We start from the raw sequence: 72089 nt of genomic DNA, 5'->3' as shown, positions 1-72089 counted from the left end.
AAATTGAAAGTTTGCAAACCAAAATAGGATTCCCTTTAAAGATAAGCCAGAAGCACCAAAACACAACTTTTTGGAAAATTCGTTTTCTAAGTGAAAGGAAAATAAAGCTTTATCTTCCATGTACAATAGGTGGGACACATAACTACAACTTGTAAAAGACCATTAGAAAGAGGCTGTTTTCATTCTGACATCCCTGCTCACTAATTTGGTTGGTATCAAAATATTCATGCTCTTTTCACATAGACACCTGGAAATGAAAGTTGCAAACACCTATAATTGGTTAATAATTTATGAGGTGTTATTGATAAATTAAGTGTCAAGAAGCACACACAGAGTCACCTGTTTTCTAAGTAGTTTTTTTTTCCTGAAAATAAAGTTTATTGTGAGGCAACAATACATCCTCTTAACAAAAGAAAAGAAAATAGAGGGTTGGATATTAAACATAGCAATGCTCAACAATTAACCCAGCATTTTCTAAATGTAAAGCTCCTTAAGGGTATATATATAAACTATATAAATATCAAATAATGTATTCAGCCCTGAATGTGTGAACCAGAAGTGTCTTCAGGGATGCCTTTGAAAGGGTTTTATGCCCTGCTCTCTGAGTCTAAAAGTGCCTTCATAGAAACAAACTTGAAACTTTATTTTAGAAGATAAAAATATTACTGGTCTTGCCAGTATTAATGAAATATTTGAAATCATTACTGCTTTCTACAAAACAACCAGATGGCAAAATTGGACTAATTTATTCCAAGGATCTCTGTTTTTCTTTGTCAAGTACTGATAGCCCTGATCCATTTGTGCCACACTGCCTCTTCCTTTTTGGAGTGGAACCTATTTTCCTTATGTAAATTATCTGGTGTTTCTGAGGCTTGGAAAAGGAAGGATTTAGCTAATTTTCTGCATATGCCTTTCTGAAATAACATGAATCTTATTTTTTAAAGTAAACCAACCTTTCAGTGTAATGCCCAGAAGCGCTGTTAAATTGTTTGAACAAAACCGTGGCTTGGAGAACAGTAGAAGGCTTATCAACTTGCCCTTTGTGAATGTTTGTGCATACATTGTTTTTTCCTTATTGGGTCTCTTTCAGATACAAACTGCATGCCTTTTTGGTGGTTGTTGTTTTCCAGACAGTCACTTCATTTACAATCAGTTTGCTCAAATTATTTTTCCTCTTATCACACCTCATTTACATGACTGGCTTTACATCTCTATGTAAAATACCTGATATAAGAAAAAAAGTTACTGGGTGAAAAAGGTAAAGGGATTAAAAAGTACGAATTACCCCTTATAAAAACAGTCACAGAGGCCCTAGTCGAGTAGTTGATATTGTTAGAGTTTCATCCCAATATGCCAAGGTTTGATCCCCAGTCAGAGCACATACAAGAAGCAACCAATGAATGCATAAGTAAATGGAACAAGAAATCTATGTTTCTCTCTCTCTCTCTCTAAAAATCAACAAAAAAAATAAAAATCAACAAATAAATTAAAAACAGTCACGGAGGCCCTAACTGGTTTGGCTCAGTGGATAGAGCGTCGGCCTACGGACTCAAGGGTCCCGGGTTCGATTCCGGTCAAGGGCATGTACCTTGGTTGGTGGCACATCCCCAATAGGGGGTGTGCAGGAGGCAGCTGAAAGATGTTTCTCTCTCATCAATGTTTCTAACTCTCTATCCCTCTCCCTTCCGCTCTGTAAAAAATCAATAAAATATATTTTTTAAAAAATGTAGAGCATACGGAATGTAGTCAATAATATTGTAATAACTATGGTGCCAGGTGGATATTGGAAATATTGGGAGGATCATGTTGTAAATTACATAAATGTCTAATCACTATGTTGTGTACCTGAAACTAATATAATTTTGCATGTCAAGTGTAATTGAAAAATTAAGTGTTAAACATTTTCCTAAAATCACAAATTGATATTGCAAATAGCCAGAAATTCTTGAACAATTATCACAGGAATAGATTGAGAAACATATTTCATAGTTTAAAGTTTAGTTTTAGGTGTTCAGAGACCTACAGACAAGTTTTACTTTTCATTTGGAACCAAGAGGATCCTGATACAGTTTGTCAGCTGCATTATTCTCAAGTAGAAAGCATAAGCAGGTTGGCTTGTGTTTATCGTTTAGTTATCAGTAGACTTTACAGGCTGTGATATTAAAATGCACTGGCAGTTCTGGGCCAATAAAGAAAGCTAGGACAGCTACAGCAGCACAATGGTGGCTTTTGTGCTGCCAGAACTCTATTTTTGTACCACTTCTTTTTTTCCCCCAACATATTTTATTGATTTTTCACAGAGAGGAAGGGAGAGGGACAGAAAGCCAGAAACATCAATGAAAGAGAAACACCAATCAGCTGCCTCCTGCACACTCCCCACTGGGTATGTGCCCGAAACCAAGGTACATGTCCTTGACTGGAATCGAACCCGGGACCCTTGAGTCCGCAGGCCAATGCTCTATCCACTGAGCCAAACCGGCCAGGGCTTGTACCACTTCTTAATGTTCCTACTGAAATAACCATGATAACATTAGAAGAGTAAAGCTCTAAGAATAAGTATTTTTTTGATTTGCCATTTCCAACTTTCTAACAATTATTTAAGTCTAATTTCTAGTGATAAACTTGCAATACCTTAATGTAAAAATTTCTAGGCTTAACTGTATGTCTAACTTTAAAGTTTGAAAATGTGATATCTTAGCCCTAGCCCGGTAGCTCAGATGATTAGACCATCATCCCAATACACCAAGGTTATAGGTTCCATCCCTGTCAGGGCACATAGAAGATTCAACCAATGAATACATAAATAAGTGGAATAACAAATCATTGTTTCTCTCTCTCTCTCATCTCCCTTTCTCTCTCAAATCACTACATAAAAAAATAAAAAGTGATATCTTTACGTCCTACCTTATTTTTGTAAAGGGGAGTTTTTCCTTTTTTAAAAAAATATTTCATTTTTATTTATGAATTTATTTTTATCCTCACCTGAGGATATGTTTATTGATTTTAGAAAGAGTGGAAAGGAGAGAGGGAGAGGGAGGGAGGAAGGGAGGGAGAGAGAGAGAGAGAGAGAGAGAGAGAGAGAGAGAGAGAGAGAGAGAGAGAAACATTGATGTGAGCGAGAAATATTGATCAGTTCCCTCCTGTATGAACCCAGAACTTATCAAACTGAAACCTAGGTATGTGCCCTGACCCGGAATCGAACCTACAACCTTTTGATGTATAGAACAATTCTCTAATCAACTGAGCCACCTGGCCAGGTATTTAATTTTTAAATTTTTTATTGATTGATTTTAGAGAAAAGGAGAGAGGAACATCAATTTTTGTTGTTTCACCTATTTGTGCATTCATTGGTTGATTCTTGTGTGTGCCCTGACCAGGAATAGAACTGAAACCTTGGCATATTGGGACAATGCTCTAACCAACTGAGCTACCTGGCCAGGACTTGTACTACCATTTATTTATTTGTTTGTTTATCTATCTATTTATTTTAGGTTTCTAGTGTGTTTTTTGTTTGTTTTGTTTTAAATATGTTTTTATTGGCTTTTTAGAGAGAAAGGGACAGGGAGAGAGAGATAGGAACATCAAACATCAATGAGAGCAATATCAATTGGCTGCCTTCTGCACGTCCCCTACTGGGAATCAAGCCTGAAACCCAGGAATGTGCTCTGACCAGGAATCAAACCAGCGACCCCTTGGTACATGGGCTGAGCTATGTTACCTTTTAAATAAACAATATAAGCTTTTGTTTTTAGATGATTAAGAAATTATAGATTGGGATATTAAAAGTTTGTGATTTAATGGTTTTCTATCACCTTTTGCTAGGAATATATTGATTGCCATATTGAGATACTAATAGTATTAGACTATTGATTTAGTGTATTTTTACTCACTATGAAATCTTTTCAATGTAATTTTGTTCAGTTAATTAGCAAGTATGCTAGATGAGGTGGAGCAGTGAGAATAAAGGCAGCATTAGACATGGACCCTTTTCAAATAGCAGTTGCAATCTATATTGAGACAAGGCAGCCAAAAAAATGTGGCATTGATTCAGTAATACACCTACAGCCTAGAACTGTGCCTGGCACATAATAGAGGCTCAATAAATACTTGTTGAATGAATGAATTTATCCTATGGATATGCTGGCAAAGTCCCATTCATTCATTTGCAGAGGTATTATTAGCTTCACCACTACCTCATCACCATTCTTTTTGTTAATTTGAAGATTCAATTGACTTTATTAAGCAACATCCCATCTAGCAACCATCTCCTTCCTCATCACCATTCTTTTTTTTTTAATATATTTTATTGATTTTTTACAGAGAAGAAGGGAGAGGGATAGAGAGTTAGAAACATCGATGAGAGAGATCAATCAGCTGCCTCCTGCACGCCCCCCACTGGGGATGTGCACGCAACCAAGGTACATGCCCTTGACCGGAATCGAACCTGGGACCTCTCAGTCCGCAGGCAGACGCTCTATCCACTGAGCCAAACTGGTTAGGGCACCATTCTTGATTATTTCAATATCAAAGTAAATAATCCTGTTCTTTCTCTAGTCTTCCCAGCTCAGCAGCCCAACTGTCCAAACCAAAAATCTAGGAATCATCTTTGATTTCTCTCTCTCCTTTGTCACCCCCAAGCCCTGTTGGCTCTAACTCCAAAAAACCCCCAAATCTGAATACTTCTCCCCATGTCCACTCCCACCACAGTACTACATGACAACCAGGGTGATAAAAAAATTACTACTTACAACACCCTGATGGCTTTCCATTAAAACACTCCAGTAGCACTTAAATAAAATCCAAACTTCTTACTATGGCCTGCTCACAAAGCTCTGAGTGATCTTGCCCTGCCTGTTTGTGCAGACTCATTGCAGAACTCTCCCTAGTGCACCACTCTTCAGTCACACTGACATTATCTTGGGTTCACATTCCTACCTCAGGACTTTTGCATATGCCTCAGCCTTGGATGCTCTTTCCCCAGCTAAGCTGGATGAATCTCTCTCATCTTTCAGACTGCTTAAGTATCACCTTTCTTGGGAATTTGACCACCCCACCTCCCTCCCTTGATGCTTACTGTTGAACCCTTTGAGCACCAAATTACCTTGTTTATTTGCTTACTTGTCCCCCAATCCCATCCTTCCACCACTCTAGCAGCATGCAAGCTCTGTAATAGCCAGGGCTTTCTCCTGTTCTCTGCTGTCTCCCTAGTCACTGGAACAGTGACTGGCATATAATAGACCGCCATATTTTTTTTTTTTTCAGTTTTGAGGATAATCATCATGAATGCAGTGTACTTTGTGAGGAGCTCCATGTCCTTAGAAGAATGTTCAGAACTTCAAGTATGGCAATGGAGGAGGAGTAATAGTTATCTGTAACAAAACTGATAAGATAAGATTTTAAAAGCACAGGGCTTGCGGGTAGAGTTAATCTCTACTTGGGGCCATATTAAGTTTGAGATGTGTATATGACATCTATGGGGATGTATCAAATAGGCAATTTGAGATATAACTCTGAAACTCAGGGATAAAGTTAGAGCTAGAAAGTTAAATTTGTTGACATCAGCATCTAGATGACATTTAAAGCAGGGGACAGGGTGAGGAGTCCCCAATGAGAGGCCAGTAACAAGTGGACAAGTGGAATGGGGAAACTGAGACAGATAGATGAACAAATTGACAGAGCAGGTATAGAAGGTCACCTTCCTAGAAACAACATTTAGGCCTCAGTTGTATTCCAGTTCTAGACCCAGAAAAGCAGCAACACTGGGTGGGTGACACAGGACCAGCTGTGATGACTGACAACCCCCTTCCCTGACACTGACCAATCAGTGAAGACCATGGACCTGGAAGAGTACACCTAAAAAATTGATTAATATTCTGCTAAAACACTCCCCTGAGGCCTCCCCTAAGATTCCTGCCTGTGAGAAAGACATAAATCCTCAAGACAAAGGACCCAGCTTGTGTTCTCTCTCTGAGGAACAGCCCCCGCCATTCCCTCTCCCCTCTTCTTCCTCCACTTTTCCCCCACAGGCATCCATCTCCTAAATTCCAAGGGACCTCAGGAGTCTTGCAACTTGGGGAGCAGTGGTCAGTGCCTGCTTTTTGCGGGCTAGTCCCCTGAACCTGTTCCCAAAGCTCCTTTTCTCTGACTTCCCAGACTGCTAAGGCAGACCAGCCTAGGCTCTTCTGTTGCTTCTTCTAAACTAAGCCCTTTCTTGTTTTACTGTGTCCCAAGCTTTAATAAATGCTCCCTCATAGTCACCTGGACTCATGTTGTGAAATTGTGAAATTTTTCCTGCACTAAGTCAAGAACACACACACTACCAATCTGCCTTAGGCAGACTCACTCAGGGCCGGTCAGCTGTCCAGTAACACCAGGTCACACTGGAAAGACCAGATCAACCCCTCAGGTATTTGAGCATTTGGTGGTGAGACAAAGGAAGAGGGGACAGAAAAAGAGATTGAGAATGAGTGGCCAGTGATATGGGATGAAAAAGAGGAGCTATGGGTTTCTGGAGGCCAAGAAAAGACAGTATTTCAGGAAGGCAGAAGTGATCAGTTGTGCCCAAGGATGCTGGGAGGTAAAAATGAGGACAGAGAATTGACCATTTTATTTGAAAAATTGGAGGTGGTCAGTGATAGTTTATACAAGCCATTTCAGCAGAATGCTCAAATTGGGGAGAGGGTGAGAAGAGAATGGGAGGCAAGAATGTGGAGACAGCAACTATAGGTGATTATTTGGAGGATTTTTGCAGAGAATGGGGCAAATTATAGAGGAGAATATAAGGTTAAGGGAAATATTTTTTCTAAACCTATGCTTACTCCTTGTCCAATGTTCTCCTTTTCTTATGTCGATCTGAGTTTCTAACTACTCTGTACCACCTAAGCATCTAAGCGGGGAGGGAAGAACCCTGAGAAATACTGGTTAAGTTCACATTCCAGGAACACAGGCTCACTTGAAAGACTGAGACCTAATCACAGAACTTTAAAATGCGTTCCATCCATTCCAACTCACCACCACAATACTGAAGGCCTATGCACAGCAGTTCCTTTTACCCAGCAACTCTTCTCCCCTGTAACCCTCCCCAGGAAAACTTCGCTTTATTTAATTGCCACAAGCTCTGCCCGTCCAATAAAGAGAGACTTTTACTCTACCTCTCTATAGACTGACATGCTTTAGTTTGGCTTAGTTTTGTTTTTGAATTAAGCAAATACTAACAGTGTTATCAGTCTTTCTCAAGGTTTGCACAGATGAGCCGTGTTTATGCTAAAATTTCATAACTGACTTGCAGTTATCTTGTTATAAATCAGAAATTTGTTTTTTCAAATAGCCAGTTTATTTTAAAAATATATTTTAGTATTAAAAAAGATTTCATAAAGTAGGGTTAATGCATCATAAATCCTGAATTTTAAGTCTTGATCCATTAGGCCAAATTGCCCTCCAGAAATATTGAACTCACACACACCACCACTCCAAGTGTGTAAAACTGTTTGTTTCCCATATTGTTATTAATACTATTATTAATCTTTAAAATTTTTGCCAATATTATCATTGAAAATGGCATCCTATTTCAATTTGTATTTCCCCAATAACTAGAGAAGTTAAACAGCTCTTCAAATGCTTACTATTTGTACTTATTTAGCTTGCATTTGGTTATTCATAGACTTTGTCAAGTTTTCTATTGGCTTGTTTGCCTTTTAATGATTTGTAAAAGTTCTTTTGTATTATAGATAGCAACCATTTGTTATAGGTACTGCAAGAAATTACTTTCAGCCTGTCCTTACCCTTGAAATTTTATGTTGGTTTTAGACACACATGTTCACTGTGTGTTAATTGGTAAAACTTTCTCTTTATGACTCCTGAGTTTTGTGTCATGCTTAGAAAGACCTTCCCCAGCTCAATATTATACTTATTGTAATATATTTCCCATATATGTGTTTCTATCTATTCTTTTTGTAGTTTAAAGTTTAATTTGTATGTTTATATATTTAACCCTCATGGTATTTACCTTTGCATAAAACATGAAGAACAAATTGGGGTGGGGGAATTAAGACTCAGTTTTAGACATATTACATGTGAGATGCCTAAAGGTAGAGGAGAGGTCAGGGCTGGAGATGTGAATCTGTTAGTCATAGTAACATAGAAGATATGTAAAATCCCTCTGGGGCTGAAATCATCAAAGGAGAGATTACAGAATCAAAGGAGAGAGCTCAGAACTAGTTACTCCTTGAGGCAATCCAATATTTCGAAACTGAGCAAAGAAGATTAGAAAGAAGCCAATGAAGTTAGGATAAAAACAGGAGAGAGTGATGCTATGGAAGAAGCCAAGAGAATGTATGAAGAATAAAAGGAGTTATCAATCCTGCTAAATGCCTCTAAGAGGTTGAGTAGGATGAGCACATAGAGATGCCATTGGGTTTGGTAACATTGAAGGGATTGGTGACTTTGACAAGATCAGAACATTGGAGTGGTAAAAATGGAAGTCCCACTAAAGTAGGTTTAAGATCACAAGAAAAAGTGAGAAGTAGAGATGGTGACCAACCTTGGCCAACAAGTTCAAGAAAGTGTTGCTGTGAAAGGGAACAGAGGAAAGAAAATGAAGGTAGTTGGGTTGTTAAAAATGGGAAATACATGGGTATATGTGAATGATGATAGAAATGATTCAGTAGATATGGAGAAATTAAAGTGGGAGAGAAATGGGATAACAGGGTTAAGATAGGCCTCTAATTTGATTTGTTTCCAAATAAATAGCCAATTTTCTCAATGCCATCAGTTGATTAATCCATCTGTTCTCTACCAATTTGAAATATTTAAAAATATGAAATTCCTATTTGTACTTTATAGTCTGTCCCACTAATTTTCCATGACTTGGGCATGGGAAGTACTAGAACAGTTTTCAAATTATGTCTATTGCTATTTATCTTTATTAATTTCAGCAATTGTTTTTAATTTGTAATAACTCTGTCTTATTCTCTGATTACTTCTTTTTCATAGTGGACTAATTTTCTTATATGGATGCAATATTCTACTGGACATCTCTCAAGATACTAGTTAGAAATTTAAAAAATTTTGCACATTAACTTTTCCCTCAGAAGTCAGTTGTTTTGCTTGTTCATCTTAGTGTTTCTCTTTCATGCTCTTGGTTTTTCTTAAATGTCTGGTGATTGCCCATTCATTTGAAGGATTAGATTGCTACATTTTGGTGACTGGTTTGGAGCCCTCAGCCATTGTGAAGGTCACTATTCATCTAAGAGGCTTTTTCTCTGAATATGACATAGCTGTGCAGGTGAATGGCTAGGGGTGTGCCAATAGGAGGATTCACATTTATGAAGCATGGATAGGGTACAGGTGGAGTCAGAGGTTGGGAAAATGCCTTATTAGATATAAAGTGCTTTAGATGATTGAACTGCTGTGCCAAGATGCCTTTTGTGTTCATATCCTTATGGTGATCCCCGAATTACTTGGGCTCTCCCAACTTCTCTATCCAATGACAAAGTCCACACCGGGCTCTGTCTCTGTGAACAAGAAGTACTTTATTGAGAAAGAGGTTCTCACTGTGTACAGAGTTGGAGAGTGGCCCAGTTGCTTGGCAGATCTTTAACTAACTTCTCTGCTTTTTGCTCCATGACTCACTCTAGTTACTAGCTAGCCCCTACTAATTCTGAGCTATTTCTAGGGCTCTATTTGGAAGACTTATAATCATTTCTCCAATAGCTTTCTCTCTTTTTTTTAAATTAAATATTGTTCAGATTATTACATTTGTACCTCTTTTTTCCCCCCATAGCTCCCCTCCTCCCAGTTCCCCCCCCACCCTCCGCCCTCACTCCCCACCCACTGTCCTCATCCATAGGTGCACGATTTTTGTCCAGTCTCTTTCCGCATCTCCCACACCCCTTTCCCCCCCAAGAATAGTCAGTCCATTCCCTTTCTATGTCCCTGATTCTATTATGATCACCAGATTATTTATTCACTTGATTCTTAGATTCACTTGTTGATAGATGCATATTTGTTGTTCATAATTTGTATCTTTACCTTTTTCTTCTCCTTCCTCTTCTTAAAGGATACCTTTCAGCATTTCATATAATACTGGTTTGGTGGTGATGAACTCCTTTAGCTTTTCCTTATCTGTGAAGCTCTTTATCTGACCTTCAGTTCTGAATGATAGCTTTGCTGGATAAAGTAATCTTGGTTGTAGGTTCTTGGTATTCATCACTTTGAATATTTCTTGCCATTCCCTTCTGGCCTGCAAAGTTTCTGTTGAGAAATCAGCTGACAGTCGTATGGGTATTCCCTTGTAGGTAACTGGGTTTCTTTCTCTTGCTGCTTTTAAGATTCTCTCTTTGTCTTTTGCTCTTGGCATTTTAATTATGATGTGTCTTGGTGTGGTCCTCTTTGGATTCCTTTTGTTTGGGGTTCTCTGAGCTTCCTGGACCTGTAAGTCTATTTCTTTCACCAGGTGGGGGAAGTTTTCTGTCATTATTTCTTCAACTAGGTTTTCAATATCTTGCTCTCTCTCATCTTCTGGCACCCCTATAATTCTGATGTTGGTACGCTTGAAGCTGTCCCAGAGGCTCTTTATACTATCTTCATATTTTCGGATTCTTTTTTCATTTTGCTTTTCCAGTTGGGTGTTTTTTGCTTCTTTGCGTTTCGAATCTTTGACTTGATTCTTGCGCTCCTCTGGTCTGCTGTTGGGTGTCTGTATAATATTCTTTATTTCAGTCAGTGTATGCTTAATTTCTAGTTGGTTCTTTATCACAACATCGAGGGCCTCATTAGATTTCTTGAGGATCTCACTACATTTATCGGCGGTCTCACCAGTTTTTTCGAGGGCCTTACTAAGTTTATCGGCAGCTTCTAGACAGTTCTTGAGAGACCTTAAAAGTGTGGTTTTGAGCTCTATATCTTCCATTTCTGACATTTGCGTCCTGTTTCTTTGTCTCCGCATTTTTTTATCTTTTCTTGGTGCACCCCCTAGTGGTCTTTGTGCACAGTCTTGTTGTAGTTAAGCCTTCATTGTTGTTGGCAATACCAGGGGTGATTTGACCTCCAGGCTAACTGGCTATGAGAGTCAGCTGTGTCTGCAGTGGGAGAGCTTCTGTGCTGGATCTCTAGGGCAGTGCTAATCTAGCGTTTGCCTGAGGCTATCCGGCAAATGGCTCTGCACAGGGCTTGTGCGGGGTGGGTCCCTGGGGATCTACAAGGCCGGCAGAGCAAGCAGTTATGGCCGCTCTCAGTTCCGTCCCTAGGGGCTCTGCCTCTCAGAGTCCCAGCAACTGCTGCAAACCTTGGAGAGAAAGCTGCCTTCGAGTTCTGACCAAAGCCAGACAGTCCCGCTTCTCCCGTTTGAGTCTGGGTCCCCAGAGACTCGCCCAGATCTGGAGCTCAGAGTCTGAAACTCCCTCCCGATTGAAAACAACAACCGCGCCCTCACCACCAGCCTGCTCCGCGCACGCACTCCGCACCTTTGTATTTCACTTCAGCACTGGGCCTCCTCTGAGTCTGGGTATGATATTCTCTTTCCTCCTAGTTGTAGAATTTCCACTCAGCCAGCCTTCCTGTGGTTCTGGATGATGTCCGTTCTGTCCTTTAGTTATATCTCTGAAGTGGTTGTTCGAGGCAGCAATCTCCGGCGTTAACCTATGCCGCCATCTTGGTTTCTCTCAGCTTTCTCTTATTCCTGTGTTAGCAGAGTGTAGATTCCACATTATAATTGCATAAATTTCTTATTGTTGCTGAAAGGTTATGTAACAGTGGTTTACCATGCAGACTCCAGAATCAGACTGCCTGGCTTGGATAAGGTCTTAACTTCGCTGTAGTTCTGTTTACTAATTTTTAAACTTTGATAATAATAGTATCTATTTTGTAGAGTTATTTATGTGGTTTAATACATGTAAACTGTTTAGTGCAGTAGCTGGCCCATTGAAAGCACTGAATAACTATCAGTCATTTTGTTTCTTTGTCTGAATATCTTTTCTGGCTTTGTAGCATTGCTCTGGATTTTTCTTATTATTTTTATATTTCTTCTGGCATTTTAGTAGGATTTTATTTTTTAATATGTTTTTATTGATTTCAGAGAGGAAGAGAGAGTGAGAGATAGAAACATCAATGATGAGAGAGAGAATCACTGATCAGCTGCCCCCTGACATTTCCTATTGGGGATTGAGCCCACAACTTGGGAATATGCCATTGGAATCAAACCAGAGACCCTTTAGTCCTCAGGCTGACACTCAATCCACTGAGCCAAACCAGGTAGGGCTAGTGGGATTTTAGAAGGAAGATGAGATTAAACACACTGGCTCAGTTCATCACCTTGAACTGAAAGTGAGCGCTTGCATTTGAAAATAATAAAAATGAACATTCTAGGTTGTTAATTTTCTGCCATTTTGAATTTCACATTCTTTTTTTTTTTATTTGCTTAGAGTAGCACAGATATAAGAGACCTTAGAGATCATCTAATAGAGCTCTCTCACTTTAAAACTGAGCAAAGAAATGAGAAATAACTTCCCTAAAGTAGCAAATCTTTCTAGGGGAAGATCTTATACAAGAATCGAGATCTCTTGCCTCCTAGTCAAACTCTCCTACCACTAACAATAAGTAAATAAATATCTACCATAGGTGCCAAGGTTATACATTTCATATGTCTGTGCCCATCCAATGCTCATTTCTTCCTATTTAAAGCCAATACTTCCACCTGTACGTTGATCCCATCCTCTCCTTCTACTTTCTCCAGAATTTTATATTAGTAATAATTCCTTCTTTTTTGTAGTATATTCAACCTATTGTTCTTAACTGGATTATTTCCCTTGGCCTTTAATCATGTTGAAACTATTACTTTAAGAAAAAGGATAGTGACAATTTGGGGGTGGGTGGGTAGGGGCTGGGAAGAGGGAGGTAAAGGGGGGGTAAAATGGGATATATCTGTAATACTATCAACAGTAAAAAATATATATTAAAAAAAGAAAAAGGAAGAGCAAACTCATTTGACCCTCCATACTCCCACTACCAGATTCTGCTCTGTCTTTTCAGTCTTTCATCTCCAAACCCTTGCAAAGTACTCTCCATCCAGTGATGGTGAACCTGACACGCGTGTCAGAGGTGACACGCGAACTCATTTTTTTGGTTGATTTTTCTTTGTTAAATGGCATTTAAATATATAAAATAAATATCAAAAATATAAATCTTTGTTTTACTATGGTTGCAAATATAAAAAAATTTCTATATGTGACACGGCACCAGAGTTAAGTTAGGGTTTTTCAAAATGCTGACATGCCGAGCTCAAAAGGTTCGCCATCACTGCTCCATACTGTCAGTGCTTTCCTCTTCTTTCATCGCACTTGACCTCCATGATACTAAATCCAACAGAAATTTTTTAGGCATCAGGTTCTCCTACTTCTCAGCAGCATTTGACCCTTGTAACGAGCTCCACCATCTTGAAACATGTTCTTCTTTGGGCATTAGTTTACAAACACTCTCCTGATTTTTATCCCACCTCTTTGCCCATTTTTTCTCAGTAATGTTTGCTGGCTCATCATTTCCACCTACGCAGTAAATGCTGTGGTTACACAAGGCTTGGTATTAGTTCTTCTTTTTGTCTCACTCTCTACTCTTCCTGGGTGAGTTACAGCACAAGGCTTCAATAACCATCTGTGTACCATCAGCCCCCAGATTTATATCTCCAACTCAGATCTCTCTTTCCACTGAAAAATGTAATCTCTCTCTTTTTTTAAATAATCCTCAACTGAGGATATTTTCCCATTGATTTTTAGAGAGAGTGGAAGAGAGAAGGAAAGACAGAGAGAAATATAAATGTGAGAGAAACACACCAATTGGTTGCCTCCTGCATGAACCAGGACTAGGGCCCAGGCTGGGAGTGGGAGAGCCTGCAACCAAGGTTTGTGCCCTTGACTAGAATCAAATCTAGGATCTTTCAGTCCACAGGCCAACACTTTATCCACTGAACCAAACTGGCTAGGGCTCATCTCTTCTTAGATGGCTCAAAGACTCCTCAAAATAAACATATTCAAACAGAAATCTTTATTTACTAAAGATGACACTCTTGAAATGTTTCATAGCTCAGTGAAAGTCACACTCATTAATCAGGTTATACAACCCCCAAACCTAGGACTAACTTTGATATTACTCATTTCTTATATCAATTCCATACCAAATCTATTGATTTTTTTTCTTACTACATCTTAAATCTATCCACTTCCCTCTACTTCCACCTCCTTCCTCCAATCCCTACATGCTGCTACCATCATCTCCCCACTAAGTGAATAACCCTCTAACTGGTCTATTCACATCTACTTGCTCTCTCAATCCTTGGTTTATACTGCAGCCAGATTTTCAAAATGTACATCTGATTATGTCACTTTCCTCACCCTCCTCTTCCCCACACTCCTCAAACGTATCTCTAAAACACTGTAAAAGCTTCTTGTTCTTAGGAAAAAGACAAAATTCCTTCATAGGGCCTACAAAGCCCTGTTTCCTCTGGCCTCTGCCTACTTCTTCAGCTCATCTTGTACCATATTCCCTCCCACAGTTGCCATTCTAAATGCATATGGCTTCATTTTTTCTTATTTGAGCGTAATTATCAGACACCTCCTACCACAGGGCTTTTGCACAGTTGGTTTCCTCAGCTGGGAACACTCATCCCTCTCTTCTTTGCTTGGTTAACTCCTTCTAGGCCTTTCAGATATCAGCCCAAGCATTATTTCCACAGGGAAGACTTTGGATGAAGTCAAGTATCCTTATCAGAGCTCTACTAGTACCAGATATTGATTTATTACCATTGCAGTTGTACATTTGTATGAATACTTCAGTAATTTCTCTCTTCACCACTACACATTCATTCACTCAACAAATATTTACCAAACCCCTTACTATATTCCAGGCATTATTTTAGAAAGTTCGACAAACTGTAAAAAATAAGCAATATGACATCAAGAGGTGAAAAGTGCTATGAGGAAGTAAAAAGAGGTAAAAAGATTTGAATGAAGCGAGAGAGCAAGTCCTGAGGATGTCTGAGGTGGTGGTGGTGAGAATTTCAGGGAGAGAAAATAGAGAGGGTAAAGACATGAGGGTATTTAACCTGTTTGAGGAACAGCCAGGAATTCAGTGGGGCTGGAGTGGAGCAAAGGGGAGAGTGGTAAGAGATTAGACAGAGAGTGAGGGGCCAGGTCACTCAGGCTGGTGTAGCCATGAGACAGGGAGAGATGTCATTGGAAGCTTTTAAACAAGGAGTTCCTGAAGTCAAATGCTCTACCTCTGAGCTGTACTTAATAATATTGTATTGTATATTTGAAAGGTGCTAAGAGAGTAGATCTTAAAAATTCTTCTCATCACAACAAAAACATTGTAACTACGTATGGTGACAGACGTTGACTTACTGTGGTGATCATTTTGCAATATATACAAATACTGAATGATTATGTTGTACACCTGAATCTAATATAATGTTATATGTCAATTTTATCTCAATTTTACAACGTCTATCACACAGGGGAAAAACAAGGAGCGATTGACATAATTCTATGCCTGTTCTAAAATTATCTCTGTGACTGTTGGGAGGTGAATGGATTGGAGAGAGCTAAGGGTGGAAGTAAATCCAGCTGAGGCTGTGACAGTGGCTCTGGGGAGAAATAATGGGGACTTGGACTAGGGTAAGCATGGTGAGAGAGAACAGATTGGAGTGTGTTTTGAAGGTAGAGCTTTCAGGATTTCGATGTGTTTCTCAGTGGGTTTAGAAAAGTCAAAAGGCTTAACCTGGCTGATGAGGCCCTATATGATCTGTACCACCCCCCCCCGCCACCCCCTGTCTCCCCCTTAGCTACCTCCTCTCCAGCAACATGGGCCTTCTCGCTCTTCTGTGAAGAGACCAAGCATGATCCCACCTTTTGCATTTGATGTTCCCTCAAATGTCAGAAAGCACGTATCAACATGGTTTCCCTGCCCTCCCACCACCGCCAAGGGTTCTGCTCAAATTTCTTCTTATCAGAAAGCCCTTGACCACCCTATATAATTTATCACCTCACCCCTGCATTCTGAATTTTCCTGATTAATTTCTCTTTGTAATACTTATTGCCACCCCACATATACATGTAATATACATACGTATATGTGCATACAAACATGTAACGTGTCTATATTTATTCCACGAAGGCAGAGATGTGGTCTGTTTTGTTCACTCTAGAACAGAACTCCCAGAATAGTGCCTGGCACACAGGTATTTAATAAATACTTGCTAAATTAATATTGTTAAAACAGAGAATGAGGGGAGCAAAGAGTGGCTTCAGGGTTTGGAGCCTGAATGATGGTGCCACTTCCTGAAGTAATATTGAAGATTTTTCAAAATGAGGATTGGGACCCCCTGCTCCAAACTTACATCTGGAGTCCCTCAACTGCTTCATCTATTGCAGGTTCAGCAATGTCCTGACTTCCTCTCGGACCCACTGAAACCTGTGACAAATCTAGAATCCTGGGGGTCTGGGCTCTTCTCTTACCAGAGGGAAAGAGGGAGAAAATAGTGATAAATTAAACTGACTCTCTCAATTCCTGAGACTCAAAATGACATCAGTTTGATCCAAGCCCCACAACTGATGCTTCAGATGTTATTGACTCTGTGTGTGGTTTCCTGGCAAACAATTGGCTGCCTACTTTAAGAGACAATATCGCTAAGTGCTTTTTTTTTCATGCAAAAGAAAGAAATAAAAAAGAGCTACCTATTTTCCTCATTCCTGCAGGTGCCCAACCCGATTGACTTGTTGGAGTGCATTTTCTGCATTCTTAATAGATAGCTAGCAGGAAATGCCTTTTATAGCCCCACTAGAGTGGCAGAGAGCAGCAAGGGGTGGATACAAAATCCCCAGCCCCTGCTTCCGCAAGCACTAAGCTGCTCTAAAGAGGGCCAGGCATCAAAACGCACCTCTGACCAGCCATAGTTTGGCATCTGCATCTTGCTCTGGCTCAGCTGATGGTCAGGAATTAAGGTAGGAGAAGCTGGGGACTTTTTTAGTTATGTGTTGTTTTTGTTTGTTTGTTTGTTTGTTTTTTGTTTGTTTTTTGTGTGTGTGTGGAGGAGGGATGGAAATTCAAATGGAAAGGAATGGGACACGGGGGTAAGTGGGTAGGGAGCTGTGAGCATCATAAGCTTTTTTCAACGAGATACAATCAAGCCCTTTTGGGGCTTTTATTCCAAGTGATCCAAAGTCTCCGACTCCCTACTCCACCTCTGGTGCTGGGTACCGGTTTGCAGAAAGATGGTAAGTGTGTCCGTGCATGCAGACCGTGGTAGAGTTGAGGCCAAACAGCTGGTATGGGATTCCATGTTAAAATATTTGTGCAGAGGATTGGGCAATATTTTGAGGTCTAGTTGAACACTTGGTGTCTGTATATTTTGTGTATTGGGGAAATTGTAAGCTAGGTGTACTTTTGTAACTTTGCTGTTCTCACTGCACAGCTGGCAAAGCTTGGCCTTGGGGTTTTGTTTGCAAGAGGATTTTACTACAAGCCAGGTACTTATACAGAAAATCTTCTCTAGGAAAGTCCCCATCCTTTCTCCTGCTTTACTGATATCCCCTCAGGTCCCGCTTTGCAGCATCCATTCTTGCGACCCATCCTGACCAATTCACTCATTAATAGAGACCCCTCACAGAAGGCTCATTGGAGGATGAAACTGCTCAAGTTTCTCCAAAGATGCACTTCTTAAAAAGATTAAGTCATGTAGCAGTTCTCTGAATTTCAACATCTCTCGAATACAGATCCTGTCCATTGCGATCCAAGTGCAGCCCAGAGAACTGTTTGTGAGCTGGATAGAGAAAAGTCACTCATGGCATTTCTTTGAAAGCATGTCAGTGTTTTGGGGAGGAACAGAGGGACAGAGGGTGTACTTGTGGTTTATTCAGGATCCCCAGTTCTAGGGTCTGAGCCCTTCAAGATGATAAAGCTGAGATGTTGACTTTCTCTATCTCTACCCTTTCCTGCCTGTGGCCAGGTGGCCTGTGGTCTCTTCTCAAGGAGAGTACGTGCTAAAGTACATCCTGAGGTCCCACGGGTCAAGCCAGCAGTTTCTCTCGTGGTTTCAGGGAGACTTGGCAAAGATTGAAAGCAAGCTGTATCAAGCCTTAGCCTGGAGCAGTGGCCACAGGCAGTTCGGAGATTAAGAGTCCTACAAAGGTGCTAAGCGGCTCTTGAAGGGAGAGGCTTCAAAGAGAAGCCCGGAGGGAGGAGGGAGTACGTGAATGTTCTGCCCGCATTCTGTAAAAGAAACCAGATGGCTGGGTTAAGATCATAGCTCAAGGTCCTCTAGATATTAAAGTCCAAGCCCTCACATTTGGTAGATGGGGAGACTGAGGCCCACAGAGGGAAAAGGACTATTAGTTCCACCAGGTAGACCAGGGGTCCTCAAACTTTTTAAACAGGGGGCCAGTTCACTGTCCCTCAGACCGCTGGAGGGCCCGACTATAGTTTAAAAAAAACAACTATGAACAAATTCCTACGCACACTGCACATATCTTATTTTGAAGTAAAAAAAAACAAAAACGGGAACAAATACAATATTTGTATTTGCATGTGGCCCGCGGGCCGTAGTTTGAGGACCCCTGCGGTAGACAGTAAGGGACAATGGAAAAAGGACAGACATTGAAGCTAGAGTGACATGGGTTTAAATCCCAATTCTGCTACTACCTAGCTGTGTGGCTGGGGCAGTTTATTCACATTCTCTAAGCCCCTATTTGCTCATCTATAAAATGGGAATAATGATAGCGACTATGAGGGTTGTAAAGATTGGAGAAAATATGTATGTTTCTGTCACAAAGTAGGTATTCTGTAAACTGTAGCTTTAGAAAAAGTGCTGCCTCCACATTTATTATTTATAATTCACAACACCTTTGCTTTACTTAATTTTTTGAAATATATTTGACATTATATTATGTGACTTTACATGTTACATGTACAACATGTTAATTTGATAAATTTATATATTATATATGATTACCATGGTTGCCACAATTAACACCACTCATGTTTTATAATTATCCTTTTTAGTAGTTGGAATAATTAAGCTCTAGTCTCTAGCAGTTTTGATGATGATAATGTAGCATTGTCTATATTCACTGTACTGTACACTAGATCTTAAGGACTTATATACAACTTGTGGTAGATTTGTACCCTTAAACAACACCTGTTCCTGTTCTCTGGTCACCACCATCTTATTTTCTGTTTTTACAAGTTTGGCTTTTTAAAATTCCACATCTAAGTGATAACATGCAGTACTTATCTTTCTCTAACTTATCTCATAATGTGCTCAAGGATAATACCTTTGCTTTTTTTCTACAACTCTGGGTATGTGAATATATCATGTGCTTTGTCACTGAGGAATAATTTAGCTACAGCAAAATTCACAAATCTTAAGTGCTCAATCTGATGATTTTTGACAAATGTATACATCCATGTATAATCTTCACCCTCGACAAGATGTAGGACATTCCCAGCACCCCTGAGAGTTTCCTCCTGCCTTTTCCTAATCTCTACCTTACAGGCAACCACTTTTCTGACCTCTATATCCAGAGATTGTGCCTATTCCATGTAAGTGGACTCATATAAGGTGTTCCTTTGTGTCCATCTTTATTTCACTCAACACGTTTTTGTGATTATTGCATGATGTTGTGTGGATTGGTAGTTTGCTCCTTGTGGTGAGCCGGCACAGCCATGGCATACTCAGCCCCAGGGCGCCTTATGTGCCATGCCAGCTCAGCCTGGTTCAGTGATCCTGAGTGGGGGGGTGAAAGGATTGAGAAAAGACAGACAAGAGAATGAAAGCTGGGTCTCGGTGGAACACTGCTCCCTGATCAGGAGACAGCGCCAGCACCCACAAGCCGTGTCTTTATTTTATAGCAGATGCCACGAGGCAAAGTAGGGGCATGATCACGTTGTTTACAGCATTCTCATGAGTTCCAACCTCACTCAACTACATGCACCTGAACTCTACCACAAGGCACGTGGGGCTACGTGTTCGGACCATAGGTTCAAGCTTAATTGTGCTGGGAGGGCCCTGCCTTCCAGCTGGGACTTGCACGTGGCAATGAGAGGACCCTGTCCTTTCATTAGTCTGAGGTTTGAACCTGGCCAGAACACTGTAGCCGCACCCCATATCTCCCCCTTTACTTTTGTTTTTTAACACGCCTATTTACATTATCAAAAAAACTCTAAATAAATTATTCAAAACATCACAGCAAACTTCTGGCTATTAACAAAACTATAAACAGCAATGTTACCAAGAGAACAAAACTCTGGCTAATAACAAAGCAATACCAATGCAAAATCAAACTACAAACATATCAACATTCTCAGGACATTCCACCCAGAGTCCTTAGATTTTAGCTCCGCAAGATTTTACAGAAAACTGACAGTTCACCAATGTTAGCACAGCTTCCACTTGCTTTCTTAACATTTGCTTGGCCTCAGTCGCCATCTTCTTCAGCTGACTCCATGTTGATACCTCGGTCACTAGCGTAGTAAGATGCCGCTGATGCAAAGATGTCTTGATGCAAAACTAGACCCCTGGATCACACTGTTTGAACGGTTGACCTTGACGCTGAGTCTGCACCAATCCCAGTCAAATCAGTCCTGTCCACGCCGGTGGAAGTCTGGCCCCTTCTCAGCTTCTTTCTTTAGCCGCTGCTGCATGGAAACGAGTAACCTTCGGTAGCTGGAGACTTCCAACTCTGAGTCTGGGGTCTCACATGGACCCAAAGTCCTAGGGAGCTATCAGGTTGCACAAGCAAAGATAACCAAAGCCTAGAAACAATGCAACTGCTGCAAGAGCTTACAATCTAGGTCTAAAACAAAAATTACTTCCTTAAACATCAACCACCACAGCCATCTGCTGCTTTACAGTGGCTTAAACAAAACCTAGGAGATTTCTACCTTATTTTATATCTTCCTATTCACTTATTTTCTACCACTTATTTTTTACTACTTATTTCTACTTATTTCTCTATTCCTACAGCTTATTTCTAACACTTATTTCTACCGCTTATTTCTACTTATTTCTCTATTTCTACCGCTTATTTCTACCTATTTCTCCAGCTTATTTCCTACCACTTATTTTTTGCTTATTTCTCTACCTCTAACTATGAACTATAGGTCGGCTTGGCTGCTTTTGCCCAAACCTTTCCTGGGTTGCAACCCCTGCTTATTTCTACATTTCTACAGCTTATTTCTACTTATTTTCTACTGCTACCACTTATTTTCTACTTCTTATTTCTATATTCCTACAACTTATTTCCTACTCTCTATTTCTACGGCTTATTTTCTACTGCTTACATTCTACAGCTTATTTCTACCACTTCTTATTTCTACCTTAGAAATTTAAAAATGCTCCAATAAGCATTGTTTTTAGCCGTACTTTCTGCTTTTAGCTTAACTTTCAGCTTTTAGCTTAACTTTCTGCTTTTAGCTTTACTTCTTATTTTCTTATTTTTGTTTCTTTAAGCTTACTCTCTGCGCGCGCCTTGGAGCCTCCTTTCACCTGATCTCTTTTAAATTTCCCCTGAACTCAGTCCCTGGTCTGAAGCCACTTCTTACAGCCAAAACTCAGGCCCTGGTGATCCTGAGCAGGGGGATGAAAGGATTGAGAAAAGACACACTTCGGCTCCCTACCTTATTTTTGTTTTTAGGCCTTCTTATCATACTTTTGCTTTTTAAATTTACTCTCTATTTCTACTGCTTATTTCTTACAGCTTATTTCCTGAATTTCCCAAGTTTTACACTGAGCTAATATTACCACACTTCAGCTCCCTACCTTACTTTGTTTTTTGGCCTTCTTACTTTTGCTTTTTAAGCTTACTTTCTTCTTTTCTTACTTTTGTTTTTTAAGCTTACTCATTGCGCGCCTCGGAGCCTCCTTTCACCTGACCACCTTTTTTATCTCCCCCGAACTCAGTCCCTGGTCAAGCACCATATGTTGCGGCCAAAGGGCCTGCTCTGGCGCTACTTGTTACGGCCAAGCTCAGTCCCTGGTCGCAGAACTCAGTCCCTGGTCAGACGCCAGCTCCTTTTATTATTGAATAACATTCCATTGTGTGAAAATGCCACAGCTAGTTTATTTGTTCTCTTGTTGACAGAGATTGGGTTGTTTTCACTTTGGGGCTATTTAAATAAAGTCACTATGAACATTCACATACAAGTCTTTGTGCGGACATATATCTGCACTTCTTTTGATTATATGTACCTAGAAGTGGGATTGCTGGGTCATGTAGTATGGGTATGTTTAACTTTATATAAAAAACTACCAAACATTTTTTTTTCAAAGCAGTTGTCCACATGTTTTTTGAAATAATGATACAATGGATTCATTTTTCAAGTAGTTCCTGATTATACTTAGTGTGTCTGTCAACCAGGGGGAATAGATTGATGTCCTCAATCAAAGGCTTCTGTAGACAATATAGTCTGGTTATGACTGGGGCTAAAGTGATTCTGAAAGGAGAATTCTTTATAAAGCGTCCCCCGCTGACTGCCAGATTCCTTCCTAACGTCCCCATCATAATCTGTTGACACTTCTAGCAAAACCATAAAAGAATAATCTGCAGAATTCATATACTACAATCTCTTCATTTTACCCAAGAGGAACCTGAAGCCCAGAGAGGCTATGTGATTTCCCAAAAGTCAACCCCAGATCCTCTGACTCCTCTAATTGATATGATTTCCTTGCATTGTGCTGTCTCTGTATGAAATGGCATTCAGCCATTGTTCAATGAATACCTATACTGTGCTAGGTGTTAGGATTAAAGAAATAAGAAAAAGTATCATCCTAAAAGATCTTATAAACAGGACTATTCAACTATCCTCATTTCAGTATATTCACAAGAATGAATATATTAAAGTTGTCTTTAGCCTGAGCACAAGAGTGGCCAATGGTAAAGAAGCAATCCGATGAGCTACTTCCCCAGTTAAAGAAAGGCCACAGCATGTCTTGATTGCCTGTTGTGTGCCATTTACTGGCCTGAATGCAAAAGGACAGCCTCTGCCTTCAAGAAGTTCAAGGTAGAATACAATGATAGAGGCCAAGCTTAAGACAATTCAGTAAACAGTTCTTGAACATCTGCTCTATTTCAGGCCCTGATCTAGATGCAGATGATATGGTGGTGAGCAGAGCTGACAATCTTTCAGATTTGCAAGAAGTGTGTGTGTGTGTGTATGTGTGTGTGTGTATGTGTGTGTGTGTGTGTGTGTGGTGTGTTTTGAGATCTGCATTTGGTTCAGAATATAGCTTTATGGAGGCCTTATGACTGGACTGGTTTGTAATTGCTAGTTTCTAAGATTGGGATGGGGTGGGTGGGTGAAGGCCACCATCATACATAGATTTTGGTATCAGGAGGAGTGGGAGAATTTGATGTGTTTTATTCTCTCGTATGGAAGTAGTCAAGATGGAAAGCAATGCTTACTATGACTATTGAAATTGTCAATACACACTGGATTGCTTAGTCAGGGAACCTCATCCCTTTTTCCAGGAGGATCATGTAGTTCTGGGAGGAGGAAGGCACTTCCCCAGAAAGCAAGTAACCTCATGATTTGGCCTCATTATTATTATTTTCTTTCATTTCCTAATGCTCTTCTAGTCATGTTGCCAGAAAATTCTTCTAATTTGTAAGAAAGGGCCCCTTCAGTTTCCTAAACACTGATCAGATCAGGCTCCTCAGCTGGTCCTCAGATCAGCACAGTGTGGTTGTTGAACTTGTACTTCATAGGAGCTAACTTCTTGCCCCCCAAGGATACTGCTCATCCAAACTATAGCCAAGCCACTTGGAAAATAGTACCAGTAATATTTCTCATTTTATCTGCAGCTATTACCTATATCACAATGGAAGAGATGATACAGAAGCCTATAAAGACTGAGTGGAATTCTCGGTGTGTCATTTTCACCTATTTTCAAGGGGACATCGGCAGCGTAGTGGATGAACACTTCTCCAGAGCTCTGAGCAATGTCAGGAGCCCCCAGGAATTGAGCCCCTTCAGCCAGAGTGGAGATGTGATCCTGAAGAATGGTGAGCATGTTGTGGGGGAATAGGCTGGAACTTCCAATCGAGGCTATCACTGAAAGATAGTTCTCTGATTCTCTTAATGCACATACATATGTATATATTTGCTGAAGGCAAGCCATATTGTCAGAAAGATGCTGCCACCCCCTTCTTAGAAGTTTAATGTGATAATGGACACTGTTTAATCAAATTAGTTCACCTATTTCACTGTTTCCTCAATTGTGTCAAGTGCTGGGTGGATTAACTACTTGATACACAATAAGAGCACCATAACTGTTTGCTATTATTACCTTTACTAGTATTATTATTATTACCATTATTATTATTATTATTATTTCTACTACTGCTGGCTTCACAGGGGCAAGATGACCAAATTATTATTATTATTATTATTATTATTATTATTATTATTATTTCTACTACTGCTGGCCTCACAGGGGCAAGATGACCAAAATATTCACAATATAAAAAAGCATGTCCCATATAGGTACACCCAGACTCCTCTCTACTAATAGTGGATGATCTGATGGTCAGGGAAGCGGCCAGAGAGAGGTAGATGGAACCTTACCACATCCCTCTTTGCACTCTTAACAGTATCAGGGGTGTCTATTGCATTAACTATTTAGTAATTATTTTTAAATATACATTCTTATATCTCAAAACAATTATTTCAAGAGCTATGTAAAAAATGTGCTCATCAAAATATCTAGGTTTGGAGAAAGCCATAAATAAGCTGGCAAGCCCTGCAGTATGGCTTTTATGGACCCTGGGCACTTTGCTTCATAGGCACATTCCACTGTAAAGATATGAAAAAGGACATTTTTTCCTAAAATGGCATAAAAGCAAAATAATCTAGGATGCATTCATTTTATATATTCATTATAATTATTATATTTATTTTTTCTTACAATTTTAAAGGCAGTTAAAATATTTTCATGGGCTCCTAAAAGTATTCATGGGCCCTAGACACTGTACCTGCTGTGCCTAATGGAGAAGTCACCCTGCTAGATGGATGTGATTTGATAGGGCTCTTTATCACCTTTTTGAAATGTGCAAATAGACCAGGGTCTGATTGATTTTTAAAAAATATGTTTTTATAGATTTTTAGAGAGAGAGGAAGGGAGAGGGAGAGAGAGAAAAACATCTGGCCCTGACCTGTCACCTTTTGGTGCATGGGATGATGCTCAACCAACTGAGCTAGGCCAGCCAGGGCAGGCCTGATTGATTTAAGAGCTCTTCATTGCAGTTGCTGAGCGCACATTGAATGCCTTGCTCCCACTGGAAGATGTACATGCCTCCAAATTGGACACTTTGTGCAAAGTGGCCATGCAGGGCCTCTTTGCACAACCTGAGATAAAACATAGGAAGAGCTCCTGAACCTATGTTGTTAGAAGATAGGAGATGGGTTACTTTTGGGGATGGGGGCTAGTGACTGGATGTGGGCACGAGGAGGGCTTCTGGGATGGCGATCACGTTCTGTTTCTTTTTTTTTTTTTAATATATTTTATTGATTTTTTACAGAGAGAAAGGGAGAGGGATAGAGAGTTAGAAACATCGATGAGAGAGAAACATCGATCAGCTGCCTCCTGCACACCCCCTACTGGGGATGTGCCCACAGCCAAAGTACATGCCCTTGACCGGAATCGAACCTGGGACCCTTGAGTCCGCAGGCCGACGCTCTATCCACTGAGCCAAACCGGTTAGGGCCACGTTCTGTTTCTTGATCTAGGTGCTCATTACTCAGTTCATGAAAATTCCCAAGCTGTACACTTTATTTGTAAATTTTTCTGCATGTGTGTTTTACTTCATAAAACCACTTTACAGTAGATTTCTATATCCTCACAGCATAGGAAACTGCAGGGTAAATGACATGGTGCATCACACATATGAGTGATAGACTGAAACCCAGGTCAGTCAGACTCCAGAGCCAATCTCTTGACTACTTCACTGTCCTTCCTTTGTAGACTCTGACAACACCCTGGCAAGAGAGTTAATAATGCCCATAAGAACTATAGCTAATACTGTTTACAATGGCTAACATTTACTGAGCACATACTTTCTGTGAGTGAGACCTCTTGTTAAGGGTGTCACATGGATGATCTCATTGAATCCTCATACCAACTTACTGGTTAACTCTCACTGTGTCCATTTCATGGTAAAGAAACTGAGGCTCAAAGAGTCCAGGATCCCACAGCTAGAAAAGGGCAGCCATTCACAAGCAAATCAGTTTGATTGCAGATTTTGAGCTCTTAGCCACTTTCTGTATTTCACATGTTCTGTATTTCATCTCCATTTTCAGTTGGGAAAGGAATCTGGATAAATCACCAAAACACTAGGTATCTCAGGGAAATGATTGTGAAGTATGGTGAGGGACTGAACAGTACCCCACCTCCACTCCCAGTGCCCAAGAACAGGACTGTCTCCTATAAGCTGTCCCCTCTGTCTCTGGTATCATTTTTATCTTAGCTAATACAAACAATATAATGCAAAGAAGGCAGAGAGGAGAGAGTCAATGTGTGCAGATTGGGCAGGCCAAAGTTTGGACTTTCATGGTATAAGATGTGGGTGTGTGTTCTGAGGGATCTCAGTTTCAATGTAATCACAAAGCAAGATTTGTATTAAAGGTAGAGACAGAGAGAGGGAAAGAAAGAAAGAAAGAAGAAAGGATGGATGGAAGGGAATCTGGTATTTATATGTTGGTCTTATCATAATTATGACCCAGAGTCACTGAGTCAAGAGGTTTTTACTTTAAAATAACTTTTTCTAACCACAAAAATAATGTGTTAATTTTTGAAGAATTTATAAAACACGGGTAAGCAATCAGGGCACAAAACCACATGTGCATCTATGCACACATACTAAGTTTTACAACATAACATTATTTTGCACAAAATGGGTTGTAACTTTTTTAAATCAACAATAGTCATATATCTCTCTCTATGCCATTATATGTTCTACTACAACATCAAGAATATCCTCCTTATAGACATACCAAATCTATTAAAAGTTTTAGACATTTAGGTTATTGCCAATCTTTAACTGTATTATAAATGTCACTTTGAATCATTGTAGCTAAATTTATGCATGCATCATTGATTATATCCTTAAAATAAATTGCTGTAAGTGCAACGATTGGGTCAAAGGGTACACACAAATTTTAGGGTTTTGACATGCACTGACAAAGCACTCCCCAGAAGTGTTATGCCCATCTGCCACCCATCCAAACCTAGTAGTGTGAGAAAATGCCCATCTCACAGTACTCTTTGCAATGTTGGAGAGGCATAGCCAGTAAGAGCATGAGGTTTGGAATCAGACAGATTTATCACTTGCTAACTGTGAATTAGGCAAATTATTTTAACCTCTCTGAGTCTCTATTTTCTCATCTGGGTTACTACATAAGACCACAAATGCAGAATGTTAAGCAAAGTGTCTGCTCCATAGTAAGTGCTCAATAAAGAAAAGCTTTTCTAGATTTATAGTTGTTCCTGCCCATCTCTGACATATTCTTCCCTGGGAATGGACACATACTGAGCACAGGCTTCTGAAATCTCTTTTAGAGCCAGTATCTATTCGATCCTGCACATTATCCCTGAAGTGCTGCTGCTGTGGGCTTTTTTGCTTAGTCCTTTCCTCTCTTCCCTTTTTGGCACTGAGGATAGGAGGACACTCAGGTCTCATACATTACCATTTTGCTTTTTCCTAGGTTGATTATATGAGTGTTGCAAACTAGGAAAGAAACCTATGAATATGAGCCCAAACTGGGTTTATAAACCAAAATAATGATTAATAATAATAGCAACAGCTATCACTATTGAGGGCCTATTATGTACCAGGAACTGTGCCATATCCTTTAAGTGGATTGTCTCATTTAATGTCACAACAGTCCCAGAGGCTCAGAGGTGGGTGGGGACATGCTCAGTGTCACACAGCTTGGAAGGAGCAGAGCTGGGATTAGACTCCAAACCTGTCTGACATCTGACATCGAAGTCTGTGCTCTTAACCACTTTGCATGCTGCTCTCATCAGTGTGGAAAGATTTAATGGAGGAGTATGTGTGTGTGCATATGTTTGAGAATGGGTACATGTGTGTGTAAGCGTATGCGTACATTCATTAGAATAATATTTAGTCAGGGCCTACTAAGTGCCAGGCACTGTGCAAGTTCCTGAGAATATGGTGGTGAAGAAAAGAAAAATTATCTCAGTCCTCTCAAAGTTTACTGGCTAGTGGAGAAGGCTAAGAGTGAGTGAATGAATAAATAAAGAAATTACAGGTTAGGATTACTGCTATGAAGGAAATAAACAGAACATAGTCACAGTCAATAGCAGGATAACAAACTCTAGATTGGAGGGTCAGGGAGATCCTTTCTGAGAGAGTGCATTCAGTGCCTAGGTCATATGTACAAGATCAGTAAGGCCAGTTCAGATGGAAACTACCCAGTTGTTGGAGGCTACACATTGTTTTTAATTTGTTCTTAGGGCATGTGGTACCCTCATTGAATACAAAGAATGGACAATGATTATACTTAGTTAGCTTAATCACTCTATTTGTGCTATACAGTGCTCTGAATTGCTACTCTCCTGCAGATAATCAGTTTTCAAAAGTAGCATGCATCCCCGGGAACAAATCTTATTATATGTTTCCTTGCTCTTGATTTCATTGAAAGAGGCCAATCATTGTAAATGATGTGAAATGTTGGGCAGAATGTCTGTGCCTCGTAGGTTAGGGCTTTTTTGCTCTTACATCTCTATGACATCGAAAAGCTAGGGTGGTGGGTGGGAGCACTCCAGTATCACTGGGTAGACCTCTCAGATGTTTTTATCTTGTACAGAATCCAGGCAAACTGACCACTCAGAAGAACTGAGAGGCACATGTGGAGGGGAAAGAGACCAGACAGCCTCTCCAGCCTTCCAATCTTCCTCTGTCTCTACACCCATGCCCCCTTCATTATCTTGGATAGTTGAGAGGTTCCAAGCTTTAAGTATCTGCTAAAACTCTCTCTTCTTCCCCTTTTGCTTGAATGGGTGTTGAGAATAGAGAAAACATCCATCATGAAACATCCATGTCATGAACTATCCTGGACTTCTTGAGAACTCAAATTCTGCTGCTATTTAAAGGTACAATTAGAATTAGTGTTTCTGAGACCAACGGAGTCTCCATCCTCATTAGTTAGTCCGCAAGAAGAAACTAAGTTATTGCTTGATCTTGAATGCTTTGCTTATGTAGGAAGAGGTCCAAACAACCATTTCCCTACCCCATCACTTATCACTCCAGCTTAGATCCCTACATGGCTAATCTGCTTTGCTAACTTGGTCCAGTCTCCTAACATCCCCATGCCCCAAATTCCTCTTGAAAATGGGGTTTCAACCCCTAGATTTGTATAAGTGATGGACACAGGCAAGTGTTACACCCCTTATAAAGTTCAGTGGAGTCTTCATAGTCTGTGTACTTCAAGGATCAGCTATAAAATAAAGCCAAACAACAGCAACAACCACACACAAATCACCTTTAATCAAGCAATCCTTCAAAAGTTTCCCTGTGGGGCTAGTTGGACAAGGATGCAAAAATGTATATACAAAGGTGTTCATCACAATGTTGTTAATAAAAAAAATTGCAAATAACTGAGTTTCTCACAAATACAATGTTTGCTAGTCAAGTTACTACCTAATGATAGAATACTGTGCAGCCATTTAAAAAGCTGGTGTTGTCTCCATTCATGTCTATGAGGGATATTTGTAGTATTTTAATGATGTGAAAGCAGCCTTAAAAACAATATGTGATGTGAAAACAATGCAGCCCTGGCCAGGTAGCTCAGTTAGTTAGAATGCCATCCCAATATGTCAAGGTTGTGGTTTGATCCCCAGTCAGGGCACATATATGAATCAACCAGTGAATGCATGAATGGGTGGGACAACAAATTGATGTTTCCCTCTCTCCTCCCTTCCTCTCTCTTTCTTTCTAAAATCTCTCTCCTCTCTCTAAAATCAATCAATAAAAATAATACAATGCATACATGAATAAAAACAAACCTTAGTAAGAAATAAATATACCTAAAGGTGGACAATGGTGGTCTCTGCATATTATGATGAGTTTTTTTTAATCTTTTCTACATTTATTCACATTAAAAAATATATTATGTATTAACCAGAAAAATTAAGTTACTTCCATTTTGAAAACAATAAATACATACCTAACATGTCTTCTAAATCTTTCCTTCCCAGATAGTGACATGCCTCCAAATCAGTGGCGTTTCTCTTCTCAGTGGACAAAGCCACAACCAGAAGTATCTTTTGCAAATGGCACCGTCAACTGCATCACGAATGGGTTTGGTCCCATGGCTATGGATCAGTACCCAGTGCCCCTGACTGGGAGTCCCTCTGTTCAGCCTGGTGATCTGTGGCATTTCTCCTCCCTAACCAGCCCAGGATCTCCAGAGCCAGAATATCCTCATGCCTTCTCTGCTGGGCATCTGGTTCCAGAGGCCCAGCCTAATGGGAAATATGAGTCCCTCCTAAATTTCTTCCAGCAAGAGAGATGTGTAGCCTATCCTCAGCAATCTGCCATGTGGGAGAATTGCAACTCCGCCCAGGCAGCCAGAAGCACGGGAATGCCCTTCAACCTGCCTTCCAGCTCAGCCCACTGTAAGTAAATGCTTGCCTCTGGTTGGTTGGGGTTGAGAGTGAGTTGGCATGAGGTGGGTTGTCAAGACTAATTGCTGCTACTCTGGACATGGAGGTTCTGAGGGACAGAATGTTCTGCTTAAATGTTCCATATATCTTCACTAGGCTTCAATGACATTCACAGTTTAATGAATAAGGGTTACATAGAGAGCCAGTCAGATGAACTTGACCTGGAATATTCATCCAGTCTGTTGACTTGGACTTATCCTAGAAAAAGGATGGGTTGCTACCTAAAATTGTAGCGTCTGTATTCACATCACTGTGAGCCACCAAATAATCCATTTGTAAAACAGAACTCGGCGCTATACCTATAAGCTAAAACTCTATTCTTCAAACAGGTTGGCAACTTGCAATGATGTCAGGCTCAGTCAAAAACAAAGGCAATATATACCGGCCATCTGCTCCACACACTAAAATTCAAAGCAACTGTAGAGGCATCCTATTGCTTTCTGGAGACCATCACAGTGCCTGGTTTTCCGTGGAGTCTTGTTCCCTGATCATCACCCATCCCACTGAACTAAAACACTTCTTCACTTACCCACTCATTCAAAAAAATATTTAATTAGTGCTTACTAGATGAAAAAGTCCCATAAAAAAGATTCCTTTCTTTGTAAAAATGTGGGGAAGAATTGGCCCCGGGGTACATTTTCACCAAAAGAGCAACCCACTCTGCTATAAGATTTGCCTTTCACATGAAATACTGAAGATATACACTGAGTGGCCAGATTATTATGACCACCTGATGTTTGTAGGCAAATTAGCTATAATTTCACGCTGAAGTTGCTAGAGGGCCAGACCATTATAAATAGGGAAGCAGGTTGTTTACCACGACAGTAGAAGTGATTTTTCCAGAAGATATGGGTAAGCAACATGATTTAACAAACTTTGAATGTGGTCTATATTTGAACGTGAGTGGCCAGATTATTATGACCACCCCATCAGTACTTCATTGGACCACCTTTTGCCTTCAATAATGTGGCGATTCTTCCTGGCATTAACTCCACGAGATGTTGAAAGGTGATGTGAGGAATCTGACACCATGCCTGATGAATAGCACTGTCTAGTTCTGTGAGATTTGATGGTTGTGGAACCAGCTGCCTAATGACTCTTAACTTCGTCCCACAAATGCTCAATTGTATTGAGATCTGGTGATTGTGGGGGCCACCTAAGCAAGGTAAAGTCTCCCTCATGTTCTTGAAACCACTCCTGCACAATACAATCACTGTGGCATGGCGCATTGTCTTGTTGGAGGAAGCCATCTCCATTGGGATACGCCATCAACATGATAGGATGAACTTGATCAGCAACGATACTTAGATATGTTGTGCTATTCAGACATTGTTCCACACGAATTAAAGGGCCCAAATCATGCCAGGAAAACATGCCCCAAACCATAACACTGCCCCCACCAGCTTGAAGGGTTGTACTCATGCATGTGGGGTGCATGCTTTCATGCTGTTTTTGCCAAATTCTAACTCTGCCATCTGCATGATGCAACTGGAAACGTGATTCATTGGACCACATGACTTTTTTCCAATGCTCGACTGTCCAATCCTTGTGTTCCTGTGCGAATTGGAGACGTTTTATCTTGGTAACTGCAGACAGCAAAGGTGTTCAAACAGGCCTTCAGCTTCCATATCTCATACAATGCAGCGTACGGCTAATTTTCCTACAAACGTCAGGGGGTCATAATAATCTGGCCACTCACATTCAAATATATACCATGTTCAAAGGCTGTTCAATCGCGTTGTTTACCCATATCTTCAGAAAAAAATCACTTCTACTGTCGTGGTAAACAACCTGCTTCCCTATTTATAATGGTCTGGCCCTCTAGCAACTTCAGTGTGAAATTATAGCTAATTTGCCTACAAACATCAGGTGGTCATAATAATCTGGCCACTCAGTGTTTGTGTGAGTGTGTGTGTGTGTGTGTGTGTGTGTGTGTGTGTGTGTGTGTATTAGTTGTCTGTACTCTGGGTGAATTTTCTTTTATAGTTCTCAAATCCATACATATCTGTGGTTCTAGTGTCCCATGCCTGAAATAAATTGCTAAAAGCTGCCTTTACTCTGAACTAAGTATATAGTACACAAAGAGTCTGTTCAGCATAGTCTTCCTAAGTCAGACCTTGTGTTCCATCCTAATGTTGAAAACATTTTCCATTAAGGTACCAGTCCATCACTTACAGAGTTTGATTAAAAATGTACATATTTAAAAAGAGTAAATTATAAATGTCATGATTGGGAAACCTATGAAAATTCCCACCCGATACTCTGTCAAAAATCTGTTTCTACTATATTCAGAGGGAAGATTAGGCCAACTGTGTTTGTGTATATGCCAGTGTATATACACAGCAGAGTCCTGTTTCAACAGTTGGTTAGAACACAGATGGCTTAAATTATCGCCTCCCAAACATAACTCTATAGTTCAAATCCAATTCAGCAAATACTTAGTGAGCTTCTACTATAGGCAAAACTAAAAGGCAGGCATATTCTCAAATGTTTGTCACTGCAGTCTTGACTGCTGCAAAGTCTTAGAACTTTTCTGCTAATGTTGACATTAGTCATATGAATTGGTGACTGATGCTTCCAGATCTGTTCAGGAAGTTAGTGACACTTAATCAAAAACACTGCCTAGAAGATGGGGACAAGGCTCAGGGGACCTTAAAAACAGAAGCTTTTCTGTTTTTGTAGCATCTAAGAAAATATGCCAGGTGTCCACAAACCGAGGAGCAAGTGATTTGGAGGTCCTGGGGTACAACTGAGCACTTACTAACCCAGCCCTAGGAATTTCATTTTCAATCATATTTGTTCTTTACTAGGCAAGAAATATTTCCGCCCAGATCGTGGATCTGCCAGTGCCAGCCTTGCAAGTGGAAGTAAGTATGCGGTTCTGCTTTTGATAGTGTGTCTCTGTGTCCTGAGAACAAACTTGAGGAGAAGCTTGTAGTATAAAAACCAAGATTTTTAACAACTGAAAAGACCCTCATTTGTATTATTTAGTATTTTCATAGTTAGAACTTGTTTCATCAGAATCTCAAAGATTCCATGCACTCGGAATCTTATAAAATTCTTGAGCATTTTCTTATTTTGACATAGATGCAACTCTATTGAGTTTTTAAAAAAAATCTGAGCTGGATTTAACTGAGTTTACTGAGGTGACCCAGAAAAATGAACAAGTTCATAATATTAGTTTGTTCTGTCCCAGATGTCCAGTTTTCAGTTAAGAACACAGGACTACTCCAGAACTCTACAGTCAGGGAAAATGACACTGGTGACCAAAGGCCAGGACTATGGCTTCACACTCAATTTGAAAGTGGTGTTGGTAGGAACTTACAAATAAGGACAATCTGGGTGGAATGACATGAGGATTTTTTTAAAAGCCAGTGTAAAGAACTTTCATTGTAATAATAAAACTTGAAACTCATATGTAATGCAGGGGAGGTGGATGGGAAGTAGGCAGCAATAATTTCTTTCACCAAATCACTACACAGGACAACAAAGGAATAAGAGGAGGGGAAAAAAGCCAGGAAACTTTCAGCTCAGCAGGGGGAGGTGAGCATCAAAAAACAGGAGATGCTGAAGCTGTGATGACCAGCATCATTTTCTTAAGACAGCACTCAAAGATTTGTCATGATGGCTGGGCTTTCATTGGGTTTTAAGTGTCTATAAACAGCACCTTCAATTTAAACTTTTGATTTAAGTTCTTAAAATTTAGAGAGTGGAGCCTGGATAGCTATGACATAAAAATCCTGAATATATATTAGAAAAAAACAACAACACAGGATTGGGGGTGGGGGGAGAGACAGGACACAAAGAAGGCTTCAGAGGTCTCTGATGGCCCTGAGATATGGATACCTGTGGTGTCCAACATCGCAGTGAAAACAATTTGCTTTTAAAAGGCAGAGGGTTTAGGGGAGAGTGGGATGGGACAGTGGAGGCATGGGCTCTCCCCTCCCCACTTCAGTTTTGGGTAGGGCTCTTTTAAAAAAAATATTTTATTGATTTTTTACAGAGAGGATGGGAGAGGGATAGAGAGTTAGAAACATCGATCAGCTGCCTCCTGCATGTCCCCTACTGGGGATGTGCCCGCAACTAAGGTACATGCCCTTGACTGGAATCAAACCTGGGACCCTTCAGTCCGCAGGCTGGCACTCTATCCACTGAGCCAAACCAGTAGGGCTTGGGTAGGTCTCTTAATGCAACCCAAAGACATCTGTCAACTTGGAGATAATTTGGCCCTCAACAGTGCCTCAAGTCTGCTATGGCTTTGCAGGGCAGCAGTAAGAATGTTTAATATATAATAGATAAAAATTTCATCCAAAAAAATAAAATAAAGATTCTTGCATCCTCCACACACCAATTCCTAGTCTAAAGTCAACCCATTACTTGTGCAGTTAATACTTGAGTAATATGTAATTGGAAACCTAGATCCGAAAGACTGAAACTGAATCTTCACCCCAAAACAAAAAAGAGTAACTTGAGGTTTATGGCAAGTAATTTAGGTCAACACACATATGAAGAGAAAGGGGAAGAGCAAAGCTGGGTGACAGAACACATTCAGTCGGAGCAGATGTTTATACAAAAGTGTAGTGGAACATCAGGAAAAGCTCTGCACAGATTCGCGTGTGCGCGTTGGGGGCGCCAGATCCCTCCATGGCACATCCAAGCACAGGGAGCTCAGGGAGTAAGCCATTCCTGTCATTCCAGTTTTAGAAGTTCTACGTCAAAGAGAGTGGCATTGGGTGGAATGATGCCTTGGTGCCCAGTGGCACCATAGGCATAGTCTGGGGAGAGCGTTTGGCTCTCTGACCCACACTCATGTGGGCAACTTCTTCCCAGCCTTGGATCACCTCCTGCCTGCCTAGCATAAACTTAAAGGGCTTGTTTCTGTCCTGGGAGGAATCAAATTTCTTTCCATCTTCAAGCAGTCCCACGTAGTGCAGGAGGCAGATCTGGCCATGCTTTGGGAAGGTGCGCCCCTCTCCATCTGCACTCCCATAGCAGCGGGCGGGCTGCGGTGGCAGGCGCGGGTTGAGTGATTAGTGCAATTGACGTCAGCGGCTGGACTGAGAGCAGACCTGGAGACTGAGGCTTTGCCTCCTCCCTGTGCGCGATGCCTCAACATGAAGATCTTCATGGCCTGGGTTCAAATGTGGCTTTATTACTTACTATTTCAGGAACTTGGTTCCATTTCTTAACCTCTCCATACCTCAGTTGCCTTCTTTGTAAAATGAGGATTAAAATAGTGCCCACCTCAGGGTTTCTGTGAAGATAAAATGATAATATATGTAAACGATTTGAATTTATATCCTAATGTAAATTAGCCATAGTAAGCCACGAAACACACACACACACACACACACACACACACACACACACACACACACACACAACACAACACACACAGCATCTTGTATGCCAAAAGCTGTGCTTCATGCTGTGTTTGAGAGGAACAAAAGGAACAGCTACCACCATGGCACCTGATCTCAGGCACTTTACAGTCTAATGTAAAGTAGATGGGGAGGCGGGGGGCAACATATAGGCCGTACTAGAATGTCAGTTCCTTGAGGGCAGAGACTTTGAGGGGTGTGCCGCCATATCCACATTGCCAGCACCTGCAATATTGCCTAGCACAGAGGTCAATGCATATTTTATGAATGAGTGAATGCTGGAAACAATAAAAACATTGATAAGGGAAATGGTACAAATATATCTGCCAATGTAGTTCAAATTATTTTGTTTGAAGCCCTTGTTTGAGAGTAACAAATAAACAAGCCACAAACCACCCTGAGTGATTAATTGTACATGCCCAAATGAGGAGATGGATTTAGGGCTAGTTCAAGAGCCTTAGCATGACTGAGTCAGGTTTTGTATCAGTCTCTGCCCAAGGGAGTTAGCTCTGCTGGGCTTCTAATTAATGAAGTCAGGATTATAAAGTCTCCTAAATACTTGTTAATCATTTATACATTTTTAAATTATATTAAATTGTAAGCCTTAGAATTATTGAAAACTTGAGATGTTAAATTGTTCTAGGCCAAAAATAATAACATGTATGGGTAGTGACTATGAGACAGATACCCCACACACCATCCTGCTCAATCCTCACAATAACCTCATGATAGGCATATGAGTGTATCTTAGGCACTTTACACATTAGGTTTTCAGTAAATAGGGATTGAACAAATGAATAAATATTCCCATTTTATAGATGAAAAGACTGAGTTTCAAACAGGTGAAAAGACTTGCTTTAATATCACAGCAAGCAGCAGAGGTATCTCTGCTTTCACAGTGTCAAAATATGATCAAAATCATAAATTGCAATAAATAAATAATAAAAAAGAATTCCAACTTAAATCAAGTATGTCAACAGTAAAAATTAGCAACTGGTAAGATTGTTTTACTGTACATGGGTTCACTGTCTATCTGTGGCCAGGACACTATCCTAGAATAAGCAGAGGGATGTAAAAGGCTTGGAAAGCATTCAAAGGAGCAATATTACCTTAGGAAAGGGGCAGAGAATGAGCTTTCATGTGGAGAGTGGTTAAGGAGAGGTGACTATTCTGCCACTTTGGCTCTGAGCAGAGAGAGGCAGAAGAGCATGACAACTGTGAAGGGGGCAACTTAGGGCTCTGAATAAAAGGATCAGGGAACACAGAAAGCCCATGATGCATGCGCTTAGTCAGTCTCCCAGTCTTGCCTGATGGTGAGAACCACAGGGAGCGAGTTTGTGAAATGCAGACTCTGCACCCTCACTTTTTGGTTTGATATATTTGGCGTGGAACTCAGTTGCCTCTGTATGTTTGATTATATATATTTTATATTAACTTGATTTCAAAGTGAACTGGATGAACCTTTCAGGAGGAATTTTGGTTGTTCTGAAAGATTTCCTATGTGAGGCCCCAGATAAATTTTTGTCAAAAGAAGGAAGGCAGTCTCCTCCTGTCCTTCCAAAATGGCTTAGTCCCCACATGTGGGCTGTCAGGTACCTCAGAAGCAGTGACCATGTGGAACAGAAGAGCAATCAGCCAGAAGGGTAGTCAGATTTTCTCAAGGTGATTTAAAAACTTTGGTGCCAAAATTTTTAGTGAATTTTATTTTTTTCATTTGTAGAAATAACACGATGTATATAGCTTCTATGTCCACAGATAATAATAGCATTGGTATTGCTATTTGCCAGACTATATATGAATAAAACTGTCTTGGTCTCTCTCCTTATAGAGTCTAGTGGGAAAGGCAACCCCTCAACCAATAAAAGGAAAAATAACAAATTTGTAAGTTATGACTAAATGCGGTGAAGGAACATACAAGATGTTGAAATAGGGAAAGATGGGGGCCAACTTTGGATAAAGTGGTCAAAGAAGACTTCTTGGAGGAGGTGACATGTGAACAGAGGCCTGAAAGAAGTGAAGGAGCCAGCTTTAGGAAGAGTTGGGGTAGAGATGGAGGAAGCTTGAGTAAGCTGCCCCCTGCAAAGACCCAGAAGTATGAGAGGAATGGGTGAAAGATCAGTGTGGCCAGTGTAGTGAGAAACAGAGTAACACAAAAGCAGGCTGGAGAGGTAGACAGGGACCAGATGGCAGAGGGTCTTATGGGTCATTTTGAGAATTTGGATTTTATATTCTAAGTGATTTGGTGAACCCTGAAAGACGCTTATTAAATCCAATGTCCATTTAATGAGGTCACAAAAGCTGTGGTAGAGAAGATAGATTGAAGAAAGGCAAGAATGAAAATAGACCAGTTTGGAGGCAAGAAGCATGAGAAGATGATAACCTGGATTAGATTGTAGGAGTGGAGATAGAAGTATATGTATTTGATATCTATTTGGGAGGTTTAGCTCTTAGGATTTGCTAATGCTCTGGATGAGAGTGGCAAGGAAAAGGGAAGAATCCAGATTAGCTCTTTGGTTTACTGTTTGAGCAAGTAGGTAGATTAGTGGTACAAAATGGATCAAATAATATCAAAATGAGGAAGACTGTAGGAGACACAACTGTGTTGTGGCCCTGTAATGTCTGAGGTGCCTATAAAGTACCCAAGTGGATGTATCTTTTAAATAGTTGTATATGTAAGTATGGAGTTCAGAAGGGAACTCAGTAAATTTCTGAGATTGTTTGGTATATAAATGACATTTAAATCCATTGAATGGTCCCCTAGGAAGAGAGTGTAGATACAGAAGAAAAAAGGGCAGAAGACAGTTCTGGAATGTGCCAATATTTAGAGGTTGGGAACCCAAGAAACAAAAAAAGGATATGACAAGGAGCAGTAAGTGTGTGAGAAGGAGAACCAGGAGAGTGTGGTATTAAAAAAACTAAAAGAAGATAATTCAAAACAGAGATTGATCAACTGTATCAAAGGCTTCTGAGAGATAAAATTAGAGAAGGGTAGATAAATGTCTCTTGGATGTGGCATCAGAGATTTTGATAACCTTGTTAAGGGCAATTTTTGTTATGTGATATGTACAGAAACCAGATTGTAGTGGGTTGAAGAGTGAATGGGAGATGAGAAAGGGGATACAATAGTGCCAGCAGCTTCTTAGAGAAGTTTAGCATTGAGGGGGTAAATAGAAATGAGGTAGTAGCTAAAGAGACTAGTGGGGTAGGGAGGGATTTTTTAAAGGCAAATATTAGAACCTATTTGTATGGTAATGGGAAAGATCCAACAAAGATGAGGAGTTCGATGATGGAGGCGAATGAGGATAACTTCATGGGTGAGGTCATGGAGGAGATCTAAGGGACATAAGGAAGCATTGCCATTTGCTAGGAAGAGAGAACATTCTACTGTTGAAAGTGTACCAAAAAAAAAAAATAAAGATATAGGTACAAATATATTTACAGGCTTGTTTGTGGGGAATCTACAAGGTACTAATCAAATGATTTATATTTTCTCCTTCAACTATGGGGCAAGATCATCAGCTAAGATTGAGAATGTGTGATATTGGGCACTGGGAAAGAAAGCCTTCTGGTAGCCAGATATGAGCAGGATTTCTGAGTGCTAATCTCAAGTCTGAGATCATGAGTTTCATGTGGAAACAGTTAGCTGGGTTGTGTGATTTTCACCAGTGTTGTTACATTAGTGTAATGCACACAGAAGGCAAATTGTGAGGCTCAGCCAGGGTTGAGGTTTTGGCAAGTGAGTATGATGGATCAAGAAAGAGGAAAAGGAGTCTAGGGTATTACAAGTGAGTGATTATCGCAAGGGACCATTGTGTCTAAGCTGCACAAAGAAGGAAACAGACAGATGGAGGGTAATGGGTGGTGGATGTTGATGGAATGGAGGATTAGATTATGTAAAAATGCAGTAATAAGACTAAGCCAATGAAATGGGAAGGGGTGGTTGGAGAGTAGATGTTTGAAATTGAGATGACAAGGGTACCACCTGTGTAGATGATGACAAAGTCTAGTATGTGACTATGGGAATGTCTGACTGAGGTAAAGTAAAGTAAAAGGTCATCAGGGATGAGGAGAATGACAAGAATCACAGAAGTGAAGCAAAATAAGAACCAATATCTACCTGTAATGGAAGTGCTATTATTATGCAGTTAACAGAAAAATTGAGGTTTACATAGGTTAAGTAACTTGCCCAAAGTCAAGGTGAGTAAATGCCAGAGTCAACTTTTTCTGACTTCAAAAGTCTTGGTCTTATCCAAGACCAAGCTGTAGTGTGACCACAAATTCCTTTACTACAAATAAAGACATTGCCTCTTTAACAAAATAGTAGCTAACATTTACTGAGCATATATATATGCCAAGCACTGTTCTAAGGGCCTTACATGTGTTTAACTCACTTAATCCTTCCAGAATCTTAAGAGGCAGGTATCATTAGTACTCACATTTAACAAATGGGGTAAGTGGAGTTCAGATAGCCCTTAGGTTAACTTGCCCAACGTCACACAGCTAGGCAGTGGTGAGGTCAAGGTTCAAACCTGTATTCATTTAACCCCCAGAACCAGCTTCTTTCTCATCATGCTTATCTTGTTTTTCAGAAAGCCAGTCTCCAGAGAGAAGAAAAGATTTGTTCTTTTATTGAACTTCAGTTTAAAGAAAAGAATTCCTTTTTCCAAACCTGCTCATGATTTTCTACTGTGAAACCAGAGGATCTAAATACAACACGGTCCTTTTCTCTTTTTGTCACTAAAGAGCACTGAGTCTAGAGCAAGTTTCCTTTCTCCCTAAAATTGTACACTTCTCTTCCTTTGCACCTATGCTCTATGGCAGGGGTTTTAAAATTTGTTAAGTGATTCCCCAGCGCATAAAATCATTAGAAAAGCTATTCAGGGATGGGAAGCATGGGTCCCACCTGCTTGCTCATCCCACCCTGCCACTGCACCACTGCTCTCCTACTTAGAAATCATAGTACACTTACTCTCTACCAGAAGGATCTTTCAAACCAAGACTGACTGTGGGGTATTCTACGAGGTTGTCCCACTTTTCCAATTGAATAGAGATACCAGGATCAGTATTAAGCTTTCCAACCTTAACCAGACTGTGATCAGCTTCACGCCTACCTTTACCAAAATCAAAATGAAAAAATGGGGTGGGCAAGGTAATGGGTTGAGGCTGTCTATTCTGTGCATCCTCAAAGTCTAGAAGAAAACTGAAAAGGTCTCAGGCTGACCCTGATGAATGAAATAGTTTCACTTGGAAATTTGGACTCCTCACTTCTAAAAAAGTGATTCCTACTGGAATTGCTGAGAAATCTGAGGACTAACTTATTGAAGTTAGTTAGCAAACTGCCTCATTCCAAGTTGGACCTAGAGTAAGTTTTGTATCCCAAGCATTTCTTAGCCGCAGTTCCATGAGTTCCTGTCTGCCCTCAGTCTGAGGGTGAGGACTCTGGCATCTGATACTCCACAGGTATTCATTTGGACCTTGGCGGCACCTTGCAGCTTTCCACAGGGGCCAACCTAATTTACATAAACAACGTAACATTTCCTTTAGCTCTTTCACTGTTAGTGACATCTGGGAAAATTAACTTTTTTTCAGCACAGAACCTTTGGGGCCACCCATGTAAATAACACACAGTATCTTAGATGAATTAGAGGTGAAAGGAAATGGTTGGTCCAAGACATAGCAGCAAGACCTCCCTGCAGATTGTTCCTAGTAAAATGACAAATTTCTCTAAACTCATTAATCTCTCTAACGTAGTAGACAACCTTGCGTCCACTGTGAGCTTGATACTTAACATGTGACAACCCTGGAAGCCCCTGCAGTCAATGTTCCCCATTCACACTCCACTTGTTCCTGTGTACTGCTTAGAGGGTAAATAATAAAACTTCAGTTTTCTGAATTGTGCTGTTCTTTTTTTAAAAATATATTTTTATTGATTTCAGAGAGGGAGAGAAAAATAGAAAATGATGAACAAAATAGACCCAGAGACATAGAAGCATGGAACAGACTGATGAATCTCAGAGTGGGGGGGGGGTGTGTGGGGAGATTAATGGGGGAATTTATATGCATATGTGCATAGCCCATAGACACAGACAATAGTGTGTTGAAGGCCTGGGAGGGGTGGGTACAGGGTGAAGAGGATCAGTGGAAAAAGGGGAGGCATTGTAATATTTTCAACAATAAAGATACATTTACAAAACATAAAGATGTGCCCCACTTTATTAAAAAGTTTAATATGTAAAAATCTTAAAAAACACAAATATCAATGATTAGAGAAAATCATTGATTGGCTGCCTCCTGCTTGGCCTGTACTGGGGATTGAGCCCAAAACCCAGGTATGTGCCCTGACAGGGAATCAAACCATGACCTCTTGGTTCATAGGTCAATGCTCAACCACTGAGCAACACCAGCTGGGCTGGATTACACTTAATTCTAAATTCTTTCACATCCATGATCTTATGCAAAGTTTCCAATAACCCTGGGATTGGCATTATTATCTTCACATAGTACATGTGGATACTGAGAGTCAGAGTTGATAAATGGCTTGCCAAGATCTCATAGCCAGGAGTAGTGCTAGTGCTGAAGACATGTCTGACCTCAGAGCTCTTTTCTCTCTAACACAGTGGTTCTCAACCTTAGCTGCACATTAGAATCACCTGGGAATCTTTTTAAAATCCTGATTTCTGGGCCTCATCCTCCGGAAATTCTGTTTCTTTGTTATGGGTTGAGGCCACAACATTAGTAACAAAGATAACAGAATTTCTGGAGGATGAGGCCCAGAAATCAGGATTTTAAAAAGATTCCCAGGTGATTCTAATGTGCAGTCAAGGTTGAGAACCACTGCATCTAACATAATACTTATCAACATCAGAATAACTCTAAGATATTTTTTCTCCCATCTGCTATATATTTATTGACCACAGCTCTTGTGTGCATGAATCATTGACTTGGGTAGTAATACAGTAATTCTGTCTCAAGAACAGTTTTTCCAGTGTGTTACATGTTTCCTAGATTAGTTTAAAAAGTAAAAAATTACCCAGTACATTTTCTCTCAAAAGTTATTTACCTTCAAGCCCAGCTGGCATGTCTCAGTGGTTTAGCATCGACCTATGAACCAGGAGGTCAGGGTTCTATTCCTGGTCAGGGCACATGCCTTGGTTGCAGGCTCAATCCCCATAGGGGGTGTGCATGAGACAACCAATCAATGATTCTCATCATTGATGTCTCTCTCTCTCTCTCCCACCCTTCCTCTGTGAAATAAATTAAAAAAAACCCATATATTTTAAAAATTCATGCTCTGGTTGGGAAAATTCAGGGTGGAGGCTGATTCTAGCACTTGTTACACATAATTTATATAGATGTGTGCTTATCTTGTCTCACTCTAGAAAGACTCATCTGTATTAGAAGACAGCATGTACCATCAGTATTGAACTCTTAATATACTATTTAGGGAAAAGAAGTGATTCCATAAAGACTGTCACCTTATGTAGCCCAGGTAGTCTGATAACACTTTCCTACAGATCACTCAGTCTGGAAGCTCTTGCATAAAGCTGAGAGCAGTAATCAATTTTTCCACTTTAATAAGCAGGAAAGAAAAGGTCTTTGGTCTCTGAGAGATCCTTGACATACATAGGTAAATCCCTGCCCAGATCAACTCCAACTTAAAATCCAAGATTTAGCCCTGGCCGGCTTGGCTCAGTGGATAGAGCATCCGCCTGCAGACTGAAGTGTCTCAGGTTTGATTCCTGTCACAGGGGACATGCCCAGGTTGTGGGCTCTATCCCCAGTGGGAAGCATGCAGGAGGCAGCCGATCAATGATTCTCTCTCACCATTGATGTTTCTATATCTCTCTCCCTCTCCCTTTCTGAAATCAATAAAAATGTATTTTAAAAAATAAAAAATAAAATCCAAGATTTAGATTTCTGGCTTTATATCCATCCTTTATTTCCCTTTCCCAACTCACTTCCAAAAAGCTAACCTGAAAAGCATTTCTTTGAGCCACTTGGGCATTTTACTCTTCAATGAAAAGTGCACACAAGATGTGTGCCACCTTTCACACAAAGGCTGGCCCCTGTGTGCTCACATGGCTTCATCCACATACCTAGTTGATAATCCTGTGAGAGTCTAGTTGAAGGGGGATGTGGAATTAAAAGATTGATCAAGGTTTTAAAATTGAAAATGATCAAAGTTTGAGACAGGAAGGTTGGGGCCCAATCGGGTTAGAGCACATAAACCTCATTTACATCTTTCTCTACAGTTTTGAGAAACTGACAAGTGGATTGATAGACTGAGTCACCATCTGCAGGACCCCTCCCCCACACTCCTTACCACCACCTCCTAACCCCCCAGGCCCACCATTTCTGAACTTTACAGTCTGGAAGAATGAAGCTTGCTTTATATGGGCTGATTCACATGCTTGAAGAATTCCTGTCCTGAAAAAGAGAAAAAAAAGGTGACAATTTTCCTTTTCTGGTAGCAGACTGTCTTTAGCATTCCAAATAAAATGTTTGCAGATCCAATTGAGACCTGTGTTTAAGCATTTCCATTCTAAAAATTAGTATCACTGAAAATAAAATTATTCCTCCACAAAAAATGCTAACTAGAATATAATAGTTATCTTTCTGCCATATAAACAAGAACCTCTGCCCTTTTCATCATTGTTTCCCTGGCTTGACAGAATTGAAAATTTTTGCCAAACATTTGTATTTTCAAAATGTGAAGCAATAATGCAATGGGCTATTTAAATTCCTTTAATGTGTAAGATTTTAAAATAGCATGCTGTTGAATTTTTATAGACTAGTGGTGATTATAGAAATGAACTGGGCAATATAGCATTTTCATAAGGATTGCAGTTTTATCACCATTTCTTCGCAAATTTAAGACAAATTAAGCCTCAAGGATCCTCTCAACGATGTTTTGTTATTTTTTTTCTTCATTTTAATGATTCTGCATGCTTGGAGTCAAGTTGAGACTATTTGGAGTAGTTACAGTTACTTTTTTTAGGTGAAAACTGACCCTCCACTTATTTTTCAAAATGAGCAGTGTTTTCTTAATGCTACTGAAAATCTGAACTAAGAGTTAGGACACCTGAGTTCCAGTCCTGGCTCTGACTAGCTAGCTGTGTCATCTTGAATGAGACACACACACACACACACACACACACACACACACACACACACACTTTATCTGTAATAGGAGATGATCCCTAACATCATTACCAGCTCTAATAGCCTATATTTTGAATTAAATATAATAGTTATGACAAGACCTATCAGCAGTTGCCATACTGGGGCTAAATGAAGAGGACAGGGTCTGGACAACTGAAGAATAGGACAAACTGGCAGCCAAGGATCTGCCAATCAGCTGCAAGGAGTGCAGTTAGTCAAGTGCCTTCATCTATTAGTAATACCTTAGGATCTGCTTAGGCCATGCTCTATGTGGAGAGGCTCCAGCCAGTGACTCAGCATTATAAGTGTACTAAGGCCTAGCCATTTCTGCCCAACATGGTACTCCTCTAATGGGCAATATTTGATCCAGATTTCATGTTGAATTGTTTGAGACTTTCTCAGATTTGCATCATGGTTTGAGTTTTCCCCCCCTGCTCAATTCTGCTTCCTCCCCATTTTATCTTTCATAGGTGTTACCCACCAAGCTTCCATACCTCTCATACCCCTAACTCTCAGTGCTTGCTTCCTGGAGGACCCAGCTGACAAACATATAGCAGTATTTTAAGGGCAGACACAAAAGGAAATCTCAAGACTCATGGAATAGATGATAATTAGACTAGTCCCGCTGGAGTGGAGCATTCAGGTCAACAAGCAGTTGAAAATCAAGCTGGAAAAAAAAAAGATAATCAAGCTGAAAAGATAGGTTGGGGAGTCAGATTAGTGAGGTTAATTGACAATGTCACACGGACATATAGTTAAGGTTGGTGCCAGATTGGAGCCCCAGGTCATCCCAGCCACATCTTAAATCACTTACCAGGCCAGCAATTGGCTGTCTACATAAACAGAAGATGGCTACTTCTGCAGCCTATGTGATGTACCTATATCAATGATTCCCAAAAGGCCCCCTGGATGCATCATTATCAGCTGGGGAGCTTGGTGAAAATGGATACTCCTCAGTTCTGCCCTAGGCTTACTGAATGGGAGTCTCTGAGGATAAGAAACACTATCTCCCACTTTTCTTTGGCTGGAACCACCATTTTCCAGTAATTCGCCAAAATAACACAAAGGGAAAGAGGAGAGGCACCCACTACGTGTTCTCTAGGTCTTTTAGAAAACATGGACTTGTTCCTTTGGCCACATAAATGCAAATATACAAGAAAGGTGATATTGTGGACATCAAGGGAATGGGCACTGTTCAAAAAGGAATGCCCCACAAATGTTACCATGGCAAAACTGGAAGAGTCTACAATGTCATCCAGCATGCAGTGGGCATTGTGAACAAGCAAGTTAAGGGCAAGATTCTTGCCAAGAGAATTAATGTACGTATTGAGCATATTAAGCATTCTAAGAGCTGAAATAGCTTCCTGAAACGTGTGGAGAAAAATGATTAGAAACAGAAGGAAGCCAAAGAGAAAGGTACCTGGGTGCAATTGAAGAGTTAGCCTGCTCCACCCAGAGCAGCACACTGTGAGAACCAATGGAAAGAAGCCTGAGCTACTGGAACCCACTCCTTATGAATTCATGGCATTAAAAAAAAAAGACCTCTGTACTAATAAAAAAGAAAAAGAAAGAAGCAACACCCCCACTGCCCTTTCCTCACTTCCTCTAGAAATCTGCTGTACAACAATGTGAATATAATCAATATTACTGAACTATACACTTAAAATGGTTAAGATGGTAAATTCAAAGTATGTGCTTTTTCCACATTTGAAATAAATAAAACAACTCTTGGAAAGTTCTGGGAACTTTTAAACAAAGTCCAAGAAATTAAAAAAAAAAGAAAGTGGGAGAGAGGTGATGAACATATTATGTTCTTTGCTTCAACAGTGTAAGTTTGTTGTTTGCCCTTACACTTATTGTCAATGCAGACCTAGAATCTTTAGATTGCAGACATGAATCTATTGTATTCATGACAAAATGTGGAATCAAGGCACGGAGCTCATAATAATAGTTGAGTGAAGTTTAATATTTCCTTGCACCTATAATCTACATATAGAACAATCAACAATGACCTGAGCCCTTAAAGAGCCTCTTAAAGAACCATTAACTTAAAAAATATTTACATGTCAGCTATATTTGGATACACCACTAGATGGTACAAAAACCTAGTTTTCTGGTCATGACTTGCTTGTTATGAAGGCTATGAAAGAGTATTTAATTTGAAATACTCTGAATATGTCCTTTGTGAAGTTGGAAAGTGAAATACATTGAAATAACATCTGGAAAAAAATAGCATTACATTCTTACTTTCTGTTAGTTTGCCTTCCAGCTTGCTAATGATAGAAAGGGTACTTTTGGGAAGACAATTGGGACACATTTTCAAAATTTCCCAACCTTTTGGCTGGGGTTTTGTGTCCCCCCAATCTAATAGAAATAGTGATATTTGCACTCTAACAGGCTTAACCTCAATAGCTACTAGGATTATTGAAATTATGGTAGAAGCATTTTCAATTCTAGGTCAGAAGAGCTTGGTATTTTAAGAGTATATTGTCTTTTTAAATTATTATTGAAAAGAGAAATGGTTTGCAGTTCCAAAAGGGGAAATAGCAGGATTCCATTTATATAAAGTTAAAAAAAAATAGGCAGAACAAATCTATGTTATAAAATGTCAGGGTTCTAAATGGAATAAAGCTTGAATTTTAAAATGAAACAAACAAACAAAAAACACCTACCATCTGGAAATAAAAACAGAACAAAAAACCACACACCTATATTAAACAAGTCGGTTAATAGGGGGAAGAATCAGAAGTTATACATTTTCTGAAAAAATAATGGTAATGAAAACACTCCATATCAGAATCTATGGGATACATTTAAATACTCAGAGGAAAATTCATAACCCTTAAAGCCTATATTAAAAAAAAATACAAGAATTAATTTTTTGACTAAAAAATCTTGAAAAAAACACACAAGGTAAACTAAAAAAGAGTATAGGAAAGACCATAATACAGATAAAAACAAAAGTCAAGATTTCCTGAGGAGGAGAGTAAGTGGCTGAAAGGGGGCACGGAGGACGGGTACCTTGGGAGTACTAGTAATGTTCTGGGTGCTGATTACTCATGTGTTTTCCCTTTCTGACAATTCATTGAGTGGCCACTTTAGATATGTGCCATTTTCTATATGTGTGCTAAATTTCATTTACATTTTTATTTTTCAGAAAACATGGGGGGAAAGCTCCTTGACTTTGATCTTGGTGATGATTTTTTGGATATGACACCAAGAAAGTAGTCAACAAAAGTAAAATTAGACAAGTGGGACTATATCAAACTAAAAAGCTTCCACATAGAAAAGGAAACAATCAACAAAATGAAAAGGCAACCAGTGGCATGTGAAAAAATATTTGCAAACCATATACAGGCATACCGTGGAGATATTGTGGGTCTGGTTCCAGATTACCACAAAAAAGTGAATATCGTAATAAAGAGAGTGACAATTTTTTGGTTTCCCAATGCATATGTTATGTTTACTCTATATTGTAGTCTATTAAGTGTGCAATAGTATTTACATACCTTAATTTAGAATAGCTTATTGCTAAAAAATGTTAACCATCATCTGAGCCTTTAGCAAGTTATAATATATTTTTTTTAAGTTATAATATTTTTGATGGTGGAGGGTCTTGCCTCAATATTGATGGCTGCTGATTGATCAGGGTGGTGATTGTTGAAGTTGTGGTGGCTGTGGCAATTTCTTAAAGTAAGAGAACAATGAAATTTGCATTTCGATGGACTCTTCCTTTCACAAACTATTTCTCTGTAGCAGGTGATGCTGTTTGATACCATTTTACCCTCCATATTAGCAATAAGGCTGTTTCACTTTCTTATTGAAGGGGAAAATAAGACATTTGGAGAGATAGCTACCTGAATCTGTGCCAGTAACCTGCCTTCTGCCTTCTGATGCACACTCTTGCTTGGCGATAAACTCCATTCTTATCAAGCTCCATTATCTGTGATGCCTGTCCTGCCTTGCAGAACCTGTTTCCTGGAATAGTCCCATTGTACAGAGGCCATGAACCATGAACCATATACAATCCCCAGAGGGGCTGGCACCAGTGCTGGCAGGCCTCTGGGTGTGGTCTCACTTCCCCCATCCCAACTCATGGGGGGCTGCAAAGGGTCTGGAAGCCTGATCCATATTTGGGGGACAAAGGAACTAAAGGGTATAAAGGAAAAGCTTCGTCCATATTCATCACTCAGGATTTGGGGACTGACTCCCCTGAGTCACGGCGCTAGCGCAATCTGCAATAAAGGCTACTTTTCTGAATACCCTCTGAGTGCCTGGCTGATTAATTCTCCCGTGTTGCCTGGCAGCTTATTTACAACATTAATTTGGTGCATTGGCTGGGAAAATATCAGTTGTGCTGCCCACTTAGGGCACCGCTGGTAAAGGCCAACAGCCAGTTCCATTCACCCAGGCCCTCCTGGAGACGGGAAAGGTGCACCTCCAGTGATTTGCTGGATTCCAGTATTCACTGGGCCCAGATGACCAGACCCACACTTGTACCCCAGTGGACTCCAAGGAGGACAGAAAAGCCCTTACTGGAACCAGACATCTGACCAGTGAGTTTTCCCCCAGGGGAACCAGTTCGAGCTCAGGCTTGTCTTTCGGGACAGAAAAAGTGGCTGATCACCACTTAGGCAAAATATTTGCCTCAGTTCAGGGACTTTCCATGGGTGGAAGTCAAAACTTAGACTGACTGGTGTGTGAATTTGAATGTAAGAGCCTGTGTGAAGCGAAAGCTACCTTGTGTTTGTCCTGTGTCTCGTTAACTGGAAGGGATTACACAATGTAACTGGAAATATGGAAAGTAGTTCCTCCAAACCTACTGTTTTAGAATGCATGTTAAAGAATTTTAAGAAAGGTTTTACTGGGGACTATGGGGTGAAGTAAGTTCCCTGGAAGTTAAGAAAGATGTGTAAAATAGACTGGCCATCTTTTGGGGTAGGATGGCCAGCAGAGGGCACATTGGATGTCCCCCAATCAGGAATGTTTACAGAGTTATAACAGGAGACCCAAGTCATCCCGACCAGCTCCCCTACATCAGTCAGTAGCTGGAAATAGCTCCGCTCAAGCCACCTTGAATCCGGCTATGTGTGTGTAAGAAGAGACAGAGTAAAGTTTTAGTGGCAGGAGAAAAGAGGCAGGCAGGAGAAAAGAGACAGTTAGGAGAAGAGAAGCGGAACCCCCTGAGAAAAGCTGCCAGTTTTACCACCTCCATATGTGCCTCAAGTGGCACCCAGAGTTCCTTTGCCCTGTTAAGGAAGCTTAGATACATCACCTCCTTCCGTCTCTCCGCAACCGGACTCTCCAGAGCCAGCTGGATGGCACTTGTGTTCAGCTGATCGGAGACCCAGGCCACCCCCAGCTTTCCAGATGCCTCTCTGGGAGACTTGGGGTCCCCAAGTGCTTGGAGAAGATGGGATCCTATAAGAGGGGGGATTGGCCTTTTACTATCAGCCTTTTACCACCACTAATCTCCTGAATTGGAAACATCACACTCCTATTCTGAAAAACCTCAGGCCATGGTAGACCTCCTAGAGTCAATTTCCAGACCCATAAGCCCACCTGGGTTGACTGCAAGCAACTCCTTCTCATGCTTTTTAACACTGAGGAGTGCATGGGAATAATAACGGAAGCTCAGAAATGGCTCCAGACTCAGGCCCTGGCAGGGATATTAGACACAGACAGATGGGCCAGGGAGGCCCTCCAAGATGAGGAAACTAGATGGGACCCTAACTCAGAAGACGGAAGGGCCAGGCTAGAGAGATACCTACTGGCTTTCCTCCAAGGGCTCAGGGCCGGGGCCAAGAAGCTCACCAATATGGCTAAGACTTCTGAGGTCTTCTAGAAACCTGATGAAAGTCCAGCAGCCTTCTATGAGAGACTCTGTGAGGGATATAAGATCTGCACTCCTTTTAATCCTGAAGCCCCAGAAAATCAAACTATGGTCAATGCAGCCTTTGTAGGTCAGGCTCAGCCTGACATAAGGAGAAAGCTACAGAAGCTTGAAGGATTTGCGGGGGGGGGGGGGGGGGGGGTGGGGTGTGTGTGTGGGGGGGGGGGGGGGCACGCAGCCAAGCTGCTAGAAATAGCAAACAAGGTTTTCATCAACTGAGACAGGGTGGCTAAGGAGGAAGCAGAGGAGAGACTGAAAAAGAAAGCAACCTTGATAGCAGCAGTGATTAAGGAATCAAGCTCCCAGACAGATAAGAAAGGGAAACAAGGACCCAGGCCAGGGGAAAGGAGGACAAACTTTAAGCAGGATCAGTGCGCCTATTGTAAGGAATCTGGACACTGGAAAAATGAATGTCCAAATCACCAGAAAGGGAAGTCAGGGTCATCCAACCCACCCAGCCGCAGATCTCATTGGGCTGGCGGCAGTCAACTCTGACTAGGTCAGACTCGGCTCTTTCCAACTGGGACCCCACAAGCCCATGATCAGAATGAAAATTGGGGGCCAGACTGAACTTTATGTTTGATACAGGGACTGAGCACTCAGTAGTTACTCAGAAGGAAGCTCCTCTCTCAGGAAAGGAGGCCACCATTATTGGAGCTTCCAGGAACCAGACCTGTAGATCATTCTGCCACCCTCATTGGTGGCCACCAAATTATTCATAAATTCCTGTACTTGCCAGATTGTCCAGTGCCTCTAATGTGTGGAGACCTTTTAGCCAAGATGAGGGCAGAGATCACCTTTGCCCCAGATGGCTCAGCACAGTTGTGCCTAGGTGAGGAGACCTTGCCAATGATCCTGTCCTTAGCAGTGCCCAGGGTGGAGGAATGGAAACTTTATACCTCCTAGTCAAAGGACTCACCATTAGAGCCTGAATTAGAGGAAGAATTCCCACTGGTCTGGGCAGAAGGAAATCCTCCTGGCCTGGCCAAGGACCATGCCCCAGTACTAATTGACTTGAAGCCTGGGGCACAGCCTATCAAAATCTGCCAATATCAGATTCCAAGGGATGCATGCCTAAGAATCCAGGTCCACTTAGACCAGCTGCTTCAGTGGGGACTTCTTAAACGGTGTCAGTCTCCGTGGAACACCCGCTCTTGACCATCAGAAAGCCTGGGACTAATCATTACCACCCAGTACAGGACCTGTGGGCTGTTAATGAGGCTGTTATAACCCTGCACTGGCACTGTCGAACCCCTACACTCTTCTGGGACTCATTCCATCAAAGGTGGAATGGTTTACATGTCTAGATCTGAAAGATGCCTTTTTTCTGCCTTCAGTTGGCACCCTCCAGTCAGCCCCTGTTTGCCTTTGAGTGGAAAACCCAACTACGGGGGCCAAGGAGCAGTTCACCTGGAGCAAACTGCCACAAGGGTTCAAGAACTCCCCAACTCTTTTTAGCAGAGCACTAGCATCTGATCTGTCCAAATTCCCAGGACAGGACTTGGGGTGCATTCTACTCCAATATGTAGACAACCTCCTACTGACTAGCTACACGCAAGCTCAGTGCTGGGAAGGAATGCAAGCCCTTCTGAGACTCTTAACTGAAACAGGTTACCAGATGTCCAAGGAAAAGGCACAATTCTGTCAGAGAGAAGTCAAGTACCTAGGTTTCTGAATCACCTGAGGTAAACGAAGACTAGGGACTGAAAGGAAGCAGGCAGTATGTGCTATTCCAGTCCCCAGCACCTGGCGGCAGATTCGGGAATTCTTGGGAGCAGCAGGATTTTGTCACCAAAAAGGGAAGGACTCAGTGTCAGAAGGAAACAGTTGTGAAGACGCAGCAGTCAAGTTGGCTGCTAAAGAACAAGTACCACTGTCGCAGGTCATGTTGGCCCCCGAATTACCTGAACCTCCGAAATACACTTTTCAGGAAGAGGAATGGGCCCAGCAAGAAGGGGGTAAGAGGACGAAGGAAGGTTGGTGGACACTTCCAGATCATAGGGTCTATGTTCCAGAACAGTTAGCCCATAAGGTAGACCTCCAGCAGCATGAACTTACTCATTTAGGGAAGACTTCCCTAGAGGCTTTGTCAGGCAGATACTATCTAATTGCCCATCTTTCCTCCTCATGTGCCTCAGTCTCTCAGCGCTGCCTCCTCTGTGCACAGAACAATGCCAAACAGGGTCCTGTAGGACTGATGAGAGTACAGCGCTGTGGGCAAGCTCCCTTTGAGGACCTAGAGGTAGATCTTACAGAAATAGGTCATAGCAGAGGGAATAAATATCTTTCAGTCTTCATCTGTACTTTTTCAGCCCGGGTCGAGGCATATCCTACTCGCACAGAGAAGGCAAGAGAAGTCACTAAGGCATTGCTGAAGGACATAATTCTGTGGTATGGAATGCCTCTAACCATAGGATCAGATAATGGCCCAGCCTTTGTAGCCAAAGTGGTAAACAAGTAGCTAAGGTCTTAGGAATTAAATAGAAGTTATATACAGCTTACAGACCCCAGAGCTCAGGGAAAGTAGAGTGCATGAACCGGACTCTCAAGCAGGCTATGGCTAAGCTATGTCAAGAGACAACCTTACCCTGGACAGATATCTTGCCTCTTGTACTCCTGTAGGTACAATGTGCCCCGAAGGCCAGGGTAGGTTTCTCTCCCTTTGAAATTCTATATGGCAGACCCCCTCCCTTAATTCAGCCAAAGGGAGATTTGGGGGAAATAGGAAACTTAGAAATCCAGAAGCAATTACAAGGACTTGGGAAAACTACCTTTGAAGTCCACAGATGGATTACTGACCAATTGCCCATCTCTTTAGGAATGGCTATGCACCCTCATAAACCTGGAGACCAGGTTTGGGTAAAGGATTGGAAAAAGTAGACCCTTAAGCCAACTTGGAAGGCACCCTATCCAGTCATACTAATCACCCTCACAGCTCTCAAGGTTGCAGGATTGAACACCTGGATCCACAACTCCCAGGTGAAAGCAGTCCACAAGCCAAGTGACACCCAGCCTGAATGGAAGGTGACCTCCGACGAGAAACACCCCCTGCAGACCACCCTCAAGAAAATGGCAGACTTGGCTGACCAACTTGTTCCAAGGAATTCAGATAACATCCTGCTGAATTCTGCCTTACACTAATATTTCTTTCTTATCTCCCCCCCCTAAAAGTAATATACTCTGGTATTTCTGGATAATCATTGTTTTTATCTTTCTAATAATTCTTATTTTGTCTTTTTATGAGTGTTGCCAGAACTCTAGACTAGTACCAGGAGGAGAACTCTTCTGCCTCTGCTGGGACACAGAAACACTATAAATTACTACCTCGTACACGGCAAAGGAATTTATTGCTGTCCCTGACCAAGATGAGACTGGTTCTTTTACTGTCACTAATTGCCCTCCCCTTCTTGCCTGGTATCTTAGCTGGCCATTGGAGGTCGGGTCCCAGCGACAAACCCAGAAGAGAATGCTCATGTTTTAAGGAGGGCCAGACCCAGAATATCGCTGACTATAATCCTGCCTGTTACCAAGATATTGCCACTTACTGTGAGTGGCAAGGAAGAATTTATAGCACAGGAGCCAACTGGTACCCATCTATGACCTCAACTAGCTCCTTCATGCAGAAAAATAAGTGCATAGGTCACAATTTTCAAAACATATGTGGGGATACCAAGGCTAAGAGGGCTCTAAAAATAACCCTGGGCCACCAGATAAGAAAAAAAAAAGCGTGGGAAAAGGAGACATATGTATAACTTTAGACAATAAATTTTTTAAAAAAGAAAAGGGCTACACAAGTTGCTGAAGGTATGACAGAAAGAAAGAATATTAGAGTAGAAATACTTAATGGAAGGTCTGGGGCATGGTTATGGATTTTTGAAGGACACAGAAAGAAGGTTTGAAGGCTGATTTGAAAGTGTGAAATTTGTGAAGGTTGTGTATGTGATGAGAAAGAAAAGAGAAATGTTGAAAGAAAGAAAGAAAGAAAGAAAGAAAGAAAGAAAGAAAGAAAGAAAGAAAAAGAAAGAAAGAAAGAAAAGGGCCATTTTACTCTGAGCAAGAGAGCCTGAGGCTTCAGTCTCCAAGCCTGACAGGACAAGGTTGCTGGATACTTCTTTATCCAGAATATTCAGCAGCAGAATTTTAAGACAGAGTGTACATAATGCCTCAGACCCCCACCCAGCAGGAGCTGCCCCCTGATGGTCAGTGTGTTCCCACCAGGGGCACACCGCTCAGCCAGAAGCCAGGCTCACGGCTGGCAAGTGCAGCGTCAGTGGCAGGGAGCGGGCCTAAGCTGGCAGTCAGACATCCCCTGAGGGCTCCCGGACTGCCTCAGTCTCTCAGCGCTGCCTCCTCTGTGCACAGAACAATGCCAAAGAGGGTGCAGGCCGGGCTGAGGGACCCCCCTGAGTACATGAATTTCATGCACCGGTTCTCTAATTGATAAATAGATAAAGAAGATATGATACATGCACACACATGCAATGAAATATTATTCAGCCATAAAAAAGAAAACCGTGCCCTTTGCAACAGCATAAATGAACTTGGTAAACATTATCTAAGGGAAATAAGCCCAGACAAAGTAAGACAAATACTCTATGATCTCACTTATATGTGGAATCTAAAAAAAAGCTGAACTCATAGAACCATAGAGTATAATGGTGGTTGCCAGGGGTATGGATGTGGGAGAAATGTGGAGAGGTTGGTTAATTATAAGATGAATAAAGTTCTGAGGATATAACATACAGCTTAATGACTATAGTTAATATTACCATATTTTATACTTGAAATTGATGAGATCTTAAGTGTTCTTGCCACACACACATATAAAAACGGTAACTATGTGAGGTGATGGTTACATTAATGAACTTGATTGTGGTAATGATTTTACAATGTATTCATATGTCAAATCATCATGTTGTACACTTTAAATATATTTTTGTCAATTATACTTCAATCAAGCTGGAAAAAATAAAAATGTCAAACTAATTTTAAAAGTTTATCAAAAGAGCCCTAGCTGGTTTGGCTCAGTGGATAAGCATCAGCCTGTGGAGTGAAGGTCCTGGGTTCGATTCTGGTCAAGGGCACATGCCTGGGTTTCAGGCTCATTCCCAGTAGGGGGCATGCAGGAGGCAGCCAATCAATGATTCTCTATTGATATTTCTATCATTGATATTTCTATCTTTCCCTCTTCCTTCCTCTCTGAAATCAATAAAAATATATTAAAAATAAGTTTATCAAAAGAGAAGTTATAATTTTATTATTCAGTTTTCCCCAGTACATTATTCTTCCCCTGATGCTTAGCATAGTATCTTTCATAGAGTAAGGATTCAATAAATGTTGAATCTTTTTTAATGGCTTTGTGTATCCTATTATTGAACCTACCATTATTAGAATGAGACATCTATCTACACTAATAAAAGAGAAACATGCAAATTGGTGTCACTCTGCTATGCCCACCAGCCAATCAGAGTGACTATGCAAATTAACCCAACAAAGATAGCGGCTAATTTGCATATGCAGGCATGGAATGAAGACTGAAGGCTCCGGCCAGAGTGAAGACTGAAGACTGAAGACTGAAGAGGCTTGGCTTCTTCGCTGCAGCCAGACCAAAGGCCTGGGTCCCGGGTGCTGGAGGAAAATTGGTGTCGGCAGCCAGGGGAAGGAAGGCCTATTGCACGAATCTTTGTGCAACGGAATTCTAGTCCTATCTAATAAAAGAGAAACATGGTAATTAGTTTATGTCTGCTACCCTTCCCATTGGCTAATCAGGGCGATATGCAAATTAACTGCCAGCCAAGATGGCGGCCGGCAGCCAGGCAGCTTGAAGCGAACACGAGGCTTGCTTGCTTCAGTGATGGAGGAAACCAACGTTCCCTGTCTGCCTTGCTGGCCTCTGAGCCTGCAGTTTGACACATTGTAATAAATATAGAAGCTAAACAAAACCCCAGAAACCTGTTTTCAGCGAGCCGGGATCTCAGAGCTGGAGTTATACATTGTTTCGAGTATAGAACCGAAACAAACCAGATACCTGTTTTCAGCAGCAGAGGCCTCAGAGCTGGAGCCAGAGCTAAAGCTGGCCCAGAATAAAAAAAAAAAAAAAAACCAACAGAAAAAAAGGAGCAGTTGGGAGCTTCAGTCACCTGCGAGCCTGAAAACAGCCCTCATCCCCTTACCCAGACTGGCCAGGCACCCCAGTGGGGACCCCCACCCTGAAGGGTGTGTGACCAGCTGCAAACAGCCATCATCCCCTCACCCAGGCTGGCCAGGCACTCCAGTGGGGACCCCACCCTGGTCCAGGACACCCTTCAGGGCAAACCAGCCAGCCCCACCCATGCACCAGGCCTCTATCCTATATAATAAAAGGGTAATATGCCTCCCGGCACTGGGATCAGCGTGACAGGGGGCAGCGCCCAAACCCCCTGATCGCCCTGCGGCTCTGTGTGTGACAGGGGGTGGGGCCACAACCTCCCTATCCGCCCTGCTCTGTTTGTGACAGGGGAAGGCGCCCCAACCTTCTGATCAGCCCTGCTCTGTGCCTGATACGGGGGGAGCTCCCCAACCCCCTGATCGCCCTGAGGCTCTGTGTGTGACAGGGTGTGGCGCCCCAACCCCCTCCCCCCACGGGACCTGCTCTGTGTGTGATGGGGTAGAGCCATAACCTCCCCATCTGCCCTGCCCTGAGTGTGACAGTGGCGGCGCCCCAACCCCCTGATCCGCCCTGCTCTGTGTGTGACAGGGGGTGGTGCCCCAAATCCCCTATCGGCCCTTCTCTGTGAGTGACACGGGGGAGCTCCCCAACCCCCTGATCGACCCTGCTCTGTGCGTGACTGGGTAAGGAGCCCCAACCCCCATGATGGGCCCTGTTCTGTGCGTGACAGGGGGCAGTGCCCCAACCCCCTGATTGGCCCTGCTCTGTGCGTGACAGGGGGTGGCGCCGCAACCTCCCCATCGACCCTGCCTTGAGTGTGACAGGGGGTGGTGCCCCAACCCCCCAATCGGCCCTGCCCTGAGCGTGACTGAAGGTGGCATCGCAACCTCCCGATCCGCCCTGCTCTGTGCATGACAGGGTGTGGCGCCCCAACTCCCCAATTGGCCCTGCTCTGAGCCCGACCAGGGGCTGCACCTAGGGATTGGGCCTGCCCTCTGCCACCTGGGAGCGGGCCTAAGCCAGCAGGGCGTTATCTTCCAAGGGGTCCCAGACTGCGAGAGGGCACAGGCCAGGCTGAGGGACCCCCCCCTTCCCCCCCGAGTGCACAAATTTATGTGCACCGGGCCTCTAGTATATATATATATATAAAGAGATAATATGCTAATTGGTCCTAATGGTGTCCCAGTTATGACCTTTCAACAGGCTGGGGTGCACAGGAGCTGGTGGGCGGGGACGAGGGCAGGGACTTGCACCACCAGGACATGAGGCTGCTGCCAGGGGTGGCCCCCTGCCCTGGTGGCGGTGTGCACAGGCCTGCCATGCCACCCAGCTTAGAGGGGGGCATCAGGACAGGCCACAGCAGCCCCCCCTCCCCCAGAGGATGCACATGCAGGCCTGCCATGCTGCCTGGCCCAGAGGGGGTCGTCAGGATGGGCTGCAGCAGCCTCCCCAGGAGAGGTGTGCACAGATCCACAGTGCTGTCCAGCCTGGAGTGGGGAGTCAGGATGGGGGTGGGGCCTCGGCAGAGAGCTCTCAGCACTCCTGTACCAGGGTCTGAAGGCAGGGAGAGAAAGGGAGAGCAGATGGGCAGTTAGGGAGTTTAGGCCAGGAGGGGAGTGCAGATAGGCAATTAGGGGGATCAGGCCAGGAGGGGAGAGCAGTTAGGGCCATCAGGCTGGCAGGGGAGCAGTGAGGGGCATCAGGCAGGCAGGAGAGTAGTTAGGGGCATCAGGCAGGCAGACAGGTGAGCGCTTAGGAGCCAGTGGTTCTGGATTGTGAGAGGGATCCCAGATTGGAGAGAATGCAGGCCAGGCTGAGGGACCCCCCCCCCCCCGCATGAATTTTGTGCACCAGGCCTCTAGTTATACATAATAAGAGTAATAATAACAATTTAAACAACTATAGCACTTTACAATTTGAGGCTCTCAATTCCTGACTTTCATGTATGTAGAGCAGGTTGCCTGGATCAGACAGGGATTGTAGATGAGATATTTGTCAAGAAAGAGTCCCCTAACCTGGAGATGGTGGCTATTCAGTGATAAAACAAGGAAAGAAAACACCTACTACATACTCATATGGGGTGAGTAACCAACCAGGACTGCCCTGGTTTTAGCACTGGAAGTCCAGTGTCCCATGAAACCCCTCATTCCCAGGCAAACCAGGATAGTTAGTCACCCTAAATCACTTTACATGTGTTAACTCATTAACCTTCACAGTAACACTATATAGGAGGTACTATTGTTATTTTCATTTTACCAATGATAAATGGAGGCTCAAAGGGGTTAAGTCACTTGTCTAGGGTCACACAGCTAGGAAGTAGTGAAGTCTCAACTCTAGTCCTAATTGGACTGACTCCAAAGTTAGTAGAGAGCTGAAAGAGACAGGTGATCTCAGTCAATGAGGACTGAATTACTGAAGTCCTCCTGTTACAAAGGATATTCTTTGACTTGCTCAAAGAACAACAGAGAATTTAAGACAACTGGAAAAAGTGCAAATTGGGATAACTTTCATGGCCCAGAGCTGAAAACTCTGATTCAGTACAGTCATTCTGGGCAAGGTGTCCATTAAAGCCTTCCAAAGGGGGGTAAGCTTTGCAGAGTTACTCCAGGACATTTTAAATTCATTAGAAAAGGGCAAAATTCCCAGAAGGTTGAAAGAATTTCCTCTGACAACACTTTTTAGATAACCTACCAAGTAGTATGGCCGAACTCCACCCAGAGTAGAAATTCAGAATCACAGTCACAGTTTGAGCTAATTATTGTTGTTTTTTCCAAATGATCCACAAAGACCTACTAGGGAACACTGTTGTCTTTCATTGAGAAATCAACATCATGACTGTTTTCTTATCTTTAAGGTTCATAAGGCCAGGATCCTACTATAGACTCAAAGTCTTAAGAGGAAATGCAAGGTTGGAAGCTCCAGGATGGAACTTTCAGTAGGCATATGGGCAGAAATAGCAAAAAAAGTACATGAAAACAAGTAAACAGAGGATGTATCAGAAAGAACTAGCAATGCCTTCCATACCACTGTAAGAGTGTAGGAAACTGTATACTTAAGAGGTACCATGAAGGAACATTCTGGAATTAATAATAAGCACACCATTTAAACATTTCCCAAGAAGCTTAGGTAGGATTTTGTGTCAACTTCCCATCAAAGCAATTTAATACATCCTACCCAAGTGCTCTACACCATGGTAGGTGGGACAAACTTCAGTGTTAACATGTCTGCTCATATCACTGACATTGAGATTGATTTCATCCTCAAAAGTTAAAGGTATGCCCTAACCGGTTTGGCTCAGTGGATAGAGCATCGGCTTGCGGACTGAAGGGTCCCAGGTTCGATTCCGGTCAAGGGCATGTTACCTCGGTTGCGGGCACATCCCCAGTGGGGGGTGTGCAGGAGGCAGCTGATCGATATTTCTCTCTCATCGATGTTTCTAACTCTCTATCCCTTTCCCTTCCTCTCTGTACAAAAATCAATAAAATATATATTAAAAAAATAAATAAATAAACATTCTTCTTAAAAAAAAAACTTAAAAAAAAGTGAAGGTAAGTCTTTCAAGACTCCATTAGCTAATATCATAACATATAACCATGCCAAAAGATTCCAGAAATTCGGGTACACTTTCTTGCTCATGAACCAACACCATTTTGTGACACAAAAAGAACAATCAACAGGTGTTTTAACCAGGCAAAAATCCCACCAATGAGTTCTTCAGACTTAGTTATTGCTACTTATTACCTGAAGTTGATAATTCTAAATAAACCAAAAAAAAGCATCATTGCCACCCACTTCTTAAAGGAAAGAGCCAACTTTCAGAAGGGCAATACCCATCTCTGCCTACTACAGTGCCTGGCACAGGGACATCCCATTCATTAAATTGATATTACTTTTGGCCAACAAATATAACAAGTAAACTGTACAGATCATTCCTGGATCTCTACCCAAGGCAGGGTTAGCTGCCTTCTTCTGAACTCCCATGGCTCCCTGGGCTTCCCCTATCATAGTGCTGGTCACACGTGTTGATCCCAATGGACTATTTCCTTGTCTGTCTTTCCCAACAGCTGTGGGCAAACTACGGCCCGCGGGCCGGATCCGGCCCGTTTGAAATTAATAAAACTATTGAAAAAAAAAGACCGTACCCTTTTATGTAATGATGTTTACTTTGCATTTATATTAGTTCACACAAACACTCCATCCATGCTTTTGTTCCGGCCCTCCGGTCCAGTTTAAGAACCCATTGTGGCCCTCGAGTCAAAAAGTTTGCCCACCCTTGCACTAGACTGTGAACTATGTCTGCCCTTATCATCACTGCACCCCAGTGCCATGTTTATGAATGGTTGAATGTATAGAATAGTAATTATACTCTATGTTCAAGAAGTACAAAGCTATGGAATACTATATTTGTCACTCTTTCTCCAGGTTTCCTTGCTCAGCCAAATCTGTGAACTTAGACAAATAACTTGGCTTCCTGGGAACCAGCCTCAGTTAGAGCAGTGGGCTCGGTGACAGACCTTCAAGGGGGCACAAGGCATTTTCTTACACTAGGACTCTGAGTGATCTAAGGCTGGAGGGAAGAATAGATTGCCCCTCCAGAAAAAGTTGACAGGGGAGGCTTAGTTCTTATGACTAGAAGAAGGGCCTTTGGATTCAGACAGGGCTTAAAGTCTATCTCTAGTATTTTCTGACTAACTGGGCATTACCTTAGCCTTCTAAAGCAAGCATGTCAAACTCATGGCCGGCCACGAGTTTGACATGCTTTCTCTAAAGCCTCATTTCTTTAATAGGGCTTGTTTTGAACATCTTATCATTGCCATTGACTATGCTCAAGATGAATTCATAATTGCTTGTGTGTTTAGAATTCTTACAATATTTGAGTAATAAGGGCTATGATTTACTGAGTACTCATCGTGTGGCAGGCTCTTGGCTCAGTGCTTTAGATGCATCAACTCATTGAATCTTCACAATAACCCTTCAAGGAAAAGATTTGTGTTGCTATTTTATAGATAAGAAAATTAAAGCTTGGAGCAGTGGCTCAGCCCCTGCAGCTGGTAAATTGTAGAGCCAAGATTCAAGCCTGATTTTGTCTGACTCCATACTCTTAACCTCTATACTCAACTGGTGTAGAGTAATTAAGGGGTATTAAAATGGAACCTTGTAAAAGCCATATATATAAATATAAAGCTTTTGCCTTCTCTTAAGAGGCCATTAGTTTCAGCAGCTATTTGGTGTCAAATGAAAAAAATAAGGTTGGTCCATCAGTACAAGCAGTTAGGCCACTTTACCAATATACTGGGCCCTTCTTCCCATTGCTAGCTAAAATAATTACCGTCTATTTAATCACTTGAATGATTCCCAACCTGGACTTGTGGGACTTTCATTTGATTTTCTACGTAATTGTAGAACATCAGAATAATATGTAGATAGGCAGTTCTAAAGGACCTTTAAAAGCACTACTTAAAAAATAAAGAAGCCTCCAGTTCTCAATCTTCTAAAGCCAGGAATTCTTTCCAAATTTGATAGGACCATTTGTCAAATTCATTGAGCTTTGTGTGATGGAATTGGTAAGTGCCGTCCTTCCCTGGGGAGTTTCAACCTCATGGATGCTTCAGCTTAATTAACATTGGGAATGGCTTTGGTGACTAAAACTGCTCCTGTTGCCCTAGTTTCAGGCCAAAATTTGCAAACTGCTTAGGTTCGGGGAAACATTTTAGTCAAACTGAGCATGATTTCCACTTCTTTGGAGAGAGGCCAAATGCTGTGCAAGATTAGAGATAAAAGGAAACCTAGTCCGGATACAGGGGCCTGCATGGAGACAGGTCTATGCTTGGGGTAGGGGGTGGGGAGTCTCTGCTGCTCTCTGCTGGCCATAGGCTGGTGCTATAGTCACTGAAAAAGTGGCTCATTCAAAATGCTCCCGCTGGGGTTCCTCCTCCTATTGCTACTACCATTATTACTACCACAAACTAGTAGCACATATCAAGTGCCCTTCCAATGTCAGGTACTGAACGAGGTGCAGTGGAGACAGAGGGGACAAGTTCTGGTCGGTGTTCTTGACAAACGCAATATGATGGGGAAGACAGATTCCCAGACAGAGAATTAGAATAAAGTGCAGTTAGTGTCCACAATAGAGCAAGGAACAGGATATGTGTTCCTTCAATCAGCAGTACTGAGCTCTTACTCTGTGTCAACTTCCAAGTGAGGTTCTGGGAAAACAATAATGCCACCTACTTGCATTTGTACAGAGCTTGGTGTTTTAAACATTCACTTAGTACACATCTCATTTGGTCATCACAACAAACCTGTGAGATATGCAAAACAAATATTATTTTCCCCATTATTTAGATTAGGAAACTGAGGCTCAGATGGGTTGCATGAGTTGCTATATGATATAGAGCTGGCTGTTAGGTTACAGAGCTTGGACTTGACTGTCTGACTTCAAATCCATTCCCATGACTGTTGTACCACACTGCTCTGTGCTGCTTACTGAGATGTAAGTAGAGTAATGGTTAGGGCCAAGTGCTCCTAGAGTCCAACCACTCTCTATAGACAGTGGCTGGCAAATTATTTCTCTTTGCTTCATGTTCCCCATCTTTTAAATGGGAATAATAACAGTACTTAATTTATAAGGTTATTATGAGGACTAAATGAGTAAATGCTTATGTCAGTAAAATAGTAAACATTTAATAAACATTAGCTCTTAATATCACTCTCAACACATGAGGCAGACAACTTTGGCAATGTGTGAAAAGTCCACTCTAATAGCTCATTTTTCAGTCTTCCAGGGACAATACCTCTTCCTTTTGTCTCTAAGAGTACCTGTAGAAATAATGGTGCTACCAAGTGTAGAGGAACAAAGTCTGCCCTAGAGAGGTGACCTCTGTCTTTCGGCACAGGGCTGAGGGGGAAACTGCCAGAGGGATCAGGACTTGTAAAATAGAATTTTAAAATGTTCATGTTAAACACAATGTCATTGAGAGGTAATATGTCAATATTGCTCTGGACTCATCAGTGAAAAATCAGATGCCACTCATGTCAATGACCAGAATTATAACTTATACATTAGCAGTTTAATTAAGCCGTATTTTTTAAAAGATATTTTTATTGATTTCATAGAGGAAGGGAGAGGGAGAGAGAAATAAAAACATCAATGAAGAGATAGAATCAATGATCGGCTGCCTCCTGCACGTCCCACACTGGGGATCAAGCCTGCAACACAGGCATGTGCCCTTGACCTGAATTGAACCTGGGACCCTTCAGTCCGCAGGCTGATGCTCTATCCACTGAGCCAAACTGACCAGGGCAAATTAATTAAGTCGAATTTTAAGAGATGAGATGTTTGGTATGCATTTTAACAATTAGAAATGATTCTTGTTAACAGGACATTTATCAAAGAAGGAACTTACAATACTTATCCATGTACGCAGTTGGAAAACTTTATCTGGCTGAAAATAAGTGAATTTTGTAGCAGAAGGAAAACAAAAGAATTAAAAGGTGTTTTTATTGAGCCCAGCCAGCATGGCTCAGTGGTTGAGTGTCGACCTATGAACCAAGAAGTCACGGTGCAATTCCCAGTCAGGGCACATGCCTAGGTTGCGGGCTCAATCCCCAGTGGGGGGAGTGCAGGAGGCAGCAGATCAATGGTTCTCTCATCATTGATGTTTTTATCTCTCTCTTTCTCTTCCTCTCACTTCCTATCTGAAATCAATAAAAATATGGTTTAAAATGTTTTTATTGAAAAAGTTACCTTGTTAAAGAGAATTTAAAAATTATAGAGAATTTATCACTGGACAAAATTCATCTTATCCATAGCTTCAAAACAAGGTCAGTATGAGCTGGTACTGAGAATGTGGACAAAGAATTATATAATAGTATTTGAACTGGAGCTTCTATCTATCTGGGATCCCATGAAATTTCTTTTCCCACTTTGCTGCATCTCCTCAACTCTTCTGAGTGTCCTCTTTTGGCTCCTTCATGAACTCTTCTTTCTCTACCATCTCCTAAATGTTTGTATTCTCCAGGGATCTTCCTTTGCCTACAGCCTTTATATACTACACCCTCTTCCTAAGTGATTGCATTCTTTCTCACAACATCAATTAATATTGATGACCAAATTGATTGCTCCAAAATCTCCATCTTCCACCAAGACCTCTCTCAAGAGCTTGAGACTCATTATCCACATGTCTATTGGACATTGGTACCCAAGATCCCACAGACACTAGTACCTCTTAAATGTGTTCTGCTACCTGACTTCTCTGCACTGTTTAAATGACACCATCATTAACCCAGCCAGCCAAAGTAAGAACTTGAAAGTCATTCTTTTTTTTATTGAGATATAATTCAATATTCATCCTTTTAAAGTGTACAATCTAGTGCTTTTTAGTAAATTCACAGAGTTGTGTAACCAGCACCACAATCTAGTTTTAGAGCATTCAATTACCCCTGAAAAGATCTCTCATATCCATTAGCAGTTACCCCTCCTACCCCTGAAAACAACTAATCTACTTTCGCCTTCTGTAGATTTTGCCTATTCTGGATATTTCATATAAATGGCATCATACAATATGTGGTCTTTTGTGACTGGCTTCTTTCACTTAGCCTAATGTTTGCAAGGTTTGTCCATGTTGTAGCATATATTAGAACTTCATTTTGTTTTATGTTTGAATAATATTCCATTGTATAAATGTATCATTTTATTTATCCATTTATAAGTTGAGGGACATTCTGGTTGTTTCCAATTTTGGTTTTTATAAATTAAGTTGCCATGAACATCCGTATGTAAGATTTTGTGCAACATATGTTTTCAGTTCTCTACAAGCAGAATTTCTGGGTCATATGGTGATCTATGCTTAAGCTTTTGAGGAACTGCTAAACTATTTTCCAAAATTAATATGCCATTTTACAACCCCACCAGTAATGTATGATGGTCCAAATTCTTTTGGAGTCATTCTTGATTCCTCCCTTTTCCTTAGTTTACACATTTAATCAATCACCCAAGCCTTGCCAATTTAACATACTAAGCATCTCTCAAAACTGTCCCTTGCTCTCCAGTCCTACTACTACTGTTTCGGTCAATCCTATGTCATCTCTCATTTGGAATATTGCAATAATCTCTAAATTGGCTCTTGCCTCTAACTGCTCCTCTATCTGCTGTCAGAAAGAGATTTCTAAAACAGGCATCTGACAACATCATAGTTCTGCTTGAAATCCTTTAATGCAGTGGTTCTCAACCTTCTGGCCCTTTAAATACAGTTCCTCACGTTGTGACCCATCCATAAAATTATTTTCATTGCTACTTCATAACTACAATGTTGCTACTGTTATGAATCATAATGTAAATATCTGATATGCAGGATGGTCTTAGGCGACCCCTGTGAAAGGGTCGTTCGACCGCCAAAGGGGTCTCGACCCACAGGTTGAGAACCGCTGCTTTACTGCAATGGCTCTCAACCGTGGCTGCGCAGTAGAATCACCAAGACAGATTTAAAATATCCTGATGCCCAGGTTTCACCCAAGGTCAGAATCTCTGGGGTGGGATCCAGGAATCAATAGTGTTAAATATTTCCAGGTGATTTCAATATGGAGCCAAAATGGAGAAACACTGCTTTTTAGTGGCTTCCTATTGCTCCTAGGATACAGTTTAAGCTTCTTAATGGCCCAGAGGTCCATCATCAGCCCCCTTATACCTCTTTATCTGCATCTCTTGTCCCTCCCTTCCTCACACTAAATAAGCCAGCCACACTGATCTGCACATGGTATCCAGCAGAAACATATTTTTTCTTCCCTGTCTCTTCTGCCTGGATCATCCTTCCCAGGTCTCTTCCCAGGAGTAGAAGCTCCTACTCATTCTTTAAGATTCAGCATCCCCAGGTCCATCCATGTTGTCACAAAGGGTAAAATTTTCTTCTTTTTATGGCAAAGTAGTATCCATCATGTAAATGTACCATGGCTATTTTATCCACTCATCAACTGATGGGCTGTTTCCAAATCTTGGCTATTGTAAATAACATGGCAATGAACATAGGGTGCATATGTTCTTTGAAATGAGTGTTTCGGGTGAACATTGTGCTAAGTGACATAAGCCAGTCAGAGAAAGACATGATTTCACTCATATCTGGAATCTAATGAACAAACCGAACTAACAAGCAAAATAGAGACAGACTCATAGAGAACAGCTCTCTGCCAGGAGGGGAGAGAAGCTGGAGGTGTTAGGGGATTGAACAATAAAGGAAAAATAAAAGAAAGAATTCATGGACACAGACAACAGTGTGGTGACTATGTAGGGAGGGGTGTGGATAGAGGTGGGAGAGGGTACAAGGGGGATAAATGATGGAAATAGAATAAAATTTAATAAAAAGATTCAACACCTCTAGGAACTCTTCTTAAACAAGGTTTCTCTTGCTCTGTGTACTCCTTGAACCCTATTGGAATCATCTTCCCCCCACCCCCACCCTCTGCCTAGCTGATTCATTCATCTCTCATCAGCACCTGAAACATATGCACTCTATAAAGAGTAGTTGGGTGAATAAATTAATGAATATCCTCAACAATACAATATTTATTGGTTGACATCTTAACAGCCAGACCATGAAGGCAACTGGGCCAGAATAGATAATGACTTCAACCATGGAGAAAGGGCCTGGCATAACCAGTCTCACCATAGCAGCATACAGCTTCCCTAGCCAGGAAACTCCCAGGCACTTCAGAACTGTCCTCAACCAGACAAGTGGCTCTTGACTAGAACACACTGAACATAAAACTAGGACTGACCACGAAGCAGATGCCTTAGCAACAGTGGTTGGCAAACTCATTAGTCAAAACCAAATATCAACAGTACAACGACTGAAATTTCTTTTGAGAGCCAAATTTTTTAAACTTAAACTATATAGGTAGGTACATTGTTATTAACTTAATTAGGGTACTCCTAAGGCTTAGGAAGAGCCACACTCAAGGGGCCAAAGAGCCGCATGTGGCTCGCGAGCAACAGTTTGTGACCACGGCCTTAGCAGATCCCTCTCCTGAAACTTCAAAAAACCTGCCAAAGAGAAGGGAAGCCACTTTCTGCACCTGAATAAAGACTAGTGTGGCAAAAAGTGAAGCACTCTTGCTCTCTCTTAGCCTGTTCCAATGCTCTATCCCATCTCTGGGGCTTCCATGTTTCATGTCTCTCCACACTGTCTCAAACTTCAGTATCAAATAAACCCTGCCTGCTCTGACCAATCTCTATATACCTGCCTGGCTCTCATACTTTGGCTCCACCTTGATCATATGAGAGCAACTGATTGGCCAACCACACCAAGTGCCAAGACCACAAGCTCTCAGGAGCCCATATCTCTGAGAAGGTTGTCAGCCTTGCCAGCCTACTGTCTGCTTAATGTCAGGTCATAGAGTTGGCTTCCTGATTAGGTATTCACTTTGCATATATTTATTTCAGTACTAAAATGAGATACCACATATAAAATGGAATACTACTCAGCCATGAAAAAGAGAAAATCTTCCCATGTGCGACAATATGGATGGACGTTGAAGATATAATGCCAAATGAAATAAATCAGACTGAAAAGACAAATACCATATGATATCAAATTATATATGGAATAAAAATAACACAAACAAACAAAATAAAACAAAACTAACTCGTAGATACAGAGAACAAACAGATCAGTGGTTACCAGAGGAGAAGGGAATTAGGGGTGGGCAAAATGGATAAAAGGAGTCAACTCTATAGTAATAGATAATAAATAGACTTTTGGGGGTGTATAAGAGGTCAAATTAATAATGTTGTACACGTGAAACTTGTGTAATAAATTAATTAAATAAAATGAAATACCAACACTAACACTAATTGTCTATATTGCATGCCAGCTATAAAAGAATGCACCATTTGGAAAAACACAAGACTATATAAACATTAGAATATTTTGTTATTTTAGCAATGCTTTATTGTTGTTTAATTCATGATTTTCACTCAACCTTGGCTATACTAGTACATTGAAAATACCTAGGGAGTTAAAAATACTGATACCTATAAGTAAGTAAATCAATCAATCAATCAATAAATCAGAAAAGTTACTTATTTAAATAAACATATTATAAAATACTGATTTCTTTCCCAGAGATTTTTATTTCAGCCATTTGGAGCATCTCCCGGACATTAAGAGTTTTTAAATCTCTGCAGATGATTCTAATATGCAGGTAAAATTGAGACCACTTACCTTAGGTTTACTTCCTAGACACCAAATATACTTCCCCTGACTTGATTCTGGGCAGTTGACATTGGCAATGCTATGACTTGGTATCTTACAATGGTTTTAGTCTCCCCCAATCAGGACTTCCACTTATGCCCAGGATCTTAGAGGCTACTCTAAGGGCATTATTTTGGAATGACAGCTGACCACCTCTATGAGTTCCCTTCCCCCCAGGCCTTTGAGAGTTTATTCCTATTATTCCACCTGTATTTGCAAAGGATCCTGAAGCCCACTCTTCTTTGCAACTTGGCCTTTTAAAAATCACCCCTTCTGGCTTTAATTTTTGGCTTGATCTTTCTGTGTCCAAACTGAAAACTCAAAGTGAGAGAAACCCACACTACAGAGTGAGTTGCTGGGGTTTGGTGCCAAATTCTAAACGCCCACTTTCCAATCAAGGGTGACTAAACTATGAAGTAGCTCAACCCCACCCCCTCCTTTTTAGTTCCTCACGATTTTATAATTAGTAGTTGATTAGCATAAAAAAGATCTTCCTTCCCGAATGAGGCCTCGCAATTGTGTTTTTCAACTTCTGACCCAAATTGCAGAACAATTTAGGGTTTTGGTTTGTTTGCTTGCTTGCTTTTTGTTTTTACTCAAACTCATTTTGAACAAAGTAGCTTGAAAACAGTGTTAGGCTGTTTCTGCATACAAATAGCTAGAAGAGCACCTCTCTAAGCCCGTGTCTTGTCAATGTAAGAAACATTCAAACCTATGAAGAATTTTTGTGAGTTTATTTGAGCTAAACTTGACAATTGTCAGGAAGCAAAGTCTCCAAGGATTGAGATAATGCCCCAGAGAATGGCAGTTTTGCACCTTATTTTATACTTTACAATCAAGAGAGGAGATATATGTAAGTTACATGAAATCCATTGGCAATAGATTGGGGGGGGGTAGGAGAAAGCAAAGCAGGGATACCTCTGGGATTGGATAGACATATACTTCATTTATATAAGTGGGTATTGGATAGTTAACAGTCAACAATTAACTCAATGACAATGATGGGGGACTTGTGGTCTCTGCAGAGTGGTGGATGTTCTTTGAGGGGTCTGGAAAAAGGAAAATTACTTTGAAAGCCCAACGATATGTTATCGTAGATGCAAAAAGACAATAGACAGGCTCAGTTAAGGTAAAGATTGACCTTTGTCAGGGAAGATACCAGCCTAGGACATGACTATCCATCACAAACTGCTTTTGGTTTTAAAAGTTTAATTTTAGACCATCCTTTGTGATTACTTTAGGTCTCTGAGTTTTCAAGGCCACCATGCAGGCCTTCCCTGAGCTAGTCAGGTTAGCATGTGGCTCCTTTTCGTCCACTATCCAACAGTGGTAGAAAAATGACTTTTTCCTATTGTAGGAAAAGATAAAGATCAACAGCCATGGTGGACCAAGGCTCAAGATTCACTTAAAGGAAACTGGATCCAATTTTCAATGTGACACTGAGTTTTTATTCCAAAGTCAGGGTTTACCAAGCCAGAGCTCCCTTGTTTTAAGGGAAAGTGTGGATTCTACATATTGGGTTTTTAGGGTTCATTACTGGCCAACACAGAGGTACCACTGCAGCTTTCTCTTTGAGAAGGTTCCTCCCACAAAGCATCCCACTTCCTTTTCAAAATTTACTTATTTTGCTTATCAGCAAGAAAATGAAAATGTCTTTTTCAGTTCTCTATGATCATCTTCCCAACTCAGCAACTTAATGCACCTTTGTCACTTTGATTTATTCAAATGACTTGAAATGTCAACCTGTTGAAGATCTGTAGGGGAACGTGGGTAGTGTCACCCACTGCCCTGAAAAGGCAATGGATTTCAACTCTCTGAACGGATGTTAGAGAGGCACAAAGTTGAGCCCATGGGATCTCTTCCTGCCATGCTTCTCAATGGAGTGATTTGCTTGAGCACTCTTATTGAGGAAGCCATATCTCCTGCCAGTTTGATAGCACCATCTTGGCAACAAAGTAAATAGTCTCTGAGAGACTTTTCCTCTAACTGATTTATTAGAGACTCACAGCATAATTTTTATTATTTTTTTAATTTTTCAATTACAGTTTAGATTCAGTATCATTCTGTATTAATTTCAGATGTACAGCAAAGTGGTTAGGAAAGTTATATACTTTATAGAGTAGTTCCCCTGCTGCTTCAAGTACCCACCTGGCCCCATAGATATTTATCATGATACTAGAGGCCTGGTGCACAGATTTGTGCACTGGTGAGGTCCCTCAGCCTGGCCTGCACCCTCTCACAATCCGGGACCCCTTGAGGGATGTTGGAGGCCCAGTGCACAGATTCAGCCCAATCCCTGCAGGCCAGGCTGAGGGACCCCACCAGTGCACAAATCTGTGCACCAGGCCTCTACTATGCATATAAGATCTTTGGTTAATCTCTTTCCGCCCACCCCTCTCCCCTCTTCCCTCTGAGATTCATCAGTCTGTTCCATGTTTCCATGCCTGTGCATTGAGCGTCTGCCCCCTGGTGGTCAGTGCGCATCATAGCTACCAGTTGAACGGTCGAACAGTCGCTTAGGCTTTTATATATATAG

At 41.3% G+C, this 72089-nt stretch overlaps 1 protein-coding gene, 1 long non-coding RNA gene and 2 pseudogenes across 2 annotated transcripts; 3 read left to right on the top strand and 1 right to left on the bottom strand.

Annotated features, from left to right (window-relative positions):
- Window positions 1–23860: 23860 nt before the first annotated feature.
- Window positions 23861–34075, top strand: VGLL1 (vestigial like family member 1). The gene is made up of 4 exons (XM_059678635.1): window positions 23861–24044; window positions 30257–30676; window positions 33535–33591; window positions 33921–34075. The coding sequence occupies exons 1-4, from the start codon at window positions 23861–23863 to the stop codon at window positions 34073–34075; spliced, it is 816 nt and encodes a 271-aa protein (XP_059534618.1).
- A 458-nt stretch (window positions 34076–34533) lies between these two features.
- On the top strand, window positions 34534–35046 carry LOC132223785 (uncharacterized). Its single transcript, XR_009450518.1, has 2 exons — window positions 34534–34678; window positions 34893–35046. It is a non-coding gene; the product is annotated as an uncharacterized LOC132223785 (long non-coding RNA).
- Window positions 35047–35296: 250 nt separating this feature from the next.
- LOC132223437 (peptidyl-prolyl cis-trans isomerase FKBP1A-like) lies at window positions 35297–37719 on the bottom strand (annotated as a pseudogene).
- Window positions 37720–46244: 8525 nt separating this feature from the next.
- Window positions 46245–54301, top strand: LOC132223436 (uncharacterized; annotated as a pseudogene).
- Window positions 54302–72089: the final 17788 nt, after the last annotated feature.

Source organism: Myotis daubentonii, chromosome X, assembly GCF_963259705.1.
Source record: "Myotis daubentonii chromosome X, mMyoDau2.1, whole genome shotgun sequence".
Taxonomy (NCBI): Eukaryota; Metazoa; Chordata; class Mammalia; order Chiroptera; family Vespertilionidae; genus Myotis; species Myotis daubentonii.
This window is presented reverse-complemented; position numbering and strand designations above follow the sequence as displayed.

What these genes read in the sequence shown, in the direction of transcription:
- VGLL1 (XM_059678635.1), top strand. Translation starts at nt 23,861, where the DNA reads ATGGAAGAGATGATACAGAAGCCTATAAAGACTGAGTGGAATTCTCGG. An exon ending in GCCTTCCAGCTCAGCCCACT is followed by an intron (nt 30,677 to 33,534) that starts GTAAGTAAATGC and finishes GTTCTTTACTAG; the next exon opens with GCAAGAAATATTTCCGCCCA. An exon ending in TGCCAGCCTTGCAAGTGGAA is followed by an intron (nt 33,592 to 33,920) that starts GTAAGTATGCGG and finishes GTTCTGTCCCAG; the next exon opens with ATGTCCAGTTTTCAGTTAAG.